At 36.6% G+C, this 72,089-nt stretch overlaps 1 protein-coding gene across 2 annotated transcripts; it reads left to right on the top strand.

Moving 5' to 3' along the window:
• Positions 1 to 23,012: 23,012 nt before the first annotated feature.
• OLFM3 (olfactomedin 3) lies at positions 23,013 to 70,708 on the top strand (the record flags this gene model as incomplete). Of its 2 annotated transcripts, none has more annotated exons than XM_079536059.1 (6): positions 23,013 to 23,081; positions 58,074 to 58,220; positions 59,979 to 60,134; positions 63,799 to 64,018; positions 69,251 to 69,357; positions 70,031 to 70,708. In XM_079536059.1, 6 exons carry the CDS (start codon positions 23,013 to 23,015, stop codon positions 70,706 to 70,708), a joined length of 1,377 nt encoding a protein of 458 aa, XP_079392185.1. The 2 variants fall into 2 exon arrangements, with proteins under 2 accessions (XP_079392185.1, XP_079392186.1); XM_079536060.1 differs by lacking the exon at positions 23,013 to 23,081 and adding an exon at positions 53,549 to 53,763.
• Positions 70,709 to 72,089: the final 1,381 nt, after the last annotated feature.

Below are 72,089 nucleotides of genomic sequence, written 5' to 3'. Positions count from 1 at the left end.
TTAGATGCAACAATTAGTAGTTAAAGCTCTTCATATTACAGCACTAACTTAGTAAAAGAGTAAGAATTAATAAAAGTTTTACAGATAATTTCACTGAATGAAATGCTCTGTAACCTACAACAGCATGCACTCACCAAGGAACAAATCCAATTTTGATGAGGAAACAAAAATGCAGCTCCAGTATAAATGATTGCCTTTTTTTATTCTGAGTGGTCTCTTAAGTCTGTTCAGTATGTTTGCAACATGAAATTGACCTCATGATCAATTCCTGTTGCTTCAATAAATAAAAAAGAGACAGTACAAAACTGAATGCAGCTAATCTTTCCCACTGAGCTGTGTAAATAATTATATTGTCCTTGTACTACCAGTGAAGCTAATGGAGCAAAAAAGAGGTGGATTCTTTGCTTCCAAAACTGAGTACATCATCTGGACAAAGAGCACTGACTTATCTGATACTGCTGTTACCTTTTGAAATACCCAGCGGCTAATATGAAAAGGGCAAAAAATGGCTTTATGTAAGACAAAAATGAAATTAGTTCTCCTAAATTGCTAGACAGTCTAGACAGTGATTCAAAATGTGCTGCTCATCTGCCATCCCCAGTTCATACACAGGAGTCAGTATATCATCTCTTTTGCTATTTTTCTCTCTTGAACTAATAGGAAAGAAGTTGGATAAATAATGACATAAAGATGATAAAATGCCTGTCCTCCTGGTTTGGTCTGATGCCTGTCTCGCAATAGTTCTTTATTATGCCAGAGTAAATTGAATGAATGCTCACTGTGTCCTGTCCGTGTCTCATTAATTTCCTGTCATTCCTATGCATTGTTTACAGAGCTTTTACAATGGGAAAGTTTAATGTACTTTCCTCATCTATCGATGAACAATTTCTCAGTTGCCTTTTGTGAATTGGTATTTTTTTTTCTAAAGCTGATCGTGAATTTATAATAAAAAAAACCTAACAGTTCACATAATTGCATATATTGTGCTTGCTACTTTAACATTATCATCATCATTCTCATGCAAAATTTCCAATTACTATTTGCTGCACTGCATAGATTCACATATTTTAGAAAGTAAAATAAAATTACCACTGCATCCAGAGTGTATGAAATTATTTAGTGGTGGTTTACTGAAAGCCAGAATGAGGTAGTTAAAATGAAAAACAAACTGATAAAATACATTTCTTTTTTTTTCACCTTCAGCCATTTTCCATTAAAAATGCTGAGGGTCACACTATTTTCTGACATTTCATCTAAAGGTCCATCCTGCCTTGCAAATGTTGTTCAGACTAAACAGTATTGACAAACATTCACCTCTATGGGTAAGTTATGTCAGCATTCATTTATGAACAAATAAAAATGAAAGCAGACTACAGGTACAAATAGCCTTATGACTCATTTCCTTTCAAATAAAAACAGTAAAATATTTCTACTGGGAACTATTTAGAACAAGAAGATCCACTGATAATGTTTTGTGCCAAATATCACAAATATAATGCTCTACTCCTATTATGTAATTGAGTTTTTCTTTTCTTATGGACTACAGTTATGGATTCAGGCCTCAGGCTGAATACACCTTCCCATTACATTTTTGTCAAAAGCTGACAATCATTTATTCATTTACTGATAAAGACAGATCAATTAAATGAAGCTATCACATTATGTAATAATGAAGAAAAACAAGTATAAAATCCCTAACTGCATTTCTAGCTCCTAAAAAGCCCAATTCTAGGCACACATTCACCACCTCATGTAAACTGTGATCTTTTTAAAGGTGTAGAGTACAATTACTCAGCAGGAATTTCAGAGTACAGTTGCTATAAAATGCCTCCAGGGTCTTCCAGTAGATAATAAGGACATCTTTAAGGAAGACATTGGACCTTATTCTTAAATAATTTCAAATGAAATTTGAAGTCACAAATTGGCAAAAGCACAGAACAGAAAAAATAATAGAAGCGGAACAGACTCAACTTCTTTGATTTGAACAGAACACTGAACAAATCTAAACAAGCAACATGCTTACACAGACAAAAAGACAGATCTTTTATTCATTTTGATATTATTTATCAATTTGACTCTGCCAAGCAAGAGTTAAATTAAAGAATAAGGGTCAATTAAAGCTAGAATAAACAAATTGATTAGAAAATATTTTCTATGAACTTTTATTAGATTGAATTATTTAATTTCATATGTGCGAAACACAAATTAGCTATTCTGCTCAAATTACTTATTAGAATAGGACTTTTCTTACCTGCATGCAAAATATGACCAATCAAGCTTTATGGTACATTTGGAAAGATGTCTTTATATTGCCTCTATCATTGTTCAGGTTGTCAGAAGTGTTTTCAGATTTCATTTTGTGCTATTTAATCATATAAGGATGTCTAAAGATATGTTTGGTGCATTTTACATATACCATGAGACTTACCTTATAGTAAAAAAGATTGATTTTTTCTTTTAGATATATCAAACTCAGAAAATAGCCAAGAAGTTTCAGTATTTTTTCCATTAGGATCTAGAAATACCATATAGTTAGTGCCAATATTATCAACTATTCTGTGTATTGACATATCATTTAAATTTTTCAGTTCTTGCATATTCAACTACTATTCTAATTTTTAAACGTTATTTAGACTAAGTAAAAATGCCTTACACTAAGATTAGCAGAAAGGTAATAAATAGCCAGTACAGTCCATAAGGCCAAAACAGGCAATGCCCAAAGGATACAACTATCTTTCTTACATGTACTCTAATTAAAGATTACACCCACACATACCACACACACACCCTGCGCTTCCCCTCTTTCACACATAGATATTTTTTTGGTCTTTTACTCTTCTTAACTGCTTCGTAACTTAGAAATGTATGTAGTTTAGATTACTTATTAAAGAACCCAATTTAAACTCCAAAATATTCCCAGGTTCAGTGGAAGGAAATGCAAAGTTCTGACCCTAAAACATTTTTCTGTCATCCAAGTACAGTATATACTCACTGGAACATACTGTCTTTTTTTTCTGAACAGTGTTCTGTCCTTTTTTTCCCTGTCCTTTGTTTTGTTGTTGTTGTTGTTTTTAATGTGTGTTTCTTTACCATCCTTCAATGAAGGACAGAGAACGAAATATTGGATTGTTATTTATGCAAGGGATACAGCTCTACCATCACACATAAGCCTAAATTCACCAGCTGCATCCACTGCTTAGTGGCCAACTCATCCTCACTCAGAAAAGACTGCAAAACTCAGACATATACAGGGACAATCCTAGATTTTGGATCAAGAGCTAATTACGTTTATAACTAAAAGTCTAATAAACACCAACAACCAATTTCAGGATTTACTGTATGTGAATTCAGACAATTTTCATTATAAAATGTTGTTATAAAAAACATTTAATGACTTGCAGGCCACAGGATGATCCATCAACTATTTCCAAAGACACTATAATACTTCATAGTTTCAGTTGTAAACCAGAAGAATTAAATATTGTGCTGCTACATGAATGGATCCAAACATTTTTTCTAAAGTTTGTACATACTACTAATCAAAAAATCAAAAGTACACTGTTTGAGATATGGGCATCGGAAGGACAAAGTATGAAGACAAATCCTGGGAGGGTTAAAAAATAGCTATCACTCTTCCCCCCCCCCCCCTTCTGTGGTCAGGAAGGTTTAACTTTGCGGTTTTGGGGGGAAAAAAAAGTGACAATGTATCATTGTCTGACAATGTAACAGCCTACAGTAAGTGTGAGCCACTCTTCAGTGCTGCTGTGTCAGCATCTAACAATCCTCCAGTGTCACTGATTGCTTCCCTTATGAGAGTTGGATTAAAGAAATTACTTAGATTCAAGGATTTACTGAATTTTGAGTGTGCGTACTCAAGGCATGGAGAGTTTGAGTACCTGCAAATACTATTTCAATTTAATCAGTCCTGTCAGCCTCATATTTGCTCCTCCCAGTCTTATTGTGAGCTTTTTTGCATTACTGGATACACCTCACAACAGGTGCTTCCTAGCTAAAAGTATTCATCATTATTTAATTGATGTAAACCAATTGTTTGACAAAGATGATTTCCTGCTCTTAAGAGGTAGTCCTAAGGAACAAGATGTTTTTCAGATTTTTTACTCAATAACGTTACATGTCATTTTCCACATCGACAATACTTCTGAGAAACCCTGAAATGAGATTTTTTCATATAACAGTGGCTGAAGGAAGCTTGAGGAGGTGCTAGAACTTCCATTAAGTTATAGCACTGATACCTCACAGAAGCTGAGAAGCGGAAGAAAAATTTACTATTTACGTACATAAGTATCAAACACCAAAAGCTCTTTGATTTAATTAAAAAGCAAACAAACTACACACCTTAATTTTTAATATGAAAACTCTAACTTGCACTAGCAATCTGGCAGGAACAAGGAAAGCATTCAATTTAAGCTACTTTTTTCTAGGATGTTTCAATAATGAGCTGAGAAATCACAGTCAACTTTCTGCTGCAATTAAGCTTCTGCTAGGATTGGAAGAGCTAAACATATAACTTTCTCCACCGACTGCATGGGGAGCTGAAACAAGCGGTGGGTCTGGTAGCAATCCTTCATGACCGTGAGACATCACAGCTCAGCCACAGAGCTAAGCACAGCACTGACAACTGTCTGCTAGCAAGAGCACGGCTTGTGCCCGCTGCTGGCAGGTAACCCCTGCTACCCAACACATACAGCATTTAAGTTTTTTAGTGGTCAGTTATACTTGGTGGTTGTTCAGCATACAGGTGCAACAGCTTAAACTCAATTTACCTTCAAATAACTCCCCCATAACTAACCTTTGAATCGCCACCACAGCCCAGAGAACTTCATCAAAGGGCAGGTGGAGTGCAGCAGGTGGTGGCAACTGGCCGTTCCAGGGGGAGGTTGGCAACCATTAGGCACTACAGGATCCGCAGCCAATACTAATCGAGTATTCCCCAGTATTCAAACGCCAGGGGAAGCTGGACCCGCCTGTCCTGCTGCTGCACCTGAACTGCCTTTGCCTCGGCGGGACGGAGCCAACACTTGCAAATTGCTTCCTCTACTTGGCTGCGCTGCTGCTCCTGCAGCACACAGTGAGGAGGTGCCACTTTTTAACTGATGCATTTGTGACTGAAAGTGTTTTGTTTGTTTAGTCTCCACCCTGTTGTTTGGTCTCAAACCTCAACATATGCTTTCTTTTTAGTGCTCTCACAATAAAACTAATAATAGCTGCTTTGTGAGAACTGGCTGGCCATCATCTAACTTCATTTAAGGAAAATGGGTTAATCATTTTCTGAGAAAAGAGCCATAAAGGTTTCAAACCCGCATTAGGACTTGCTAAGGTGATCCCAGTTAATGGATACATTCACATTCAGCACCAACCTCAGCCCTCCTCATGTTAGTTCTAGTAAAATCAGCACTCTTTTCCAAGAAGTTGGCACAGCAGCAGAAAATTAGAAGTGCTATACACCGAAATATTTATAACAGTCCTTTGGAACAGAAGTTTAACTAAAAATCTATTAATTATCTTGATAAACTGTAGTTAAAATATAGCAACTATTTAGCCAAAATCTAAATATCGCCAAAGTGAAAAATCCCAAGGCACGCTGATCTAGTTACTGCTGAATCCCAAAGCCCCAGGGTAGACCCTGTAACAGCGAGGTTAGTTGGGTACATGCCACCATCTCCATAGTTGGGCAGAAGCGTTGTACCCTGCGCTTCTGAGTATAAAAAGTACATTCTGCTCTCTCTGATAGTTGTCTGAATCACAAACAGAAGTTGATCCAAAAAGTTTTTTTTAATAATTTTTTTCCACTGCAGTCTTTATCTCCTTCCTCATTGTTGTCCCTTTTTAGTCTTAGTAGTTCAGTTTTGACCCCTTTCTCTAGATCAAGATTTCTGTTTTCCCTTCCTAGCCATGTGCGTTTGCATTTGCTCTATTAAATGCATTACTTGCTTAGATTTACTCCTCTTTCATCTACATTTGACTTTTTCCATGCCAATGACAAAACTGTTGTAAAAGTCAGCACATATGGTGCACTCATAATCTTTGTTAAACAAAGACTACAAATGCAGTACAAAAATAAAGCATTATCAAAATACTACTTTACATCTCCAAATACAAACAAACAATATTTACTCCTGAGTTTATATTTTTCTGATTCAATAGCTTGTCTATATTTGCATAACACATTTCCTTATCACTGTGTTATAGCAGTTAACCATCAGAGAGAAACCTGGGTGTATGAACAGTGCCCAATTGTCCAATCAAAGCAAAATTTCTGGTAGCATAATCTAAGATTACCATAACCAACCCTAAAAAGAGGCAATACCCACCACCTTCAGCTCATCTTGCACAGGAGGACGTTGAGCTATTTGTTGGCTTTAAAGAAAATAATAAAATAAAATTAAAAAGCACAGGTATTAACATACAGAGTCTCTCTGTCACATACACACAAAATCACCATTTGCTGTTTCTCCAATCACTCTGTGCTGTTAATAATGATTCACAACATTTTCTGTTGTACCACTATTATTCAGAAGCAGATATTTTTCATCAAATTTGCTTTCTAAACATTCTGTTGCTCCCAGATTGATCTGCTAAAATAAATAAGAATGAAAATTATATCTTGCTCTGTTTGTTTTTTTTTTATTATTTTTCTAATAACTTGACCCCTACCTTGTCATAACCACCTTGCAGGGAGTTGTAGAGGGCAATAGTCCCTCTTGAGCCTCTTCTTCAGAGTAAACAGTCCCAGTTCCCTCAGCCTCTCCCCAAAAGACTTGTGCTCCAGACCCCTCACCAGCTTCATTGTCCCTCTCTGGACACACTCCAGGGCCTCAATGTCTTTCTTGTAGTGAGGGGCCCAAAACTGAGCATAGTACTCAAGATGCAGCCTCACCAGTGCTATGTACAGAGGGATGATCACTTCCCTGCACTCCTGCTGGCAACACTATTCCTGATACAAGTGAGAATGCTGTTGGTCTTCTTGGCCACCTGGGCACACTGCTAGCTCATGCTCAGCCAAGCATCAGCCAACACCCCCAGATCCGTTTCCTCTACACAGTCTTCCAGCCACTCTGCCCCAAGCCTGCAGCGTTGCCTGGGGTTGTTATGGCCAAAGTGCAGGACCTGGCACTTGGTCTTAGTTTGCACCATTCTATATATTTTGTGTCAAACACACAGTATGTTACATTTAAAGGCCATGTTGTATAGATTCGTATTTTCAGTGTTGTAAAGGCATTGGACTACAATTCCAGTATCTTTTCAAAATGTTTAATTGCTGTCGATATGAAATATAGACAAAACTATGCTGATGAGGTCAATAAGGTATTTAGCTGATGGAGAACTAGAGTCTTTGAAGTTTAATGAAAAAAACAGCAGATTGAGTGCAATATTCAAAATCATATAGATTTGTTAAACTTCACAAAAGTAGTGTATAAATATAAGCTGGGGAGACGTGATCACTGCATTTGCCTAAAGCACACAGCATGAAAGCAGTACAAACTTCTTTTCAAATCTGCAAATGCACATCATCTTCATCTGCACATGAGCTGCCTTCCATATCTGAATATTTCTCTCTTGAGAGTATAGCAATCATGCCAAATAATGTACTTTTTCTTCAAATAAAATTAGACTTTCAGAGCTCAGGTCTTCCAAGGTGAAATTGTTAAAGTCCAAGAAAGCTAGCTATGTCAAAGGAAAGCTTAGAAATCTTCCATCCATCTACACCTCTACTCTGCTTCTAATATTTCATTTTGATTACTTTTCTTCTATAGCTAGCAACACTAATTCTTAAATATTATTTTTTTCTTTTTTTGGTGTGTCTAAAAGTTGAGATGCTGAAACCACATTTACTTTGGGCTTAGAAACCAATTTGCTTGGAAATAAGTTCTTATCACCTGGAATTCAACATATTCCACCCGATAACAAACAGACATATAGCAAATAAAAGTAGTATCTATCTATGGCTTTGTTTAAGGGCTATACTCTATACAAAGAGCACTAGACTGGCTTGTCACTATTTTTCCACTGTCACCCTAGAATAGCAGATAACACGCATAAATGTGAATAAACATGTTCTAAGTAGCATACAATTCATTACAGATCCAACGCCTTCTTCTTGCTAAAACACTTCAATAACTCTCTTCCCTCCAGTTTTCAGTGACCCAGTTTAACACAGTGTGGCAACAACTGTGGGGACCCTCAAGCTTAGCATGTGGCAGAATGTGGACTAGGCTCCGACCTCTGCCAAGAGGCTCCTCAACAATTTCTCTCTAGCAAAAGAAGCTAAATAGACCTGATGATCAGAGACAGAAGTGAAGTGAAGCTGTATTCTGTGCTGTTAGGTTCATATGCATTATTCTACATGCTTTCTGTCCTCTCCTCAGGCTGAATAATTACTGTACAAGCAAAACATTCCATGCCAGAATTTTGCCTATATACGCTTACTGGAATGTTTGCTATTTCCAATCTCAAACATTTCAGTCTCTGTGGGGAGGGAGGTGCCAAACTAAATAAAATTAGTGCCCCTTAATTGCAAATTCACCAAAATGTTAAACAGATGAATCTTAAACAAAAGGAAAGGTGGCAAAGATTCCTGAGTAACCCATGAGACCTAACAGAGCATTTACAAATTGCATCACACACCAATGGTAACTCCTGAGCTGATAGAGTCCTAATTGAAAATAACTAACCTCCTCTTTTGCTGCAATTTCCAGAACCAATGGAGAATCTAACGTTTCTCATTTCTTCCAACTAATTGAACATATCTGTGTAGAAAAATCATCATATGCTCAAGAAGTGAGCTACCTGCTGTTCTTACATGAGCAATTCCTGAAATTAAAAATTCTGAATTCAGGCACACAGGATGTACAAGAGATGACACCTGAGATCATGCTTTAAGTAAACAAGGCAGATGGAAACAAAGTTCTTCTCTAAATGAACATAATTCAGAGATATTTCATAGGTAAACTACTTAGTTAGCAAGTCTTCCTTGTCCTCTGCTTGTAACTGCCACACAGCTGTTCATCTTATACCTGAGTCAAGTGCTAAAGTTCAGAACAAAACTAGCTGTATGCATCACAGCTGCTGTTTCAAAGACAAATACATAAAATAATTCGGGAGTACTGATTGTTTTGGTCTGTATGCTGTAGTGACTGATCCAGCTAATAAAGCAGGTATCAGTTATGAAATGCTATTTGTGGAACACTTACCACAGACACAGCATATTTTTCTACACAGTAATTAGCTAAATCATTGCTAAACTCTATCTGAAAAGTTAATTGTGTAAACCATCAACCTATACTATTAACTGAATGCAAAAAGGGAACTGTCTATTTGCTAAAAGAACCAAAAGGTCAGTAGTCACCTTTGGGCTCTTCTACAAGCAATCATTAATCCCATTAGACCCTCAGATCAATTTAATAGTGATGGTCAAAAGATTATCTCAATCAAAGTAATTCAAGGCCTTGGTACTACTTTAATATGAACTGTAGCCAATCGACTTCTAGTTAACCTAGCTTCCAATTTCCAGAAACCTTTAAAAAAAAAAAATCAAAATTTCCTCTGCCTTTTCAGCCGTATTATAGGGACCAAAACCACATTTTTCTTTTTGGGTTTAATTGCCTAATACTTTTATCTTACACATAGACTTTTATGGCTACTGTTTTCTTCCTTGACTGAAGAAAGTTTTAGTATCCATGTTCTCAGTTCACAGTCACACTGTGGACACATTGCTTGGAATCCCACAATCAGTTTTGAAACGATGCGCAAGAATACCGTTGGAAAGGCAGAAAGGAGAAAAAACATTCTCTATAAGGACGGATCTGTTACTTAGAAAACATTCTTTAAAAGCCCCAGAAAAAATAAAACAACTCTTCTTAAATCACTGCATAATAAAATTAACATTTCCATATGAAGAATACAACACTTTACAAAATGTAACAATATCTCAAAGTTTGTTCTTTGTTTTAGTCTAGACTTGAGACCTGTAATGAAGCTATTCCTTTTCACAGCTACAAAAGCATTTGTGGGCCACACTTCACGTTCTTGCAAGGTTGCTAGGAACAACAAAGTTTCAGTTGTCCTAGATTTTGGAAGATTAAAAAACTCAAAAAAGTTTTTCCTTTCATTAGACCGAAGACTATTTCTTCCAAATGAACTTTAAAGAAAATGATCTCATCATTAGCAGGTATTCCTTTAAACTTACCACGGCCATTGTTTGTTCAGCAATGTCAGGATATAAACAAGAGATATAAACGGTAGGCAAGGGTAAAGAAAAAAAGACTGACTTTGCTACATAGCTCTTGACTGCACACGCAACACAAGATAAAGGATTTTCTTTTCCACATCAGAACAGTAACTTTCTCTCATCATCTTCATACAGTGGGGCATGAACACATCTGGCAGCTTTTAAAAGAATTTACTCTATTTTCATAAAATCACAAGGTTCACCTAGACCTCACATTCTCTTCTTGTAGCTCAGTTACAATCTTTGATCTTTACTACCATACTGGTGTCATTGCAGGCAGCTGATTCACAGCATAAGTATTCTATGGGTTCTTTTAAAGGAGTGCCTACAGTGCCTACAGTCTGAGCCTACATTTGTGGGCATTGGACCTGATAGTCCTATCAAAAATATTTCCATCTAGTTCTACACTTCTATCAATTACAAAGAAATGAGTACATTAAAAACAGTGACAAATAATTTTATCCAACTCTTCTAATGTTGTGGGGTTTTTGTATCACACTTCTTATTTTTCTTCTTCATTTCAATTATCAAAAAATCATTCAATAACTGTAAATGATAATGGGAGAAAGAAGGAATTTGAGAAAACTTGCACCTCAAAACGTTTCCCCAAGTGAGATGACCAGTAGCTATCAAGGGAAAAGCTCAAAGAGGATAGATCTCAAGCTCAAAGAGGGTAGATTTAGGTCAGATAGAAGGAAAACATATTTTACAGTGAGGGTTGTGAGACACTGGAAGAGGTTACCTAGTGTTGTGGTTGATGCCCCATCCCTGGAAACTTTCAACGTGAGGCTGGATAAGTCCCAGGGTCACCTGATCTAGCTGTGGCATGTCCCTGTTCATTGCAAGGCAGTTGGACTGGATGGCCTTCCAAATCTAATTCTATTATTCTATGAGATGCACTCTGTTTCTTCCAATGCTATTCTATCTGACACAGAATAAAATACCAAGGAAAATCAGAAGTCTTCATCCATACTGATGTGTTAGTCTTTCAAAAATAAAACACAAGATATGGTAAATATCTTGTGTATATACATATATATATAAAACAAACATACATATACATATACTTACATATACATATACATATGTACACACATCATCTTAAAATCATTCATGAAAGATGATTAGCAATCAATGGCAAACATACTAGATCAAAACTGTATTTGGGCTGGGGAGGGATATGAAATTGAAAACAGCACAGAAAGTCATAATACGCTATATAAGAGGAAAATCCTGAGCTTTAGGGAAAATATGGATTCAATTGGTATGAACTAAATATCTACTTTTATAGGTATAGCTTTTTTGCTAGGAAGACAAGCTTTCATCTGGAGCTGTGCAACAGGTATAATATTTAAATTGCGGCAACCTACATCAAGGAAAATGTCAACCAAAGAATACCACAATTTCTTTCCAACTCTGAAATGTTTCTGTTTGCAGTGCTAAGAAGCAGCTTGATTTCGGGGAAAAAAAGAAAAAGAAAAAAATGTTCATTACCATGTAAGTGTTTGGTATTAAGTGTAGGGAATTTAAGCTTATTATACAAATTCAAGACATCTGTACTACTATTAAGTACTGGCATGCACCATGTCTGAGAATTAAAAAAAAGAAGAACTTTAGAACTACCTTTCCAGGATAATAATTTATAGGCTTGGATGACTATATTACACTTACATTTAAGCAAATAAAAAAAAAAAAAAAGCCTTTTGCCTGCAGCTGTTCATCATCTCTCAGCATACAGCTAGCAGTACTGAGCACCAAACATCTGCTTCTCATCTAATTATGCGAGAGGAATAATTATGTTAACCATCTATGATTTTTTTTCTCATATAAAGAAATGTAAATATGACAAATAATGAACACAAGTGGAAAGTGATCCAGGATTCATTAATATAGACAGTGTAAAAGCCGCTTTTTTTTCTAGCTACAATGGAACAAATTACTGCCAAATTTGACAGTAATGAATAGTAAATTTTGAGAGGTCATTGCATTCCTTCTTAGACTGACTGCTTAAACATGTAAACAAGGGTCAAACTCATTTCAGTACTAGTGAAATAAGTGTAGCAGAACCTAAGTTTTCAATAGACCAGAATTTGAAAGTTCTCTTTCCTTGCAAAAATTTCTTATGTCCATATAGTTTTAACCGCATTCCAACCTGACAAATTATAATGCACTCTTCAGTCACTATTGAAACAGCAAGAGATTTGTTGCAGTCTCTTTTATATTTCAACCTGAAAAAATTACTACCTGAATCACTTCTTTTTAGTTGCTATTATTACATTCTCACTGTATGTGCAACTCCAATTTGGTTCAGATGTAATATTTCCCTGCAGACAAGCAGAAATCTGTACTACTTTTTTTCCTAAAAGTATATTGAAATCACTTTCAAGCTTCTCAAATAATTATCATAGAGCTTTCTTATTTCTAATTAAAAGTCTTGAACTTTAGGGAATAATTTTTATGACCGTAAGCTTCTTTAATTTTTCTAGTTTGTCCCTTCTTTGTTTTGGAACATTTTATTTTCATGCACCAAAAAAAAAAAAAAAAAAAAAAACAAAAGGAGATGAAGGGAGGTGAAATGATTATGTTTAAATAATTGTTTCTATAAAATACTGTTAATGTTCATGGGAATAAGTAAAAGGAATTTTCTGCATAATGAAGTTCCTCAATTTAAAATAAGTTAATGTGCTGAATTAGCAGGATGCTGGGAAAAGAATGAAACAATTACCTGGCAATTGATCAAGGAGTTTTGTCTTACAGAACAGTATTAGCATAAAAATAGTTCATAAATCTGAAAGGCTGAATGCTAAAAACCATTGTGGGAGTTTTATTTTTTAGAAGAATATTGAATAAATGAGAAATAATACAAAAGAGGAATTTAATTATTTGGAATAGAATAATTTTTGAACCAAGCCTCTCAGGACAGGTATGATTATGTAGGTCACAAATCAGAAATGACTTTTATGCATATTTCATTAAAAGCCACATTTTTTTATGAAGGATAGTAAGCAATAAGCCCTGTTCAGATAGTACTCTCTCTATAGTGCCTTAAATGAAAGATATTTCCTTTGTGGTTATGGAGCTGTTAAGACAAGCATTTAATAAATAAAAGACAGACTTGTTTTTAGGTTATTGCTTTCACATAATAATGGAGTTGATTTTTTTTCTCACTTTATCTTTGTTCCCACCATCATATTGAATGTATAACAAGGGACATTGGGCAGGATTCCTAGTCTGCTTGTGCTTCTAGAGGGTTAATATCAAACTGGCAAGGGTAACAGATAGGCATTTTTATGTACATCTAAACAAGGAGATTTTAGTTTTGAGCTGTGTCTTAACCCAGAGTGAGACAAGTTGGTTTCTAAGAATTTCAGTGAAATTTTACAAATCTGAACAAACAAACAAAAAAGACCCAGCAGTAGTTCAATTATTGATCAAAAGTATTAAATTTTCTTCATTGGCAAACACTTTGCTGTTTTCATACAGGAAACATTTTTACACTTTTAGTCTTTTAGTGTTTATCAGCTTTAATTCTTGACTGGATTTCATCATAAAAAGCATCCCCCTGGATTTATACACCTAAATGCTTTCAGTGAAATATGTACACAGCATTTTTACTATTGTTGTCACTTTTTCTTAGCTGCTAGACTGAGATGTGGGTTGTTTTGTTTTTTTTTATTTACATACAAAACTTCTCCTGACCAGTTTTTTTCTAAATAGGAATTCATAATATTTAGCAGATCCCACACTAGCACAGCCCTGCAGTGATTCATATATAACACAACTGGAAAAAGCAACAGACCATAGAATCATAAAAGTTGGAAAAGACTTCCAAGATTATCTAGTCCAATCACCCACCTACCAGCAATATTGCCCACTAAACCATGTCCCTAACTACTACATCTACTCTCTCTTTAAACACCTTTAGGAAGACTGATTTCACCACTTCCCTGGGCAAACAGTTCCAAAGTCTAACCACTCTTTGAGAGAAAAAATTCTTCCTAATATCCAATCTGAACCTGCCCTGGTAGAACTTGAGGCCAATCCCTCTTATGCTATCACTAGTTACCCGGGAGAAGAGGCCAACCACCACTTCATCACAACTTCCTCTCAGGGAGTTGTAGAGGGCAATAAGTCTCCCCTGAGCTCCTCCAGACTAAACAATCCCAGATTTCTCAGCTGCTCTTCAAAAGGCTTGTGCTCCAGATCCCTCACCAGCTTTGCTGCCATTTTCTGGACACATTCCAGGGCTTTGATGTCTTCTAGCAAGAGGCCCAAAACTGAGCATACTACTCTAAATGTGGCTCACCAGTGCCAAGTACAGGGCACCTCTCAATCACCTCTCAATCTGAGCTGCTTCATAATTGCAAACAACTCATGAGCTAAAATTTGGCACCCCTAGGGCCACTAAGCATCTACAGAAGAATAAGTGTATGAATTGTTACCATGTCTGCTAATGCAAAGGTCCTAAGGCTAAATATTTAACCTAATGGATACCTTTTGTGCTTAACTTTCCATTTTGTTTGCGATCATAAGTTCCTGTTAGCTTAGTTTTCGTATGCTGTCTATATTTAGAGTATTTAATCTGGCATAAAAATTACTCCTGGTCTGCACAAGATGAGATGCTGCACTTAGAGAGCCAAGCAAATACAAGTAAGGAGATTTCAATTTAATCTCTTATTAACTTGCAGTGATCTAGACTGCTGTGATTTGAAGGAGTACCACACCAATAAAAACATACATAAATAAATGAAGTGTAGAGGCCACTACACTAACTAGATTGTATCTGACCTTGCACACATATAAATTGTGAATAAACACAGTACAGACAGCACAAGACTGATTGGAAACAACATTTTTCCAGCAACTATCTTTCTGAAATGAACAGAAGGAGCAAAATGAGGTCTGTGATCTGTGCACCCCACTGTTTTTCCTCTACTATAAATTATCCCTAAGTTCTTAAAAGCAGGTTGATTCAGCCTTATTGTTCCCAATGTACTAGCTTTAGAACTAAGCCTGAGCCTAGAAAAGAACCCAGAAGACAAAACTAGCTCTTTTTAAACAACTAAATACTGGGTGGTATGCAATTACCACAAATAAAGAGTAAGATTTGAGTAAAGTCAGAATTTTCCCATCTACATGAGTGATACAGTCTAACTGTATACATATATATATATACACACACATATATAAACACACATATAATAATAAATATCTACAGTGTAAATGCCTTCTACATTACCATTCCAAAGTTTAAAAAAGTCTATAATGGACTAGGTCAGGACTAACAGGAAAGATTTCCTTCCAAGTAATATTCTGAAATTCTCTTAATTAAAAAAAAAAAAAAAAAAAAAAAAAAAAAAAAAAAAAAAAAAAAAAAAAAAAAAAAAGCAGCAGTATTTTTTCCCGACAAAGATTGAAAACTGCATGCCAAAACCATGAAAACTGTTTAATTTGGTCTTCTATGCATGTAAGACCTATATATTTGCAATACAGACTAATAATTTTCACAGGAAGTGTTCAACCAGCCCAAGCCTATATTCTGAAGTCCACTAAAATACTAATAGCAAAATTTTACTTAAGTACTTTTAATACCTTCCTTTGCTAGCCTCAATAGCTGTGCCATTTTTGTAAATCTTTGTTATCTCATGTAAAGCATCTTGAAAAAGCACCCATTGCTACACTTGATTTTACTCTTAGATGAGTGCCTTTGATACTGCTTTGATCTTCTTGTATTAATCAACTCTCGTAGAACTGAAGATTCAAGCCACATTAGAATCCTGAGCACATGTTTTAAAAGTTATAATTTAACACTTTGGGAAAAAAGCAAGACTGTTAAAAAACTTTTAGCACTATTTCTTTAAAGATTTGACTGAATGAGGATGGTTTTAAGGAGTTTTTATTTTTTAGTGTCAGTTATTTCAAGTGATTTATTTTCTAAATCTATTTAGGCAAAAAAAAAAAATTCCCCTTTTTTGAAGACTGAATAAGAAAATCAAGAGCCTCTAGTTCATGGTTTTTAAACAAAAATTTGTGGAATGCCTGCCAATTTCATTTAGGTAGAGGATAATTCTTTGCAAAATTATATTTCAGAATATAGCAACATTTCTATAGAATCTAAAGGAACAAAGCACATATACTAGTCTAGTCAACATGTTGCTTCATAACTTAATTTTCTGCTGATGACTTAATTCATTGGAAGTTTTCATTAAATCTCTGAAGATAGGAAATATTTTTAACATTTTTAAAAAATCAATCCAGATGTCAAGAAAAAGAGTGAGCTTTGTCAATTTTCTATCAATAGTAGCCAAATCACTGAAGCTCAATATACATTTTTCTCAAAAATATAAAAAAATTAAAAAGTATAATGCACAGTATTAACTGTACTTTCACAGTCAAGTTAACGTCAAGTTATTTTTTCATATCTAATATTCCTTCCAAGGTTAGTATTTAAAGCACTGTATAATATAATAGCTTCTTTCAAAACATTACAGAGAAGAAGCCATTTGAGCTATTTCTGATCTTTTCACACAGAACTTTATCTGAGAAGCATTATTAGCATGACAATCTTCACTTTAAAATTAAGGAATTAAAGGCAAGTTCTTAATGATATGAAGTTCCCATGAGCTACTTAAAAAAATACCTTCAGAAATTCTCAAAGATATCAATAATAGTATAAAATTGTACCTGTTTCTGAAATGTACTTTTGTATGTTTTTTATAAAGTTTGATATGTTCTGAAGTAAATGCCAAAAATGTCAATTGGCTATGAAATAGAAATTCCAGCAGTCTCAGCTTTTTCTCTTGTAAATTTAAATATTTATTATGCAATGATAGCAGCAGTGCAGTAAGTTACAAAGAGATTTTCATAACTCTCTCAATCATTTTTTCTTCACACAACTATGAGGTCAGTGGCAGATCAAAAATTCGCATATTACAAGAAAACTCGCTATGTCTCCCATTTCAAAGATGCATTTTAATACTGATTGCAAATACTGGGATAGAAACAGCGTGAATTGCAAAGAGAGCACTGAAGTTGTATATGCACACACACACTGCTTTCAGGATGCAATTGGCGAGGTGCTAGATAATTCTTCTAAGCTCCCTTTTCCCATGAAAGGTTGGACTTCATCATCTTTTGAGGTCCCTCCCAATCTTGTATTTTTTTTATTATTCTTTACACAACATTGAGCTTATAAAATCGATTTATATCTTGCTGACCAGAAATTCATCAGCATTGTCCACATACTCTTCCACGAATATTGCAAGAAGAAAGCCTGACTCAAAAGAAATAAAGAGTCATTCTGAGTTCATCCTTTCACTATCAATATCAATCTTCAATTTCCATACTACAGAAAAAAAGTTTACAGAGCATAGTAAAATAAAAAAGCAAATGTGAAATTCAAAAAATAATGTAAATAAAATCAAGCTCATTAGAAGTTAATTCTTCTGCTACCTTTCTTTGTTGTCCAATATATCAACTTAGCTGGAAGAGATACATTAACACTTTATAGATATGTAATGTTTAGGATACAGATTTTACACCTACACACTTCCTCCTTCATTTTCAGAGACCTTTACAGTACTAGGTTTGCATTTTTATTTGAGCACCACAATCATCAAGCTCATCAATCTTCTGAAGAAATCCAGTTGTCTTTACAAAGCAATAAGAACTTAGTAGAAGACAAGGTTGACTCCATACAAGTGCAGAAGTGCAAATCATACAAATCAAGGTGTAAACAAATATCTTTTTTTTTTTTGACACAGAAAATTATTTAAAGAGGAGGAGGAGAGTGAAGACAAACTGCCTGTCGTGGCAAATTGTCTTAAGCAGTTATCATACACTTTCATTGATCTTATTCAGAGGTTGATAGTATAGCAGCTACACTACATTGGATCCAGCATTACCTAAAAAATGACTTAATTCAAAGGACATCACTATTAAAAAGTAACACAGAAACATTTGTTTGGTTATGGCATAGTATTTTGCATGACTTTGCAGGACCTATTCTTCAGGCCCTGATCATGGTAGTGCTTTGAGAACATGCAATGTAGTGTTTTAAATGCTGGGATCCAGAATTTCACTCTGGTTTTAAACATTTTCCTTCTTCCAATACAGTTGTATTCTGGGAATAAAGTGACATAATTCCCCACTAATTCCTAACTGCAGTGAGTGCCTCTTCAGAGCAAAGATTATATTTTTACATTGAAAGACGAAGTTTCCAGTATGAATGACCTTGAAAGCATTAACAAAGTAATTACTCTGCTGGTCAATATGACATGGCACCTTAAAGATATGAGCAGATACCCAGCCAGCTAACATGTATGCTGCCATCTGCTGAATATAACAGCAAGAAATTTTAACTACTCCGAAAGAAAAACTGCATAGAGTCTTCCAAGAAATACGATACCAAACCCCTCATTCGTAGCTTATTTCACAAGTTAAACAAAGGCAGTCTTTTGCTTTTATAAGATAATTGGTAGCACCTAACGTTTCTTTGACCCACAGCTTTAAAATGAAAACTGACACTATCCCAGAGCATTCATTAAAGCTTATATTTTTAGTTCACTACTTAACAACTGGAGCTCAGGTGTATTCAAAAAGACCATGAAATTCACGTGAATGCTCATGCAGTGCAGATGAGAGCCAGGAAATTCACAGTCAAGCCTCAGCATTACCCTGATTTTAAAAGCTCACCTCCAATTTAAAAAAAAAAAAAAAGCTTTCACGCTTTTACAAAGACCAGCTCTATCTCCTTATCTCCTGAGGGGAAAAAAAAAAAAAAAAAAAAAAAAAAAAAAAGAGAGGAGATACCTTATAAGCATCTTTCTCAGCTATATGGGACAGTCACAAATACTGCACGATACATAATGCTATGTTGTTTTCTACTGCTGGTAATAAATTCTTCATAAAGTTGGTAAAAAATACACTTAGGTCAGTAAATGTCTATCTGTATACATGCAATGAGTCTGAAATTAGCTTTCCTTGCATATAAGGGTTTATAGAATTGAAAGTAGTACTGAACAGTGATTACACATCATACAGCTCTGCCATTACTACTTTTACAGTATCTATTTTCAAAGTTATTTATGTTCTAAATTATGAGAAGTATTTAATGCTAAAACTTTACAGACATTCCTAAGATGCAGCCATGGAATTAATCTTCTGATCACCCACCACTTAACTTAAAGAGAAATATTTAATATTAAAACATTCTAGATTACTAAGGTTTAACTGTGGAATTAATTTTATGTTCATCTACTACTTAATCTGACTTCAACTGTAACTTCACAAGCTGCAAAATATGTATTTTAAAATGTAATATTCACTTTTAAAATATGGCATTAATGCAATTATAAATGATGAATATTTTATACTATAAAAATATTGTTTCTATTCATATTAAGCATTTGTACCCTCTTCATTTTCAAAGCTTATAAGCCAGCTCATATTTCTGTTAACGCACTGACAATATTTTACTATCTACACTACAATTCTGAAGTAAAGCATATTTCAACTGTAGTTCCCCAGGTTTCACTCATCCTCTGTGATCATACAATTTTAACAATAGAAACTCCATAAAGAATCATACATTTGCCATCCTTATGGCCTTTTGTAAGGCTGTGATAATCCCTATGATTACCTTCAAGTACTATGACATTTATAGGGGCAAAATTCACATGTACCCAAAAGTATACTTTAAATTTACTCTGTTGAGATATATTCTATGGGACTTGTTCACATTGGAGAGAAAAAAATATTAGAAAGTAATAAGCAGAATTCCATAATGTTCTAGGGTAAGCACTTCTGGCTCATAAGTATCTCTGAATTTTTCACATATTTTGTTGCATCCACAAAGAATGCCATTCTAACATTTCACTCTGTTGTGATCTTTAATTATATGTTTTTATTTCTATTTATGCAGTAATTTATATTTAAATGTAACTGATTTAAAATCTGAAAAGACCAGAGCCATATGGTGCTCTAAAGGAAAGATGATGTTTACTTATAAAAAGACAGAAAGGGGATTTATTCTACTAATTTGTTTTCTAATGCATAAACAAAGACCTCAATATAAAAAAAAAAAAGTGATAGCTGAAAGAAAAACAAAGCAAACTGAATCCCTTAACGTTAATATTTAAAAATATTTATATTAGCATTAATGCAACTTATGTTTCCACAGAATGAAATCTTTGCATGAATTCTAAATACCCAGGGATAACTTACTAGGAGAGTACCTACAGAAACTAAAATTGAAATCAAATTTCAACAAAAGCAAATTGTAAATACAGACCACTTTTTAAGAGGGAAATAATGTTTTCTTAAAAAGCACACAACTCACTGGTTCTCCATTAAACCTGCCTACTTTATGCACTATTTCTATGTTTCTGTCTTGTACAACTCTATACATTTCACAGAACCCTGTAAAAAAATTATGCTGATTAACAGGTACTTGCATCTACAGTGTACCTCCACACCAGCTTTGCCAATAATCTCCTTGGAAATAGCACTAGCATTACAGTTCTTCAAAAGTACAAACTAAGTATTTTCAGTACACTAATATAAAGCGTGTTATTCTTCACAGACAAGTTCTCCCCCAAAAATGTAATCACCTCTAGAGCAGTCAATAAAACATTTTTCTAAAACATTTTTTCAGCACTGCTTTTTTAAATACACAAGGAAAAGCTAGACACCAGAGAACTTAACCTAATCTAATCAACACTAAAAAAAAAAAAGAATTACATATCCATCTTATTATTTTCCCTCAATCAGATTCCCTTCACTCCTCTTTCACCTAATCCTAATATAAACTGAATTTCTCTTCATTTCACTTCCTACAACCACAACTGAAAATACCAAATCAAACCAAGCATAAAATCAAATCAAACCAAAGCAATAGAGATGCAGCCAATAACCCTCTACCTACTTATTATTTCTATTCTCTGCACAGTAACTCCATACCCAGTTAGCAGCTGTTTCTTTCTCTCCCTTTGTGGGACGATGAAAAAGAAGCCTTCAAATTCTTACAGGGAGAAGAATGATAATCCAATCACACTGTGATTAAAAAATACGGAATGAGAACTTTATCTTGCCAGGGAGCTCCAAGTAATAGAAATGTGCCAACCTCCTAAACAGGATGAGCTCTTACAGTTCCTGTTTTTGCTGTGTATTTAAACGACACTCTGGTTAGTTTGGGTGGAGAGAAAGGCTGCTACTGTTGAAAACTAGAAACATGGTATACACTTTAATAAAAGCTAGAAAATCCTACTTTATATCCAGAACTCAGTGCTCTTTTAAATAAAACACTAAATGCTGTTAGGTTCATGATACCATTTAGAATCACAGCTTTAGGATAGAGCTGTGAGGACAGAGAGTAGACATGTTTCTTGGTCCAGAATTAGGATAAAAAGAGCAAAGAGAGTCATTTTCCTGGTGATCAGCTAGGCTTTAATTCTCTAGACAAACCAGAACTTAAAAAATAAAATAAAATAAAATATAAAAAAAATCAGATGTTACCTCATTAAACAGATATTTAATCAACAGCAGTAACAACCATAGGAAAAGTCCTTCAGCAGCCACTAAGAGGCAGCATGTAGGCAGAACTGAAGAGTAGTTGCTTTCATACATACCCCAGCATTTTTGAGAAATGGTAACATGTGAAATCTAAAATTACTCTGACAGTAGATCAGAAACTTGAGTCCCACGAGGTAAATTAATTTAACTTTTACCGTGCTTTTGCAACGCCAACAGGCAGGTGCTGTTAAAAGCATGACTGACATTCTAGCCATACTCAGCTACGCAGACCATACAACCCTGAGGAAACCAATTCTCAACCCTGCCTTATATTCCCTATCCACCGTGATGGAAGAGCAACTCCGAAGTGCACACCCAGAGTCTTGGCTGGCAAAAGTGTGGCACAAGTTTGTGTGCCCAAACAGAATAAAGGAAACTTGGGTGACTGCTTATCACATGTCCTCAGGAAAGCATCTAATAGACTCCTTGGCCCCTCAATTCCTCTGACCTTGATCTCTACAGGCTTTACCTCTGCAGCTCAGCAGCAAAGGGACGCAGATGTCCCTTCAAGGTAGGTGGAGGAGTGGCTTCTTCCCCACACCAAGCACTGGCTCACTGACTAGACGAGAAACAGCCTGAGGCAGAAAGGGCGAGAGCCCCCTACAGAGTCCAGGTCCTCTTACTGTCGCTCTTCCACGTGGCAGCACCCAGCACTCCCCAGCATGGCCTGCCCTTGCTTTAACCAGTGCCCAGCCCGGGGACGCCAGGTGCATTGGAGAAGCTGCACGACCCTGCCTGCACTTAGCAAGAGCACGGAGCCCAGCAGCACTCTCGCTCAACAGAGCTGAGAGCTGCTGCCAAGCCCCGCAAGGAAATAATGCTGGGTTGGCACACAAGGTCTCGGAGAGCCGCCCTGAGACACGCAGGGACGGCGCCTCAACCCCTCAGCCCACTAGCGCATCTCCACCACCATCGACGGTGATGTCACACCCCCGCCCATCCCACCGCCTCCCGGGGCTTCAAGCTGGGCGGGGCGGGCCGGGGCAGCAGAGCCGCTTCGGCAGCGCCGTCCTCGCCCGCCCTCCCCGCGCCGCGGCTGCCTACGGAATGAGCGTCCCCCGGGCGGCCGCCGCCGCTTCCACTCGGGCTCCGGCGGGTGGGCTGCAGAGCGCGGCTGCCGGCGCGGTCTCCGCAAGGAGAGCGGAGTGAATGACCGAGGGCAGCGGCGCGAAGAGGCAGCCCCGGGATCAGGATGCGGGCGCCCGCCGGCATCCTCAACCTCCTGCTGCTGTCCTTGCTGGCCGGCCTCGATCCTTCCAAGGTAGGAGGCGGCCGGGCGCCGCGGTCGGCGCCTGACCCAGCCCGGCGGAGCGGGCGGCAGCCGGTGCGGCTCGGCTGAGTCTCGCGGGGGAAGGCGGCTGCGCACCCTTGGCCGCCCGCGCTGGACAGCTCCGGGGACATCGGGGGCGCGGCCCAAGCTGCGGCGGCTCCGCACCGCCGGGCCCGCCCCGGCTGCCGGCCGCGTTTTGAGACGCAGGGCAGCTGCGGGCCCGGGCCGAGGCACGGCCGCAAAGCGGCGCCCGGCGGCTGTAGCGGCAGCAACTCGGCAGGGCTGCGGGGGGAAGTCGATTCGTACTGGGGAGCGCGGGGCGTGGGCACGTCAGGAGCCCGCTGTGGAGCTCTGCTCCCGAGCATCGCCGAGTTGCGTTGTTGTCAAACGCGTTCGGGTCGCCAAAAGATCGAATCTAGTGTTGAAATAACGCTAACAATGAGTGTCTTGGCCGTGCAGCCTGACAGGGAGGGTGGGTTTAGATGAAATCATTGGAAAAGAGAACTGCAGCACGGCGCTTGCAGCACTGGGGAATAAAACTCGCTGGGCCCGCAGATGGCTGTGGTGCTATATAACTTAGAACTTCACCTTCATCTGTGTCATGCAGTCTGATACACATGAGCATCATAAAGAAAAAAAAGAGAGAAGAAATGTTCTTAGAGTGTTGCAATTCCCCAGCAGCCCATGCCGTGCTGCCATGATCTGTAACATGCTAGTGAATGACATTTAATGATACCATTTCGGTACCAGATGACCACACAAAACAGTACTTTCCATTTCTGATGGTTTTTTCTCCTTCTAAATAAAGGAACTAATTAAATGAAAAGATGGACAGAAATTGCAACAATATAGAAAAAGTATTCCAGTTAAATATATATATATACATTATAGAACTTAAGAAGCAATTCAGTGGCAATCTGATCTACAGCTGCACTATTTATATTGCTTTTCTATCTATAAAATACAGTGAAATATAACAAAAGCAGGAGGTGATACAGAATTAATAGCATCAGTTCATAAAAAATTACACCTACATGGTTTTGAACTGCAGCTACCAACAGTACCACCTATTGTTGTGTTCTGCAGAGACTTACCAGGCAACACACGGGAGATCCACGTCAACAGGAACACATGGGCACATTACTATAATCGCAGGCTTCCCCAGTCATTTTTCTATCATCAGTTGCACTCAGATCTATTAAAGAGACTGCCTGAAAGCAGAAAAACAAAAACACAATTTGGTGGCTGTCCACCGAAGACTGAAACACTGATAAAGAAGACCAGCTTCAGCTGGCAGAAATCTGCTTACTTCAGGTGTCAGAGCAATGTCCCAAAATAACAGTGGGAAGACATGCTCCATCTTATGCATCTGTCACTGACCAGCACTGAAAAATCAGGATGAGCCACCACAACCAGTCTGATCACTTATCTTTCAGACTTTTCTTCTAGTCCTTTTTGGCATGGTTTACTGTCCAAAGGGCATTAGAAAGGCCTTTTATTTATCATGAGGTGAGAGATTTTTGGGGATATTAAAATGCTAATTGCAGGCCCTTTTAGCTCTTCAAAGAAGCCATGAGCCAGAAAGATCTAAAGTCCTTAAGAATATGTAAAACGTGAGCCCTTAGTCAAAGTCTGCTGTTTATTGGAGCTAAACAGGGTTTTCAGAAATAAAATAAATGAGAGATGAAATGGTTACTCACATCCTTGGCTAAGATACTACAGCACATTTACCATTTAAGGTGTCACATGGCAGATGATAATTTAGTTTTGTTGACTATGAACATCGGATTTCACATTTCTTTGAAAAATTATCCATCTGTGGTCTTATGACTAATATTGTTGCTTCTGGTTTTGTGATAGGATTTTTTGTTTTTTAGCAAATAAATACAAGCTGCAATGGAAATCACTTTAGAAATCGAAGTAATGCTCAGTTATTTATCTTACTTTATGCTAAATGGAATAACAATTTTCTGCCCTGTAGGTTTGGAAGCAAATGTATCATGCGAAATTAGTCACAGGAAACAAGGAGAAGTTCACTTCACTTCTCCAAAGCACATTCAATACGCCCATGGCCAGATGTACAACTTTTTCATGCCCTTGACATTCACAAACCACTCAGCTTATGAAAATAAATTGTCTCTGATATTTAAGAGTATATACAATATATTCCCTATTTATGACCTGCATTATTATTATTATTCAAGTAATAATTTAAGTGATCAATTACTTAAAAATTTTTGCCTCCAAAAAATCCCAAACTTTTATTTAGTATTAGGCTAACACTGACTCTTAAGACTGTTGTTCACAGGTAGTCTTATTATGACAGGGCTTTTTTGCTAAACTTAGTGCATTACCTACAATTGTAAAGTATTTAGGAATCATCATCTTACAGCAGTATATGTAACCCCAAAAAAGTAGAGTTTATTGTCCAATATCTGATACATTAAAATTTTATTTCAACAGTAACCATTTATTGCCCTTGCTTTTGTATTTCACTTCTTTTTCTGATAAAGAATATTGGCCAGCTCTGGCAATTCTCCTTTAACAAGCTCACTACTGCTAAACTGTAAACACTTATAATGCTAATTGTAGAATATCAATTTTAAGACACTTATTAAAATGTCACGTCTGTTGATTAGATTCTGACTTTATTCTGTATTTATATGGGGAAAAAAAAACCAACAACAATATGTAATTATTCATCACAGTGTGTTTCAGTAATTTTTTATTTCCAGCTGGGTGATTAGGTATTCAGCAGGAAAACAACTTTAGTAAAAGGCTTTCAATACAATATCTTTCCTTTCTCCTACATACAAATGTAGCATCTTAAAAGAACGAATAACCACTAGGAAATTTCTAGGAGTTACTGCTAGATGGCATCTCTGTGCTGCTTTTCTACAAGCCTGGAGTTTTTTTAAATGACCTTCATAGTATGCAAAGTGGACTTTTCTAAGTTACCTTCTGTGGGCCATGGATTGCTACCATCGAATTATCACAGTAGTATAACAAACAGGCATTTTAGAGCAACATAATGCTGCTCCATGTAATAGCAAGCTCATCAGGTAGCAAAATCCAGATGGCATTAAGTTTAATTTTGTACGTTATGATGGATCTGAAAAATATATAATTTCATCAATGCAGTTAATGAACTTTATGCCTTCATCTTTTATGTGACTGTACATCTTTGATCTGATGGGTTTCTATTATTTGAATTCTGCCTCCAAAAAGGTATTTCAAAAGACGACCGGTGGGTCAAATTCCAGATGGAAACCACGTCTGGTATCATTAAAGGACAGCTGCAAAAAGCAACTATTATCCATATTCTTAAAAAGAATGAATGCAGTTTTAAAAGTTTAATATTTTAGAGTGCATACTTAACCTTTGTATTTTGATTTTCGGAATCTGTGTTTCTAGACTTCAAAAATCTACAATTTTCACATGTAACCAAGCTACACAATTAGCCACTGCAATCTTTCTTTTTCCCAGAGACTAACAGAGCTTGCTTAACCACTGTTTTGCAGTACAAACTAATTCATCCCTGCTGTGAGACTGTATAACAAGAACATTACATACAAACACAGGCTAATACAAAACACATTTTTGGTTGAAAATAGTAAGCCATGGCACTGTAATACCGCAAATATGCGTGGAAATCTCATTCACTTCTTGGGAATTAATTTACCATTTTCCGCACTATTATTCGTTAGTCAAAATGAAAATGTTATCTATTAAGTTAGATATTAAGATATTATTATTAATATAGGTATTAACTATTTAGCATGCAGGATTAAGAATGCTCTAAATAATGAATTGCAGAATGTGGTGAACTCGTGCCTTAACATTTCCAAGCAACACAATTCAAAAACCAGGGAAGAACACCCTAGAGCTGTCTGTATGTCCTGGGTCCTCTCCTGGATGTGATTCCAGTTCTTATTCTCCACTAACTTCAGTTACTGGTAAACAGTCCACAGAAAAGCCGTTCAGTAGATATTAAAACAGCACCCAGCTGTAGCTCTAAAAGTGGTGATTCTACCAATTAAAAAGTTAGAATTTCCAAGTTCAGATCTTTGAAATCCATAACAGACCTATTAATAAATGAATGGGGAGCATTCAGAAAGGCTCTAGTTCATGTTGGGAACCCAGAAACCCTTTTTCCAGTACTCCAATATGACACAAATGCTTCAGGACATCACTTAATGGATCTTCACTGAAAATTCAAAATCGCTGAGTAAACCCTTGCAGCAGTAGCCTGGGATGAGCTCACTCAAAGGCTACATCTCACAAGAAGAGTAATCTGTCCTTCCCTTCACAAAGCGGATTTCTTGCCTAAGATGAGACTGAGAGAAGCAAGTTTTGTGTGTCATGTTTTGCATACACAACTCTTTCATGAGGGAGAAGACCAGCATTCAGGAACAAGCCAAAAACTTCTCTTCATCATAGAAATGAGCTGAAAAATCCAGAATTTCTTGCAGTTAAGAATATTGGTGCAAACAAAAATAAAGAACCTTGCACAATCTCATATCAGATCTGTTTTTCAAATGCTTTTAACTAAGATATGAGTGTAACATCAGGACATGTTTCTACATGTATTAATCATCCTACCATTTGGAGATCCCATCCCTGGGGAGGTATTTAGAGGACGCACAGACATTGCATTAAGGTATATGGTTTAGTGATGGGACTCAGAATGTCGGGTGTTGACCATTGCACTTCATGATCTTGAAGGTCTTTACCAACTTAAGTGGTTCTATGATTCTAAGAAACTCGCTACCTGAATTCTTAGTCTTCCAATCCAAATATGTATATAATTATATAGTAGCAGTGCATAGTACAGAAAATATCTGGAATACTCTACAGATAGAAAAACATTCAGAAATTAAATGTTTTTATGCATTTCAAGAATTCCAAAAGGATGATGAAAGAGCTTATATTGCACTTGTTTAGCATAAGGAGACATTGTGTACTACTTTCTACATGCTCTGTAATAAATGGCTACTTGGTGCACCTGCAGAACAGAACAATTTTCTGTTTACCTGATCTGCCATTGTTTTTTAAAAGGTCTTTCAAAAAATAACAAAATAACTCCAAATCTGTCCCCTTCATCATTTTTACCCCCCCTCCCCCACCTAAAAGTAATTATCTTTATGTGTTCACAAGGAGATCTCTTAAGAACCCTTCAAGTACACGGCATCAATCTTCACATAACTTAGTCTTGGCATTAATGGTGTTTCTGGTGAGTTTGCTGAAAAAACACAAGTGATTAAATGACTTAAGATATTCATCAACTGGGATTTTTTTCCCAGTGCAGAAAGATATATGTTTTCCAAAGGATGTAATTCCTCTTATATCATTACTAAATTATCTTTATCACCAATTCAGAAAAGGGTGGAAGGATGGGAGGAACAAGTGGAAGACTCAGTTCAGAGAGCTGCAGCTTGATGCACCAATCACAACACTATAAATAACATCGGTGCATGGTACTACAGAACAGTTTTATAGAATTTTTAATTGACCTCTTTTTATTTCTTCCTTTTTTAGAAAAGTTTTATGAAAATATTTTAAAATATGTTTCAGTATATCACTTTAAAGGTAATAACTAAGCATTCAAATCGCTTTCCATATGCATACATATATTTAAAATTGTAGATGCTTTTTGAGTTTGGATATTACTTTCTAAATTGGATTCATAGAAATACAGTCTTCAGTGCATTTAGAATACATTACTAGTACATTTATTCGTATTTGTTAAACTGGTCCAGTCCTAGCCTCAATATTAAAATTACTTTCCTTATTCATTTTTCCATGTAGTCGTTCATATACTATTCTAACCTGTCCACCTTCTAATAAGTTTCCATGCATTTTCAATATATGATATTGAGACTTCCAAGAAAATAAATAGTAAAAAACGTTATGGTAGCATCAAGTAATAAACAGTGTGGAGAATACAGACTGCAGCTGCAAGGAACTCCGTTATCTTTCTTAGATTAGATGTAATTTTGAAGTGAAATCTGTCTCCTTTTCAAAAGTGAGCTACCAGTGATTTGCTTATATTTTTATTTGGTCTGGATCCAAGTGAACCAGGACTTTTCCCACTGAATTGAATAGACATGTCATTGTTTTTCTTTCATAGAGGAGATCCGATTAGTTGTAGCTTGCAGCTCATTGGCAGACCATTGTTTTCCAATTACCTATTGTTAACCCAACACACAGCAAGTTCTTAAAGCTGAAGTTCCCCAGCAGCCTCAAGCTGCTCACAGCTGCACGCCAGCACTACCCAGCCAGTTCCCGATTCCTACTCTGCACGACTCAGACCTTTCATTGCCCATTTCAATGCACTAAATCAACAGAACGCTACCTTTTTTAAAAGGTGAGATATGGTCTTCTATTTGACTATTCTGAAGCTGTTAATAATTCCAAAACATGAGAGTATACTTATGGTATTCATTCTGTTTGCATAGTCATAAAATTTCCAAGGGCTATGACATGAGAGTTTGGCAGAGAACTTACAAAAGACATTATCTTAAAGACTTCTATATACTATAATTTACTTAGCGAATTAATTCTATTTTTTCCTCCTTTTTATTTCTTCCCTTGTTTTTCTTCTTTTCTTGCACATTAGCAAGAGCTGACTAATTCTTCAACCTTGCGATCATAAGTGTACATATATAGTAGTTGCTCTAAACCTACATGTAAATTGAACTTGTACTAAAACAGCAGATCCTGACGCCCCACTACTTATCAGAGTAAACATCCTTTCAGTTGTGTACTGATAAAGGTATGAAAAATGTAAATACAGCTGTAGATATAAATACTCTCAGTTCTCAAAGTGAGCGTGTAACAGGTTTGGCTTCATAATGAGATTTCAGATCAATATTATTTGCAGATATTATTCACAGGTATCAATGAGAACTTACATGAGGAATGCAGAGATGCATGCTGAGTAGAGTGACAAACAAGACCCTTCTGAAGCATATTTAGTAGCTAGTTCATATCTGGAGAAGTCAACTACCAATTCAGACCAGTTCTTGTTACAAAAGTCAGATAAAGTCAGACATGACAAAAGGCTACAGTTAAATAAGAAAAACCAATACTATTAAGTGATAATCACATTAGCTTATCATTAAGATCATTGTAAAAATGAATGACAAAAACAACTGGTTAACAAAATGAAGACTGCTAGATTTTGAGTTTTCTAAAGAATTATCACCTCCTGGATTATTTACAATCTACTCTGCATAAGTAGTTCTCAAACTGACAATGAACTGAGAGATTTTTGGAAACACCTTATTCAGACAAAAACCTTCAGCAAAACTGGAAACTTACTCTGTCACCTAAACTTAGCAAAGGAATTATTTTAAAATATATGTTTAATTGATCAAAGAACATTTAAAACTGTGGATGTTTGATTCAAGGTAAAATTACATTTCCTATGAAATCAGCATAATTCAACTGTGCATCTATTCAGCCTGTGCATCATTTCTATCCTGGTAACTGATTTATCCTGAACACCAGTAATTTAACATGCTTTCAGAATTAATTCACAAAGAAGGGTAAAGGACTATTCAGACCTCCCTACTATCAGTCTTAATGCATTCCTGGATCTGTCCTATGACACAGGCTCCCCAGTCATGTTGTCACGACAGTAATACAGTGCCAGAATCAGAACCTTGAACAACTCTTGCTACAGTTTTAGAGGTTACCCCTTCCAGTCATTATTTCAATGCACATATATGTAGAAATTAAAAATAGGGAAGTGCAAACCAAAAAACAGTCACAACGAAATGTAGTGTAATAAAACTAAGAGAAAACACAGGCTATTTACTAAATTCTCCCTGCCTTAATTTTGTGTGAGCTTATTCACAGAAATAAAAGGCTAAATGATAGTTTGGGAGTCAGCAACCAAATGAATGATGATAAACTTCTGACTTAATCAAAGCATCCTTTTTGTTACTAATCCCTATTGTCACAAATTAAACAGAGATAACGTTTTCTGTTTTTTAATTGCTTCCTTTTTCACAGTATAAACTCAGAGCTGCAAAGATTGATAGTACCTAGTAGAAAAATGAGGGACTACATCCTATTCCAATCGATTATGTCCTTGGTTTACTCATAATGTGAACAATGGCACCTTATTAATACCTTTGTTGAAAATTGAAATATTATTACTTACAGAGAAAATCAGTAACTGCATGTAATAATATCAGAACAGTGCTATGTTTTTAGATTATCTCAGTTTCCATTTCAAAAGCCAATATTGCTTCTGGCACTCCAGAGTTACTAATTCAACAGGACTGTTCAGAGTCTGGGTATTTTTAAACAGCTTCCAGGACCGTGGGATTACCAAAATGTTATTCTTCCTAAAAACAAGACAAACAGATGAAAATAGGGATTTTAAATTCATATCTCTTTGTCTTTAATTCTAGATCCAGTGTGGAATCTTCTTCTACAGAGCACACAAATGGAAGAGTATTTGTTAAATGATTGCATATTCTATTGAAAAGTAATATTTTGGAAGTTTTTGCTCTCCAAACATCGTATTTCATCATATAAGTGCATGCATCAGTAAAAATGTATGAAAAAAGAGTATGTTATTTATTTAGTATTTACTGGCTGTAAGGTTAAGCTAATTCTTGATAGTTCATTTATCCATTTTAAATATACACTTAAGTAGGTGACAAAGCCTGTTTACAAACTCCGGAACAGCTGGAAGACAATTTGTCCAAAGCAGTTCACAAAATATTTCAATGCAACCAAAGATTTTGGACTTCTTACTACCATGATTTTTAACAATAATTAACTCCAAATCCTCTGAGCTACAAGTAAGCATATTTCAAGCCAAATTCACTGTTAACCTAAGAAAAGCATCCCAAAGTGTCAAGAATTCACATGATTCCAGTTCATGCACCATACACATCTGATTCTGCTTTAAAAGGCCAAAACAGACAGATCTGGTAACATGTTCATTGGACTGGAAAGGCATTCAGCTATCCTTGCAAGGGCACATATCCAAATTCTGAATCTGTTACTCCAATTAATATCAGTTTAACTAAAATGCTTTGTGACAGGTTGGGGGAGAAAAATCACTGCCTAAAGCAACTCATATATATATCTGTTGCTTCAAGGAGGCCATGTTTTAATACAAGCCTGAACATAACATTCACTTCATTAGGATCAGCAAGTAAGGATCATCACCTACGATCGTCAGTTTATATGTGAGCTTAAGGAATGCCTTAATCTCCCTGAGTATTTTAAACAATGCCTAAGGTTCCACTGAACAATCCCAACAAACTTTTTGCTGATTCTGCATGTTTTATGGTATTCTTATTTCAAGATGGTTTTGAACTGCACCACTGACTCTGAAGTGAGAGTCTGCATGGTAGGTGTAGTTTCTGGTATATTTGCCTTAGAAAATCTTTCTGCAAGCGGAAATTGATGAAGACTAGACTGAACACCAAATACACGCTGTTCAGAGGCTTGACTTGTTCATTGTCTGGACAGAGACCTGGCCTGTGAGCACCAGGACTTCTTTTCAGCTCTCCTCTGGTTTGTTACCCACTGAAAACACAGTGCAGGGAGCCAGGCAAAATGCCCAGAGCAAGTCTGATGTGGCGCTATTGCACAGTCAGTAGCCATAGCTTGCAAGCACTCTCAGAAAACCAAGTTTTAGAAAGTCAGTTTAGCAGTCAAATGCTTTCAAACACTTTTTTAATACTTCAGTTGCCATGTGGTACGTGGAAACTTTTTCTTTTGAAGAACAGTGTTTGGTGCAATGCCTGTATTACAAATGCAGAATGCATGAAATATCTGACTTGCAGGGTAAATTAAAATCAGTTTTAAATAGCAGACTGTGATACAGTGTTAGGTTGGAATGGGAAGGACAAAAGGGTAGGCTTAGCAGAATGCACTAAATAGCATGGGTACATTGTGGGAAATGTGCTAAGTGCACTAAACAATTAGGAGAGCAGGCTTAGGCAGGGATGATTAGGAAACCCGAATAATACAGCATGTGATTAAGGTAAATAATTCTACTGGAAACACATTGAAAATACTGAAAATTGAGATGCCCATTGGGGAAAACAACCAACATATCTTCAGGACTCTTTTGTCTTTCATAAATATATTTTCATAAACCTAGTAAATGAGTATATTAAAAATTAGATGAACAGTGTCAAGGTAAATTGGCATTGGGATTTATTTCATTAAAAAATATACTGCTGTTTTCCCAAAGAAATGCCTGTGGCTGTACTTCCCACTGCCATTCACTTAGAACAAAAACAGAAAATCTCCAGGAAAAGGTAATGGCTTCAGCAGCAAAGTTAGGTTCATTTCTTATCTGCAACATCAGTCATGACTGAGAGTATGTTTCTAGATCCATGACTAGTCAGCTGGCCCATGCCTGTCAAAGAGGGGCACATGTGTACAAGATACCAGAAAAAAAAAAAAAAAAAAGAAAAAGAGGGCTACAAATAACAAAGTGAATCAACATTTCCCTTTTCAAATGCACTGTCCATGCTAGTTAGGTCACTCTAAAAGTAATGTCTCTTATTTACTCCCATAAAAACTACAACAGCTACAAAGAGCACAATAATGCTATTTGATAGAGGAAATTCTCAGCTACAAAACACTATTTTTTAACATGGTCACCAGCATTAGCTGTGCATTTCTGCTAGCAATGAACAAGAGCCTCATGCCATACTTATAAAAAATCTGCATCAGATAACACATTGTCACTGTCACAACAGCTGAAACACACCACCCATGACCTCACTGTTCAGTCTCTATAAATGTTCAACAATTGTTGATGGATGTCAGTGGGTGCCATTTTTTGAAATTTCATGGCACATTTTTGCTCCATCCACACTTTCATGTCAGATGTCATTTTGTCAAACTGCCATTTGTCACACAGCAATAAAATGTAATGGAATATTGCTGGGAAGGTTCAACTTCTACTGCCATACCACCGCCAACCTCCTCTGACACTGTGGGCAACATAATGAAATAGGAGGCATTACTTTCAGAGCAGCCTTTGTAGATAGGAAGAACAAAAATAAAATCTTCCATAAATACTCGTTCCAATACTCATGCAAACATAGCTTTAAAAGTTTGTGCTCCTTTTCTACCAAGTGAAATTGATGCTGGAGAAGAATGCTAAGATAATACCGTAAAATGTTTTTGAAAAAGAATTTATAATTTTTACATGCATTTGTATAGGGTAACAAGTTTTGCCTGCTCATTTAAGAAATATCAGTATATTTCTTATATAATTCAAAGTATCTCAAATTTTAACATTCAAATTTGTGAATTATTCATAAAAGCAATGCATCAGGAACTATTTATGGAAATGTTGCTGAAAATAGTGCTCTTTGTTACACTCATTCTAGTCAAAGAGGAAATTAATTTTGTCAGATTGGTTAGATCACAGTATCTGCTCAGCCTCATTATTAAGTATATCTGCATCCTATTTTTAACCATGCCAATGACTGGACTCAGCATCTTACAGAATATTACAATACACAATACACATTGTACCACTGCAATTTTTATTTCCCTGTTCTTCCCAATCAGATTCAGTCCCTAGTGTAACAAAGTCACCCAGAGGGGCCCTTCAAAGTTTACACAGAACCAATTTCACCTCCTCCTACTCTACTAGCTAATGGGTCAAAAACAGAAATTATAAGTAACACCAAGAACACCAAGCAATATCTGTGTTATAACAATTAGTGGGGAGGGGAAATGCACAGTCCTGAAATTCTTGCTAAAAAGTAATTCCATACAATTATAGCAGATAGAGAAAATAGAAAAGATCTCTGACTCATTGTACATAATCAAGGAAAAAAAGGGACAGAAAAGGAACAGCCACTGAAACCTTGCAAAAAAAATACTGAGTACTATTCTGCTGCAGGAAAAAGACTAAGTGATGATTGATTTTCCTTCAAAATATGTCTCAGAAATGTGTCAGGAAACAAACAAAACAAGGAATAATCTACTACGTATTTGAAACAGAATCCGACACAGTACGATTTACAGCTGTTCCTTAGACTTTCTCATTCTCTTTAAGTAGCCATCACTTTCAAGCAGTTTGCTACAAGTAAAAATAGTTCTATCCTACTTCTGTTTTACATTTTTTATAACTCTGTTTACAAGACTTTGAAGCCATTAATTCATATATTTAAGTAATGTGCACAATTAAATATATTTTCAAGGCTAAGTGGAAATATTATCCATTCAGATTTTGAAATATTTCATCAAATTTCTTTTTCTTTTTCTCCTTCTCTTATTGCATACATCTTTGAAAGATGGGTCTATAGAAATACATAGGTGGATGTTCACGAATAGAAAAAGCTTCATTAGTAGTCATCATTACAGTGCATTTTCTATGGTGCTACTAAGTTGCCAAATAGCATTTTTAATTCTTACTATTCTCTCTCATTGCACTAAGACTTAAGTATTATGGGGATTTTCCACCAATTTAAAAAGTGAATAATATATCTATACTTTTTTTTTTTTTTTACTTTCAAGACCATTTTTCTATTAGATTTTCATTAGCCTGGGTGTATGTATAATTTCAAAGTTATAAACTGAAGTATTTGCATAAATACTTAAATTCAAATGGGTATTTACATTAGAAATATTTGACCAGGTAAGATACAAAATAAGCACATACAACAAACCTGATCATTCAGAATTAACCATATAGATTGGAAGAGTGGATACTGTCAGAGGCAGATGTGTATCAAAAGCCTCAAGGCTAGATCTGAAGTAGGGCAATACCCTAGCTTTTGCCAGAGACACCAGAGAGCATCCTTTTTATGGCAACTATTTTATGCCTGTTATTTTTGGCAAATATACAACTCCAACAGTTGTCTTTCTAAGAGGCAATTCATACAGTATTAAATAGGTCCATGGGTGTTTCTGTATGAGGAAGAATAAACAAGACTGCTACTGTGGGAACCACACAGTATTTGTATAGCACAATTTCAAGGCTATAAATTGCTTTATTCTATAGCTAGAAAAGGGATATGTTGACGTTAAGTTAGTTGCAGGTACAATTAAAAGGCATTAGAAAACCTAGGTCACCGTTGCTGCTCAAGGATCAATACAGTAGCAAAGACTATCTGCACTGCAGCAAGCAAGCAGAGGCAAAGGATTGACTTATGGCCAAAGAACATCAGAGAGGCATCTGATCCTAAAAGTTTCATCTACTCAAGGGATACAGAGTCCTGAGCTGTTTTACAGTTTTTATTTATTCATGATGCAAAGTTATAAAGACACTGTATCAGAAAAATACAAACAGCAGCATTCCAAAGCAGGTCCATGGGGGAAAGAGTGACTTTACTTTCCTATTTATGAGCTCTTTTTCTTTTATTGCCTGGAGGGGGGATGGGAGGGAACTTTCTGAAAGTTTCCCAAACTTCAGACGACTTAGGTATTTTTCCTCTGTGATTTCCAAAGATTTATAAGGGGGAGGGGAATATCCTCTTTAACTGAGATCTGTAAAAGCCCACATATAAGCTGCAGGAAATGGAGAATAGAAACTAATTTCTTCATTAGTGGTATTATATTATATTATTCACTCATACAATTAATGAAGAAATTTATTTTGACTTAAGCGGAAGAGCAGCCACAGCAGATCAATGCAGTCAGCAGATTGCTTGCATCATTCTGCAACTCTGGCTATTTCACAAGAACAGATCAGGGCTGTACTGATCTCAAGGATGACAGAACTTGTAATTGTTCTGATGAGCCCTTTTGCTTTGTCCATGCAGGTTCTATGTGGTGCATGAAGATTAAGGAAGATTGCTTAACTCTGGCCTGTACTTCTGACAGGGAGGGACTCCAACCACATTAGCAATCACACTGTTAGCAGCGATCCTGCCCTCCCCAAGCCTGTAATTACTGGCTGTGCATGGGATGACAACCTACGCATCACTAAAAGCTAGAATCTGGCCACCATTATTTAACCTCCCCACCTTCATTTTCTTCCTTCCCTCTTCCTCACTAAAGGAATATTAACTGACATTCTGGGAGACATCTCTGTCACCAGAGCTTCTCAGAGAGGTCAGGGTCAGTCAGGAGCTGCACCCATTCTAGTGCAAAAGAGGAGTCTGTTTCACGTGCAGGGAAATTCTCAATCGTCTTTTCTGCTTGAAAGATTTATAACAAAGAAAGCCATGCTGCTATTTGCTCCCCATTCATCATTAGCCAAATAAAATTGCCACATATTCTGACAAGACTTTTGTATCCAAAAAATAACAATGCATTCTAACAAAACAATTGCACATTACTACAGGTTGCTCTCAGCTGACCAGGCACATATAAAGATTTTCTTCCCCTAAACAATAAACAGAATTTTTGTGCTTTAGAAAGCAAAATTCACAACTTTCATTCTATTTATCTGATAAACAAACGAGCAAAATCAATGCCCAGACAATGAATATCTGATATACCCCTTAAATTGCTGTAAACAAGGTAGCATTCTGATGACAGCTACTGAATCACTTCAAGTTTGCTCTTAGATTATTTGAAGACAAAGTTGGGCTCATTACTTTCAGAGAAGACAGATAAACTTGCATAGTCCACTTTCATTTAATACTCAGAGGCACCATTGGTGATCACCTAAAGCTAAACTCAGAGTTGCGTTTTGTACACAGAAAAGCCTATGGAGCTAAGCTCATTTGTACTCACTGAGGATTTTGTTCATTATTTTTTGTATCAATTATCATGCAGGCACCGTTTCAAAGTCTGCTAACACTAGATCTGAAAATCCACAAAATACAAATATGGTAGCTTTGAATCCGTGGTGTTTTTTTTTTTCCCCAGCTCAATTTTCAAATACTATTTTGAGAACATTCCAATAGCAGGGTGAGAAAAATGGAATTGTATCTTTTCTCTCTGTACAGCAAAAGCCAACACAATTTCTCTTACTGTGCACACTTACAGTCCAGAAAGTGCAGTTGGTGACAGCATGGAGCAAAATCCTCAATCCTTAACCTAACTGAACAGGAATTTAGCTGTACAAAGCAATTGCTTCACATTATTAATATGTGACTGCCTTTACCATGCTTATTGATTTAATGATAAGATAATCTTCATCTAATGTCTAGTATTTACTGTACATAGTTTAGATGTCACATATGCACATATATTCTTCATAGATTGTGAATTAGCATATAGACATGCTAATAAGAGACACACAAAATGCATATTTATAGCACATGTAAAATAACCCTTCTATTCCAGAGCTACAACTTTTGGGCAAAGTTTCATCCCAGGAGTACTCAAATACAATCAACAGACTGCATTCAGCTGTACCTCTTCTGCAGACAGTCCAGTGTTCTAGGAATTGAACTGTAGTTTTATATCCATGACAGTAAGGCACTCTGTCACACTGTTCATAACATATGGAAAACTTTCAAGATTGCTTTTTTTTTCTTCCCCCCCCTGCCCCCCTCCTCTAAGCTGCAATGATTATGTTAAAATACAATGACATTCTTAGGTTAAAGTTAAATAAAAATCATTATCACTGCCCAAGGAGAATAAAGAAGCAATTTGTAAGTCAAAGAGAATGAAATGATGAGTTCAGTCAGACTTACTGAGGGCTTAAATACTTAATGACCTTCTGTAAATTAAAATTTTGCTGAACAAAGAACCTGAGACTGGATATCCTACAATTGACTCACATGTGGTAGTTCGGCAGAGGCCCTCTGAGGTATTCCTCTGGCACCTGGGAGATGGCTGACTAACAGGGCTGCTGGGACAGCTTCCATCTCCCTGGATTTTCCACATCATGCCCATCAGGAAATCCATAATGTAAAATTTGTCTACTCTTTACTGACTGAACCTGAAAGGATGAAAGTGCAGTAAATTATTTGCCAAGTGATCTCTTAAGGAAATACGAGTTCAAAACCCTTCAAGCTTTTCCACTGTATAGAGTAAAATTCATTTCCAGATAATCTACGAGCATTCTTCCTTTCTTTAGAAGATTAAGTCTTTGGAAACTATATAGGTCACCTACATTATGCCCTCAGGATGCAGTTCTTAATAAGTGTTTGGTTGCTGTACTGTTACATGAATGCAGCACAATGAAACGATTGTTTCCCCTTCCTCCCAGTGATGTTAATTATTGCTTTAGTATAAGGAAAAAATTCTTATTCTTGTCACACTTGTTCATTTGCAGTGGCAGGTATCTTGGGAAGAGAAAAGGCAAAGCTGTATCTGTTCCTGTATTCTGCCCTGCTTGAAATTCTGTATAGCATTCTGTCGCAAGAACAGCAGACCAGGACCCATTTTTCCTTTTTTTCCTCAGCAGGTACACAGTTGATTTCACTATATAGTGCTGAGTTTGTAATGCTTGCAGTGTTTACCTAAATAAGGGGAGAATACTGTTTGTGTGTCCGGCTTCAAATGATGAGAGCTCTGAGGAACGTATATTCCTTTATCAATAGGAGGAAAAAGAGAATGGTTCAGAGCTGATTGGTTTTTCATGTTTCTTCCTCTTTCTATTCTTATGCTATCTCTTTCTATGAAAGGAATAATGTAGGAAAAAATACTTTCAAAGGGAAATGGGAGGGATCCTTCCTTTGTTCACTTTGACGCTTCCTTGGCATTTGTTTTTATTCAGTTTGGCAAAATTACATTGCAGCTGTTTGCAAGTGTTATTTAGTCCATTATGAATTCTGGTGAAGTATTTTTAGATTTGATGCTGTTGAGCCTCCTCTGTGTTAGTAGTTATTTCTAATTCATATGAGTTCCATGAATCTGAGAGCTCCATTAACCTTCATTATGCTATCTCTGCAGTTCACCGTCTTAGCAAACAAGCAAACACAAAGAAAGGATACACAAGAACCAAAGAGTCTTAAAAAGAATCAAAATGTATCAAACAACTAGTTTGAAGAAAAGGCAAGAGACACAGTTGGCTTATGTAAAGCAAGAAAGAAGGATTCTTCTATTTGACTTTTTGGCAGACCAGAAGCTAGATTTTAGTTTCTGGCTTTTGTGTCCTGTTTTCTTGTCATCTTTATCAGAAGAGCACATTTTCTGTCACTCTGCTGCACTTTAAGAGTAAAGCCCATTTTAATAGAATGCATTATCCAGGTAATTTTTTTTTCCCCTTCCATCTTATATGAAAAGAGAAAAAGTTTCTCAGGTACTTCAGATTTTTTTGTATTTTTTATTTTTTTAATCCTCCCAGTTCACTCCCTCCTGAAGTGAATTTCACAGTCTTTATCTTCATCCAAATTTGCATCACTGATCAACTGTTAATTTAACCAGTGCTTAAGCCCATCGACTGTTGAAGAGGACAATTTCTCTAAGCAGTGTATCCCAGATCTTGGGTATCTTCAGTTTGATTTTTTTTTTACTAATTAGTTTAGGAAAATGCACAGATGATGCAATGGTATTTCTATTTTTACAAACCAACAACAAAAAAAGGAAGCACATTTTCTTATTAACTCTAAGCCTCATGTCATACTAGAAATATGGCTGAAATGCATTACCTGTATCTGCTCTATGCTGAAAAGGTTATAAGACCTTTTTCTTAAATTGGAAATAAACTTATTTTCCTCCAAGAAAGACTGATACATACAGCTCTTTCCTTTTGCTCTAAAGTTTCTAAAAAATAACTTTACTGAATTTATCTTTAAGAGTTAGATTTGTCACTCATATCTTGCTACTACGCATCAGGAACGTGCCAGCTGGAATGAGAAGATCTAAAACTCTGTGCTATGAAAAAGGAAAAACAGTGATACAATCAGTGTGTGGTAAGTGGCATAAATTGTGTGGCCTGAAGTTAAAGAACTTCATTTTGAAAACACACAACTGGCATTCTCTGCTCCCTTTATGAGTTAGGGGACTTCCAGTTCATTTATTTCTTTGTTAGTGTTCCTACAGCTACAAAAAAAAAAGTATATATTAGACTGCATTTAAAATAAAATCATAGTACAAACCAGTGATTTTCTTGCAGGAGAAGACACATGTCTAGAGTGATTTACTTCTGTGCTTCTGGTTCAGGAACCAAACAGGAGTATGTAATTTTTAAAGTCAACAATAATTGTTCACCTGATATTGAAGTACAATGTATTAAGTGATAACAATGATGTCTTATATTTTTAGAAATTTCTATATTTTACAGAACTCTTTAAAAGGATGCCTTACAGTTTCAAAACAGACTTTCTGCCGTAATTTCATTTATGAAGTACAATAAAATTGTAGCAAGAAAATTTCTCCACTTACTTGTTGGACTAAGGTTGGAGATTTAACAGGTACTATTCATAGGAAGTTTTATTCATATTTGAATTTCTTTATGCTTCAATAAAACTAAATGAGATTTGGGTAATGCATGCATGGAAAAAACAACATTGAAGAGCACACTGTACATATGCAAACTCTGTTTCTAAGAAACTCAGAGGAAAGAGTTACACAGCACTCCTCCTCCTCCTAAACTGTATTTCAGCACTAGAACCTGTCATTTTTGCTGCAATTTTCTAAAGATTACAGGTTTGTTTTTCAGAAACCACTGACACGTATCCAGTATAAGATTGGAGGACTAACATCACCATAAATCTCTTGCACTACCAAAATCTTGGCATTGCCAGGAGAACCTGCTCATCATAACATAAATCAGAGCTGACTGAAGCCTACACTGCCAACAAGTGATCATCTCAGAGGACCACAAAGACAGTGAGCAAGAGAACAATATTATATAGCCTAGAGATCTCTTCATGCTGAGGCATTCATTTTCAACTAGCTCAGGACAGCTTGAGAGTCCCAGTGCATTGTAACATTTGTAACAGTGCATTGTCTGTTTCTTGAATTATGTCAGCCTTAGTTCTTGCTCTTCAGTTTCAATCTCCCTCAATGTGAAAGAGCTCTGTTTTCAAATACAGTAATTTTCTTCTGGTAAACTTTTAATATATTACCTAGTGGGATTACCAGATTGAGGAAAAATCTTATTTAAAAGGGCCACTATAATAAGGGACAAAGAACGTTAGCTCATTTGGCTTTCCATTATTATGTTCCACTGATTGGTGTAAGCTCATACTCCTACTGCTCCTCATTTCTTTACCTTGATTGCATCTAGTCGAAAAGAATTATTCATTAAATCTCAGGTTATTCTGTAACTATGTAAATTTATTTACATTTTAATATGCTGTTTTTATTGGGATAATACCCAATAATACCCTTCGTCTTCCATAGTTGTTCTTTTATCTCATAAATCTTTGTCTACATAGCATTCTTCCTTTTTTTCCCCATTTTTACAATAGATTGCAGGCTGTGTCACAAACCCAAATAAATTACAGCACAAATACAGATTGTGAATCGTCTTGGACTATTCGTAATTACTAAATGCTGACTTTGTGCATTAATGTAACTGTCTGTACAGAATGCTGGAAGGCTTTTATCCTAACAGTTATATTTGTAATGCTTAAAGCAGGACGCTGTGTTATAGTTGTGTTGCAGCTCATATGCCCTTGGCATAACTAATGGCTGTAAGTAATATGGAATTTATCATCTGTCCTCCAACATCTGATAAGCCATATTCTCCTTCAGGGATGCTTTTCTTTTCAAAACACCAATATTAGCAACTGCCAGTCTTTCAGTTTCTATTTCATTGTTAAAGGGTCTGTGTGGCCATTTCAGCCAATTTTCTCCAGGCTGTCTAAGTGATGGGTAATACGTTTGATTATCTTCTCTACAGTTACCTTATATTTAAAATTTGAAAGTTTTCACATGTAGACTGCAGGGCCAGTTTTATCTCCTCTTCTGTTTAGCAGACTCCTGAAAAATTGTTTAATCTAATGAAGAAGTACTTGCATTTTGTGGCTTGAAACAATGTTGTTTCCAATTAATCACATAAGGAGAAATGAAGCATGTTGTGAAGTAAGCATTAGACTATGAAGTCAGAAAGCCTGCACTGCTAAGCCAGTGTCATCTCTGGGGAAACCAGATATTTTCACCCTACTAAAAGGCCATTATAATTACATTCTCACAACTGCAAAGCAAGTTGCCTTCAAGACTCCATTCACTCTCTCCTGAATGCATACCTAATGCATCTGACTTCTAATACCCCACTTCTGAGTCAAATGAAGAAATTTTTCCATTCTTGTGATTCATCTCCTCAAACTCTTGATTCCCAAATTTCACTCTCATGCTAGTTTCATTTGGCTCTAGAACCCTTACAGAGTCTAGGAGAAGATAAAGTGGCAGTAACACAGGAACAATACCTTCTGAATTAAATGCTTTTTTAACCCACTAAAAGCAGTTTAAAATAGCCTTGTCTTTGCCATCATTTCATTTCCTGTATATTTCAAGTTAAATATATGCATTGAGAAAGGATAGCATCACACAGATAATCTTCATTACAATGTCTCGTATTTCAGAATAACTATTTACAAATGCAACATATTTAGTCTGTTTCTGAGAGTGACAATCATCTCAACGGATTTAAACTGTGTGCACTTGGGAATTTGTAGGAGAAATGAAAGTAATCATGAAACATTTTGGGATACTGTTTTATGTTTTGCTGTCAGTTCTGAACTTACTGTACAGTCCAAAATTAGTTCTATGCAGGGAAAATTAGTTATATAGTTTTTCTCAAGGAACCATTAGGAGAGTCCATACTAGGATGACTTCAGCAAATCTAAGTCTAAACATCCCTAATACAGATAGAAAATCTAGAGCCAGGTCTGAATTTTCAGAGATCTGAAGAGAGATCTAGATCTGGGAATCTATGTTACAGGAACATTCTACATCCGTATACAAAAATAAGCTGAAAATTTGTACAAAGTCATTGCATCACTTATTAAATACACTGATAAGAGATGGAGAAAACAGTTTGCTAAGGAAAGAATCTGGCAATTTATATTGCTCAAGAAACCATAACCGTGATTTCTAAAGAATCAAAAAGCACACTGCAATCAACTTCTGAACAGCTCAAATATTTATCTTAAGAATAAACAAACTACAAATGTTTTGCCAGCAGCAAAACATTCAGATCTTAGGATGAAACAAGAGTGCTTGAATGTCGATAGCAAGTACATTTTTGTGGTCTGCTTTCCCAGGCCCTAACCCATCCCAGGCTCACTTTTGCACTTTCAGTATGGCTACATGTGGTATCCTGCTACATAATGAACTAAGCATTTTTCAATTCTCTACCAATTTTTCAAAAGAACTGAAATATCTAAGCTCATTTTTATTCTAATTTCTTTGAAAGGCAAATTTGTTTTTCAGCCCAGAATATCCATTTGTATTACTAATAAACCACTGAATATACATGCAATGACCTGATTTGAAAGCTTTCTGCTGATCAAAAAGTCATCTGTAACCTAGGGTCTTGTTTCTTTAACAAACCAACATTAATTACAAGGAAGCATTCCAGAATGTTTATTCTTATAGCAAACTCATTTAACAAGATCTCCATGGACAGACTATTTTAAACTAATCTCAAGCCAAATTTTCTATGGCCAACTATCACTTAATACTAACTATCACCACACACAAGCCGGTATTCTATCTGTACTAGTTTCTGACAGCCTCCAATAATTTTTCTTGTAGCCAGTTTTGCTTTAACAACTCCTCATCCATTTTTGCATCTCCATGTACTGCATTTACTTATATGACTTTGTTCTTTCAGTTCAACTTTCAACTTTTTTTGTTTACTGATCCTTAAGAGATTTATTATTGCACATTTTTAAAACTATCTGTATATCCTTGCAAATTATATTTATTCTGCTCCCGAAATTCCATTTTTTTCTGTGCACCTCTATCAGCTTGATATATAGTCCTTAATTCATTTGTTTGTGTATTAGAAATCATTTAACCAATTTCAATAAAATGTATTTCCCTTTCAGTGCATTTCCAAGTAGTCGAGCTTTGTCCTTCTCTATGTTCTAAAGTTTCTGTATTTTTTGCAAAGTGACTAAAGTTAATCAATGAGTTTGGCTGGTTCTTTTTCCCCCCATACTTCACACTGGTGGAAGATACTGATAAGAAGAGAAATGATGGAATATTTTCAAATCATCAAGCTGATAATTACTTTGCAGACACGTAGTGCAATTCTGAAGCAGCCTGTTTTCCAAGTACCACTGCTAAAGTAAATTACTTGTATTTGTGATTTCAAAGGAAGTACTAGAAGCCCACTACAGTCATGATTAAGGAATAGCTAGTATTGCTCTGGCTTCCACATTATAGCAGTACTGCGGGTACAGCCATAACAGTACAATAAACATGGCAGGACTTGTGAAGATATCTAGTCTTTTACTACTCTCACTTTTTGACATGACTAGGGAAAAGATATATTCAAAGATTTCTTGGGAACATGAGCTCATTTTCAAACTCAAATTATCAAGAACAATCTGAAAACTTAATAAACTGCTGTTTTTGAAGATTGTTATTTCTTCTGTGGCAACTTCTGCTACTATTTCAGCTACTTGGAACTAACACAAAGCTTGGCTATTTCTTCTAGTGATAGCAACTCACCTAATAAGCAATATAATCATTTTTCTGACAAATGTTGTTGGCACTTAATCTAAGTCTTTTGTATGTCACCTGTTTGAATCCTTAAAAATTCTGTCTTCAGTGAAAAAGCTCACCCTCGGGAATCCGATACCCTGGAGGTTAGTGAGAGGATCTGGGGAATGGAAGACCTCCCTTCAGTCAGGGAAGAGGTGGTCCAGGAGCGCCTAGGCAACACCAATGTTCACAAATCCATGGGACCCAATGGGATTCATCCACGGGTGCTGAGGGAGCTGGCAGAGGTGATTGCTGAACTGCTTTCTGTCATCTTTGAGAGGTCTTGGAGGACGGAGGAGGTGCCTGAAGACTGGAGGATAGCCAATATCACTCCGGTCTTCAAAAAAGGCAAGAAGGAAGACCCAGGCAATTATAGGCCAATCAGCCTCACCTCTGTCCCTGGAAAGGTGATGGAACAGCTTATGCTGGATGTCATCTCCAGACAACTGGAAGAAAAGGAGGTTATCAGGAGTAGTCAGCACAGGTTCACCAGGGGGAGGTCGTGCTTGACCAACCTGGTAGCCTTCTATGATGTTGTCTCTGGCTGGGTGGATGGGGGGAGAGCAGTGGATGTAGTCTACCTTGATTTCAGCAAGGCATTTGATACTGTCCCCCACGACATCCTTATAACAAAGCTGAGGAAGTGTGGGATAGATGAGTGGACAGTGAGGTGGGTTGAGAACTGGCTGACTGGCAGAGCGCAGAGGATCGTTGTTGGCAGTGCAGAGTCCGGTTGGAGGCCTATAACTAGCGGTGTTCCTCAGGGGTCTGTGCTGGGTCCGGTCTTGTTCAACATCTTCATCAATGACCTTGATGAGGGGATAGTGGCCACCCTCAGTAAGTTTGCTGACGATACGAAGTTGGGAGGATTGGCTGACACGCCTGAAGGCTATGCTGCCATTCAGCAAGACCTGGACAGGCTGGAGAGCTGGGCAAAAAAAAAAAAAAAAAACGGATGAGGTTTAACAAAAGCAAGTGTAGAGTCTTGCATCTAGGGAGGAATAATTGCATGCACTGGTACAGGTTGGGGGATGACCTGCTGGAGGGGAGCTCTGCAGAGAGGGACCTGGGTGTCCTGGTGGATGACAGGTTTGCCATGAGCCAGCAGTGTGCCCTTGTGGCCAAGAGGGCCAATGGCATCCTGGGGTGCATTAAAAAGAGCATGGCCAGCAGGTCGAGGGAGGTGATCCTCCCTCTCTACTCTGCCCTGGTGAGGCCTCATCTGGAGTGCTGCGTCCAGTTCTGGGCTCCCCAGTACAAAAATGACAGGGATCTCTTGGAAAGAGTCCAGCGGAGGGGCCACAAAGATGGTGAAGGGCCTGGAGCATCCCTCCTATGAAGAAAGGCTGAGTGAACTGGGTCTGTTCAGCCTTGAGAAGAGAAGACTGAGAGGGGACCTGATCCAGGTCTATAAATATCTAAGGTGTGGGGGGCAGAATGGCGAGGCCGAACTCTTTTCAGTGGTGAGTGGAGACAGGACAAGGGGAAACAGCCAGAAACTGCAGCATAGGAAGTTCTGCACAAATGTGCGCAAGAACTTCTTTACAGTGAGGGTGACGGAGCACTGGAACAGGCTGCCCAGGGAGGTGGTGGAGTCTCCTTCTCTGGAGATGTTCAAGACCTGCCTGGATGCCTACCTGTGCGACCTGCTGTAGGGAACCTGCTTTGGCAGGGGGGTTGGAGTCAATGATCTCTGGAGGTCCCTTCCAACCCCTACAATTCTGTGATTCTGTGATTATTTCTGTTAAGTGCTAAAAAACAGAAATTAAACCTTTAACATTAATCTATTAGTCTAGATAATAACTTCTAAAGAAGATTGTTCAATTTTAATTATTTATTTTTTGGTTGCTTGTTCTGAGATTTTCGGAAACTAAGAACAGTACTTAGGTCCTTATTTTTAAGTACATCAAAGTTAGACACTACTTCATTCTGGTGAACTGCAGTACCACCTGAGACTATTACTGATATGCTTTCTTTTTCCTTTTGGGGAGGATCATGAAGTCATTATAGTATTTAGATTGCTGACACCTGTCCACACCAAGATGACAGCTCTGCACCCATCCAACCACTTTACAGAGCTGAAAAGTATTTGGCCATTACCCAACTAGAATATTCTTAATTTTTTATACTACAGATGTACAGATGTGCAAATCACTAACTTTCTCTACTGAGTTTCCATTCAACTCATTGCACAGAATAACTCATCTCTTAGAACACTGATCAGTGAGTCAGAAATCTCATTGTCCAGAGGCAGAACTTAATGAAGTAATTTATCCAATCCAAAAAATTGTCATGCCTCTTGGGCAAATCATGCAATTCACATTTCGCCAATCACTGATTATGATTAGTTTACTATAATGAGCAAAAGCCATTTGCAAAGTGACTGCCATTTAATTAATTTACTCCAGATCTGAAATTTAGCAGTTTATATCCATATTTCTCCATGAAGACTCAGCATAAATTCAAGCTGGGTTTTGCCGAAGTTCCTTCCAGGAAATAGCTCATATTATCTGTAAAATGTGCAAGTGGTAGCAAAAGAAGCACAGCTCCCAGTAGAGATCATTTAGAAAACATATATATTATTAACGGCCTTCTACCTGAAGTGATCATTCACTGCATCAAGTTTTAAATCTGCAAAATCTGTTTCCTAAATAGTCTGAAATAGAAGAAAAGATGCTACAGCTAGTTAATGATTTTATTATTTTTTTTATGTGCAAAGTCAATGTCTTCAAAATTATCTGTCATGATTTATGCATTGTGCAGCTTCTCGTTATTACTGACTACTGATTTAAGGAATGCACTAGTATCTGATTTCCTTGCTCCTGTAATCCCCCTTCCTACTCTTCCTCCAAGAAACCCTGTAAGAAATACGAACACAGAGAGCAAAAGATTCCACAGAGAAAGCATGTTTTCAGAGATAGTACTTTCACCCCTTTTTTTTTTTTTTTTACTCTACTTAACATTTCATTAAAGAAAAAACACCTACTTCTTGCAAACAGTCCAATGACATTCATCTAGTCTGAAAATGACAAATATCATCCCAAAGCACTGACTGAGGTAGGCTCTCTCTGGAATCACTCATCTTATTTGTGGCAGACTATGCGGTATATTCATAAGAAAACATAATAATTTGCTAGCCCATCCAAAGTGAAAAGTCAGAAAAAGAAGCACCCATGAAATGCAGTTTCTTCAGATTTCCACTTCCCACTCAACCTCTGCAATATTTTCTTCACTCTCCTATTTCTGTCACACGATCTTCTTTTACAGAGAGTTTAAATCAATTTATCCTAGTTATAAATCTAAAACTGATTTCCAAAGTTAACAGTGATGGATGATGGCACTTTCCTATTGCTATTTAATTGCTTCAACACCAGTGCTTTGATAAATTGGCTAAAATATATCTTTTTTTTTTCCCCAGCTTCATCTTAATAGTCTTTACTTTCATGGTTTAACCCTCTTGGAGCATTTAAAAATGATTTTGTAGTCAGTAATGTATTTGATGCCAGAAAAGATAAACCTTGGCAAGCTAGATTGTTGTAATTACTTCTGTGTTACATCTCTGACATTGCAGAATGGCAAATCAGACCACCTTTACTGGAACAGTACTAACCCACAACTTGTCATGTACACATCGTTTTTTAATTACTTTAACATTGGATATAAATATCTATTCCTTCTTTATATCTGTCCTTCTTTCCAGTTAAACTATTCTCATATTCTGAATGTTGATAATCCTGTAGAACACAGGATTACCAGAGCTTTAAACATTTGCCATTTGATCCCCTAACCACTTCATCCTTGACTTTCAGAAAACAGGCCTGGTTCCCTGCAAGTGCTGGCTGCCCAACCTCATGACAGTTCAATTAAACCGATCACTTTCACAGGGTGTAGATGGGCTGCTGTTCTCAGTAAATACCTCACCTACATTTTCTGACACACAGTTGCATTCAAAGTCACCCAAAACACTGACTTTATTCAATTACAGCAAATCCACTGATTTTCAAAGCTCTAGCTCATCTCCAGGATTGTATTTTCTACCATCACAGTGAATTTCAGCATCTGAATACCTGAGAACCAAGTTCCTCTTAAAATTTACTCTAAGAAAAGCCAGCTACCTCAGCTATGTATAGCACTGAGGTTTACTCTCTCCCTGAATAGAATTATACGTATTTTGAAAATGGGAAAAAAATTACAAGTGATCAAAAGCATTAAGCATAAGGATTATCACAGGGGGGGATTATACGTAAATCCTTATATGCAGCCCCATAACAAAAGAACAGAGAAATTGCAGTATCATTTCAAATCTGAGCAATGCCAGGCCTGGGAGCATATGGCATTGCACTGGCCTATTCTGTTGCTCTTCATGTCAAGAGAAGGCACCCTGAGGTTCTCCAAAGCCTGCGGAATATCAGCCTCCACTGAGAGGTAGAGGGCTCTCAGCAGATTTTTTCATCAAGCTTTGAGCAGATGTCTCTTTTTGTTGTTGGTTTTTTGTTTGTTTTTGTTTTCTTTTAAGTGAGCATGAATAAACTAGCTCACCCAGAGAAATCAAGACAACAGGGATGGGTAATTCCACTGAATTCTTTTTCTACCTCTAGCACTGTTTTTATATTGCACATCTGAGGGGAAAGCTTTTAAGATAATACTGAGTAAAATATAAACGTCACTGAAAATTCAGATGGCAGGAATTCAACCAGAAAAAAAAATATTTTCACTTCAACTAGTCCTCCTTGCACTTGTTGCCCAGCTCTTTCAGTTAACTGACAACTTTCCTAATGCACTGTGCTCATCCTCCTCCTCGTTTCCAGCAATTCACATCATGAACTATGCCCACTTACATGAAAATGCTAAGAACTTCTTCCTTCATTCAAAAGGAGTTAAGAGTTACCCTGAAGCCAGAAGAAAAAAAAAAAAAAAAAAAAAAAAAAAAGTGGATAACCAAGGCCATTTCAGAAACAATGTCACCTTGAAAGCATGGACAAGGATAGAACAGTCTTATAGTAAGCCTTCTCTTGACACGTGTACCATCAGTGGAGATGCCTGACTGTGATATGTCACAAAGATGAGGCTGGTGAAAGAACATAATCTTGGAAGGACACTTGCCTCTCCATCTGCTCAAAGAACCTGGCTATTACCACTCAAGTGACACTGCAAAGCCAGAGGTTTGTCTTAAACAAAAATGTAGTGTTAGATGAAACAGCCTGCCACTTCTCAAGGTTTCTAAATTCAGAGAACTGGAATCGAATAGAAAGGGCAAAGGCACTTCCACAGTGCTGAAGGTGGACCAAGAATTTTAATTGCTGTTCAGATTCTGAGAACTTTGGCTTATATACACATTCATCTTACCTGAAAAACCAGCAGTGCCCAGGAACAAGACTACTGTAGTAACACATCGCTGAATTCAGCCTACTACGGAGTCACCACTGGAATATATGATGTGAAGATGAAGAAACTAAACCCTACAGAAGACCACAGTACGAAGGGAAACTTTGATGTCTGCACAAGAGCTTACTCTGTCAACCTAACTTGTCAAAGTACTAACTTACTGAGGTTTAGGGTTACTGATTTTGCTCTTCTTCAAAGGAAGCTATTTAAGATATCTGAGACATGAGTGTACAAACACTTTGATCTTTCTGCATAAAATGCAACGTTTCAGGCTGAATATTTATGTTGAAATTAATATATTTTCCTACCAAATAAAACTATTTTTTGTAGCATTTACACAAGAACATGATTTTGAATTCTATGAACTATTTTGGAGTAAGCTTTTTTCTTTTTTAAGCACACAGTTCTGAGCTGACATGAGGGTTAAATTACCACTCCAGACCTTCTCTGTTTTCTCTTTCTTACTATCACTGTTTCTTCTCCTCCAGCTGGGAGATAGTTAAACTTGTTCATGCATTTATGTGCGTTCACCTATTGATGACTTTCAGGACATTTGCCTTGTTGATATTTCTAACACTGATGGTAGCTACTTTTTATTGTATCAAGTTTATCACACCTGAGCTGTGATAACAATGTTATCAATTTGCGGTAGTATAAGACAAAGTCACCAAATATTTAAGGTCCTAGAAAGGCATTTTTGCAGCTTTCTAATGTAAGCTACCCTAACACCAATTCTCAGGCTAAGTTGCTTTAGCAGACTCACATCTCTCTCTCCGATCTGCAATTGCGTCACTGCACTGCAGTGCAAAAGTGCTTTAAAGCCCTTATGCACTTGTAGCAGATCTAACTTCAGCACCATGGGAATCCAGGTCCCACTTGTATGGTAATCTGTAATTAGAAGCTGTCAAGAAACATGGAGGAACATCTCTTGCTACACTATCTTTAAAGATGTATCTAGGAGCAATACCATCAGTCACAAATAAGAAGGTTTTCAGTTCAGTGAGTAAACTGATTTTTGTCATGTCTATATTTATTTAGGGATGCTAGCAAAAAAACTTATTTTTCTGTGCAGCATTTGTATAAAAAGCAAATAAACTAATGCTTTCAGATTTCAAATGTAGCTCTTCAGTGAACTGTGGTTTTTTGAGCATCTAAAACACTTAGCAGCTCACCTGCTAAATGTCTACCCAGAAAATATTACATTTTGGGAAACAGAGAATTTCACTCTGTATTCTGTTACCAAATCTTTGTGCTTGAGGATCCCTTATAAAATTACATTGCAGTCTCCAATGTGATTTTCTATTTCTTTTTCTAAAATGTAATTTTCCGTACGTTTTCGATAAATAACTGTAATGAAGTAGTTCTGAATGAATGTTGGGAAAGTTTAACCTACATTTGGTGCACAAGCTCTGAGGATCAGTAAAAGTTTTTGCAGGACTATAGTAAGTTTAATAAATGCATTTGTGACTGCACTTTCTTAGGAAAAGGCAACCCTTTCAGTTTCACTATGGGTTTCTTTTGTTCAGACAGTCCAAATTCAGAAACATACCAAATCCATGGTTACTTCTGGGAACAAATACAGCATTCTGCCTCTGCAAGTTTTCAAGCAAGTTCATCCAAAATAACTGCCATTATAAATCCTTGTTCAGTGTTTCTTCTTTTTAAAACAATTCTTTAAAAGAAAAAACCTGTAACTACCCCAACAGTGCAATGATATAGAATTTCTGCACTCCTTTTCTCTGTGCTTTTCTTTCCCTACAGTTACTAAGTTTCTAAAAAAGATAAATTGCTACTGACAGTGGAGATCACTCTACAGCGCTAGAGAAGAACAGATTTAACAGCAGATTAGAGCCAAAAGAATCCTCCAAATGCTATAGGAGCAACCCACAGTTTGTTTTCTGTTCCTACCCAAATGGCAGTAGAGACATATGGAGCCTGCCAATGCAGTGATTCTCATTAGAGTAGCACATACACTAACAGAAACACTGAACAATATGAACTTGTACTACTTCAGTACTCTTTTATGAACAACAATTATCTTAGTGACAATCTTTTCAAATTATAAAGTCACTGAATGTTCGTAATTTATGTGAGATCAAGAAATCAAGGAATATTTGGAAAGGTTTCTGAGAATACTTTTGTGGTTCCATTTGCAGGCAGACAGCTCTGCCCATTCTTCTGTCTGGGACATGTATAGTTCCTATATCAGATTCTGAAATATTCTTGAGCATATTTCTGCCACAGGAGTAATAGGGAGTTGGGGACTATTTCTGCTTGGCTTTGTGATTATACTTTTGAATTTCAGATAGGGATACTTACAATTCTGCGAGGACTAAACCAATTAAGTGCTAATTGATTTTCTAGCACTTATAAAGAGGTAATTCACCCATCACATATCCCACTGAAAACAATAATGACTATTAAAGGGACAGCATAAGATCAGTATTGTAGTCAAAAGTTCTAAATAAATAGTCATAGAGTATTTGTTAGTGAGAGCAAATAAGGATCTGAGTTTTTAATGGATGATTCAATCTGAGTTCCTCGCTCTCCATTCACTCTGTGGCTGCTGTGTGCTGCAGTCCCGCCTCTCACTGCCAGCCTGCATCGGAATGATAATCAGTCACTATGAAAACTCATTAGCTCCACAGCAATGAGTCCTCCACTGCTGAAGCTTGGTGCTGTTCTTAGCACCATGGCAATGATCTCTAACTGGATGTCCCAAATTCTCCCATCTCTGGTAGGACTAAATACCACCAGACTACCCACTTCAGATACTCTAGTAAGTAGCTATGATGTGTTGCAAGCCATCTTAATGCTGAACTAGAATTTAAGTGCTAGCAAAAGCTTTACTCTGTTGCCTCTTTGTAAATCTTTTTAATACTAACCTTCCTATCATCACTTAATGCATGCTACTCTTTGGGCATCATAACTTGGTGAGCATGTTGTGGTCTTACTATGGACAAGAAGATATCAAGTAACATCCTTAAATATTTATGAAAAAAATGTTTTCATCTTGAGGGTGAAATGCTAAAAATAGTACAGCAGCATCATTTTATTTGCCTAGACATTTTTCCTTTGTTTACTGCTCCAGAAAAATGTAGTGCATTATTAAAGAAAACAGATTTCAGGCAGTAGATTTCTTGTTAATTTTTGTCTGCTATACATTTTTCCTTATTGGAACACAGTAAAACAAATAAGTAGCTGTTAGAAACAAAATAGAATTAGTACTAAGAGGCTGGGTATCAGAAAATTAGAAAGGCAAGTAACAAATGACACAAATAGCAGTTTGTATGGCTGATGATCTTATATAGCAACATCTGTTAAAGACCACATACAGAAAACCTGTGATTAGCTATTCACAAAAACTGTAAATAGCAAGCACTTAATTGGACAACAAGGAACACCATACTGGTATTCATAAGTTGAAGTAAAACATAATTTTTCCAAATGTTTAGCGAACCGCTATATGTTAACTGCAATCACATGTTTATATAAGTGTGTTATGTAAAATGTAAATTTCACTATTTGTACAGAAGATTGCTATGCTCAGACTTTTATTTTTTAGCTGTAAAAAAAATGATGTATTTACTAATCAATGTTTAATTGAATATATGTATGCAGGAAAAGCATTACTGCAGGAAGTCACTACATTTGGGCTTTAAAGGCTGCTACTTAAAACTTAATTATGCTGTAAGAAAGAATTCTGTTAAGTTTTAGAGCAGCACAAAGCTGAGCAGATGAGGAAAAATTCCATTTTATTTTCTTTCAATGTATCTTATGTCCAGTGAACTAGAGTGCAGATGGCAATATGATATAACAAGAAATAAGGTTCCCTAATTTAAATCCAAGTTTAAAGCTGCAACTGAGTAGCTGAGAGTTTCACCCTAGTTACTATATAATATAGGCATAAATAGTTATAGACACACACATCTATCATTATATATGTTTACATATTCAGATTCAAAGTAGTGTGAATTTGTGCTTCCCTTCACTCGAAAAAAACACAAATTACACAAAGGCCTCGTAAGTGTTATTTCAGTGATGCAGTTTGCACTCATTAAGTAGAGTGTTTCAAGAGAGCTAGCATGAGTGCCCTAAGATCCAGGGACACACCCATAGAATCCTTATTATCTGAGGTCGGCATTATCTGCCAAATGGAAAAAATACCATCTTCAGTCTGGTGGGGTTTTGGCATAAAACCAAGCATCTCAGGCTTTTCCTTAACTTCAGCTGTTGACTGACAGACTTTATGCCCCAGATGTTTGACAATGCTGTAGTCATCACTAACTGCTGCATCACCAAGCTGCTGTCATCCACCGTCGCCTTCCCCAGTGATCAGAGCAGCGTAAGCAGTACTCTAGAAGTTTTCTTCTAGGATACATACAGCTCAGAAATGTCAGGAAAACAAAGTAAAACCTCCTCATCTTCACTAACATTTTCTCCTCCTCTCAACTGGAACAACAAGGTGAGTCAGGGCAAAAGGCCTCCTCACCAGCAGTGACTCCGTCCCTGGACTGAAGTCACGGGACAAACGGACAAATACTGTCTATATCTAAGCAATGATACAAAGTACACATGTTGCGATTTGTCCTGTCACTAGTAACAGTGGAGGCTCCTATAAGAATATCTACAATTGCAAGTGAAAAAAAGTACAACTTTTTGAGTTAAGTGAAGTGACTGCATCGCACAGCAGCCTGCCAAACCAGATTAATGCAGTCTTGGAGGAGATGCCTCTGTTTTCTCCCAGTTTCCAAGAACTAGTATGATTTATTATCATTGCTGCTGTTTGCCAGTTGTTATCTCTTTCCTCGTTTGTTTTCTAAGGCCTGTCAGCAGTAAGTCTGCATCTGAAGAGTAGATTCAGTAGCTCTCCTCAGGTTTTGATGCCTGCTAGATTTTCCCCCACAGCAGTTTCTGCTTAAGACAGGGCTTAAAGGGCAAAGCAAAGAAAAAATAACAATCCATCCTACTTAACAAAGGAATCCTAATGGGATAAATACAGGTAAACACAGACTACCAGAAAGAACTGCAGCCTATACTGGGGGTGTGACTTCAGCAACTCATTTCTGCACAGCTATTCCATCACAGCACACTCATACTGTGCCTGAAGGTCTTTTTTTGTGAGAATTTTTTTTTTTTTTTAATCAAGTCACAATTAGGTTGAGTTGATCAATAATCTATTTTTTCTTAGACCAGACACAGACACATTACATCATCAGAACCATTAAGTTCCATTGACAACACAGCCTGGACTATAACTGCCTCACTATAGACTGTGTATGATGGTGCTGCCTCATCCATTCTCCTCTGTACAGAACTCATTCACTGATGTACTAAACTGAATGCAGTAAAATCTAAATATAGATTTTAACATAGATATCACAAATATCACAATCTGTACACAAATCATACTAAGTATTCCTGTCCTATAGGACTTATCACAAGCTCTAGGTTCCTGAACTTCAACAAAAGCTTGCTCCTGCATGGCCATGCTGTCTGGGCATCAGTTCTACACAGAAACATAAAAACTTGTGGAGTGAACAGAGCTTACACTTTGCAAGGGTTTCCGCCTTTGATGGGCTTCAGCTGTTCCAGCCTGCAGTTTTAGTATCTGCTCAAAACCAAATTAAACTACTTCTCCAGCTGTAAGTTTGATTCTTATTTTTGTATACATGTATAATTAAATTCCTTTTGCCCTAAAAATTAAGCACATCATAGAAGTGAAACCATTTAGCACTGGATATGCCTTTCTAGCAAATTCTAAGGCAAGTTTAGCTGTCCCCTATTTACAGTCATCTATGTATGCCTTCCTTTTCCTTGCAAAACAGAGGAACATCACAACTCTGAATTTTTCACTAAATTCCACAGTAGAAGAGATCACTTCCATCTTCACTGGCTTCCTCAGAGGAGTCATTGTAAGGAAAAAAAGTTTGCCTGCTAACACCGAATTGATTCCCAGAAAAGTAATGCTAACTTCCCTACTAATTTCAGTCTACAGAGACACTGCATGTTTTCTGAGATGAGAAGTTATGCAACTTACTCCTCTCTCTATGCATCAATAGAAGCTTGCTGTTTTTAACAATCACTCTCCATGCTGACAATTAGTGCAATTTTATAGTATAATTAGTAATTGATTTCAACTACATCCAGAAATATTTCAGTGCTATCCATTAGCAACTGTACTTAGAAATTCAGTTAATACTGTATTATTAGGAAAAAATAACACTTCATATTAATTTTAAATTACAGATTGAGAAAAGAAAAATATTTCTGGTGTCCATTACTCTTCATTCCCTCACCTGAGTTCATTCATGTAATTACATAGTCCCATTCCAACACTCTAAGACCTCCATACTTTCCATTAAACAGACAGATACCATTTTCACAAAGTGCCACCAAAGCTTCAAAGGCATTTTAAAGGAATGCTAGGAATTTCCAGAACTGTTCTGTCCTAGTGAACCACAGTTCAGTGTCTTAACTGCGTTATGCCATATCTGCCATCACTTCCCTCCATCTAAACTAACCTGGCACTTCTCAGCACTGCCCTGCAGCAAGCCTTCTCCCTTCAGTGTGAGCACAGCTGAAGTCAATGGAGAACAGTTTTCTGTGCTGCATCTTGAAGAGCAAGCTTGCTAACCCCCATCCAGAGTCATGTCCAAACCATCTTCCTATTGCATGAGTCACACATACTGCACTCTCTCTTTGGGATTTTATATTTGTTCTTTTCTGACTTTGTTGTTTCCATTAGTCTAAAGTAAAAGTCATTCAGGCTGAAAGGACATATTTGCTCTCTGTTAATGAAAAACCGAAACATTGCTCTGCAAAGAATTAAATCAACCAGCTTGCGCTGAATCCCAAGCAGGAAACTGTTCTCATCACTGGAAACAATGCTCACAGCACACTGCTAAAGATGTATTACGAATCTGAACAAAATCACCAGTATAAATAGTTAAGAGAATAATGAGCAATGACTAGGAGGAATCTCGCTGCAAATATATACTGCAAAAGTAAACCAAAATAGGTAGTGTTTTCAAACAACAGAATCAGTTCAGCTCCCTTCATTTGTATTATTACTATTGTGTGTTACAGACTCAAATTAGCCCCAAGGAAGGGTGGCAAGTTTATAGTTCAGCCCAGGATCCTGATGGCCGCTGCATTTGTACAGTTGTTGCACCTGAACAAAACCTGTGCTCAAGAGATGCCAAGAGCAGGCAACTTAGACAGCTGCTAGAGAAGGTAAGTCTGTCCAATGAACTCCTTCTTGTGCTCAATACATTTCCCACAAAAATCCACTTCTTTCTGTTACCTAACAAAACTATTTCTTCAGGGTATGTCTCCTAGCAGTGTTTTCAGCACCTTCCCAAATTTTTGTTGTCGTTGTAGCATACCTTTGCCAACCCAAGCCTAGCAAACTGAAGTTGCATCTTCTCTTATTCATTCCTCCCAAAAGTTTTCCTTACACATAGTCAGGACTGATTTTCCCTATGTTGAATATTACAAATCCCACCTCAAACTACCTAGTTGTTGGAGGGCTTGAACTACAGCTTCTGCTTCAATTATATATCTTTTGAAGGTCATTCCTTGCCTCACATCAACTAATAATGAAATACAGGCAGGACAGCATGATCAAAGCAGACCATACAAAAGAGAAATATGCTAATTTGCTTTTACTTATTTTCTCACTTACTATCTACTTTGTTCTCTGGTTACGCAAATTTTGCCCAAAAACCCAAGATCTACTCCCAGTACCAACCACTGTTGTCTATACTAAAACTAGTACAGTGTTATGTTGTACCAAAAAAAAAAAAAGAAGAAGAAAATGCTGCAACCATGAAAACACAAATTATTGTCCTGCATTCTCTGCATAGTTAAGCCAATTGTGATTGTAGTGCATAACCTCAGAGTAGGAGATATGAGATAGAAAAGTTGAACAGCAGCAGCAGAAAGCAACATACAAAGTAGACAGAAAAAATGTATTTTTAGCATATCGTATTTTTTCAGTATTGTTCCAGCTAAAAAAATCATGTCAGTGTTAATGTAATGGCAGATCCTGCAGATTTGTTCTCCATAAGCCTCTGTGAACTTCAGTGGAAACTTAATTTCAGGTTTTGACCGAGCCCATAGCATAACATGCAGGTTTTAGAAATATTTCTACAACTCCCTTTCTCAGAGAAAAGTTGAAACGGGGAAGTAAACAGAATGCTTGCTAAAAAAGAATAACTGAAGTTGAAATATATGTTATTTCTAAAACTGGCAAAAGCATTGCTTTCTTAATAAGTGGTGTTAAAATATAAATTTACTGTAGATGAAAGTTCTTGCCTTACTATAGTGGAAGTGCCAGCAATAGCTACAAAGTTGTCCTACATACAAAAGTTGCCTGTACATTCACTTCTTCTCATCTATTAAAAAGTTTTTCTACCATTAGAACAATTGGCTAACATTTCTAATCTTATACCCTTTTATAAAATCATAAGCAAACACCAATTTAACAATAAGTGCATCCCAGCTTACAATGCCATGGTTTCCTTCTACTGAATTATTCTACCAACACCTACTAGCTAAAAATCACTCAGCAAACCTGTCCAAATTTTAGTCCTGTCCCTCTTCAAGGGCCTGGAAGAAAACACATGCTACACAGAACATAGTGAAGAACAGTCAGCAGCTATCACAGAAGACAAAATAGACTCCCATGTTTAACAGCAATTTTCCAGACCATCAAAAGTGGAGCTGAGAGGCTCTTCCCCCCCCCACCTCAAAGAAACTATCAAAATCCCTAATGGCTCTAAGATCTTACTCCTGCTAGTCCTCTGTTAGCCCTGTTTCCCAAAGTTGGTACTGTCATGTTATGAAATTTAAAACTTATACTGTGGTATAAATGACTCACAACTAAAGCCTTGCTATAAGCACATTTTATTGCCTGATATTTAACTACTTAACCAGGAATAAAAAGTAAAGCAACAAAAAGTGCATTTAGAGAGTGTTCTTCTTTAACAGGTTCAGAATATGTCCCAATCTATTGAAGTTTTAAATCTACGGACTCAGAGGGATTTCCAGTATGTTTTAAAAATGGAAACACAAATGAAAGGGCTGAAGGCCAAGTTTCGGCAAATTGAAGATGATCGGAAGACACTAATGACAAAGCATTTTCAAGTAGGTTTTATTTTAACAATAACTTTGAAAGCCTGCTGGAAGCAATGTACTAAGCAGCAATGCATGGACTGCTAAGATCTCAGCTTGAAATGCTCATACAAGAGCAACATTAAAAAAAGAAAAGAATAGTGAAGTTTCCTTTATGATGATAATCTTTTGCTCTGTTCAATTTAATTGTGCTAGGAAGAAACTATTAATTATTAAAACATTAGAAAAATGTCCCTAGAAACTGAACCCTGTTTTTTTTCTGTACCAACGTGCATGTCATACTGAAAAATTATTGTTCAAGATACACTGATAAATGTAAAGATCCAAAGAAAATAATATCAAATAAGTAGAGAGTTCTGTACTTTTTCTGTTACCTGATATTTATTGCAGTTGAAAAAAAGAAAGCCAATAATAAATCAGTTGTTGTAATTTTTATCCAGTACAGTTAAGATCTTATTTCATATCTAAAGGTTTGCTATTTTGAGCTTGGGATAGGGGAGGAGGGCAATGATTCGTAGTCACACCTGTGTGATTCAAGAAAGACTTCCAGAGAATTGTAATGACAAAAAAAAAAAAAAAAAAAAAGCAACCCACATGAGCCAATCTTTTCCTGAGTAGAAAGTTCACAAAATTTCATCGTATACTTTGAAATAAGCTATCCGAAGCACTCTTAAGGAAAAAAATAGAAAATATGCTCTACAAATACCAGGTGTAATAAATGCATACTTCTGGTCTGCAAGACAGGATCTAGAAAAAACATTCTGCATACTAAACTATTCTTAATCAAGTATATATATATATTTTTAAGTATTTGTGAAACAAAACGGACTTAGTTTTCTAATCAATGAGGTAAATAATTACATAATTTCTTTTTCAGATATACTGAATATCCAACAGGTCTTAGTAATATCAGGAATTATTACGCTAATTATCTGACTACCAAATTTAATATTTTCTTGCATCATTCTTTATATTGGAGTTTGAACACATACATCCAGTCATTTTCAGGCAGTAAGAAATGTCTTTTTTCCTTTTATCACTCATTGCTACACCACCATGTTATCTGTGTAACATCATTATATATTCATTATATATTCTGCATTCCTGTTCTAAACTTACTTGGGAACAAAATATCTAAATTGACTGTCTGATGCTTGACATCTAAGCTAGTAGATTTCTGCAATACTGACCTTTTCAATATTTGATATTTGTATTGGTCAATCATTAAACTTCCGTTTGACAGTTTGCCAGGTGGACAAAATAGATTTTTAGACATCTAAATGACAGAATAATTTGAAAGGTCAACATCACAATATGCAGCTAGCTTTCTGAAATTTGATCGACTAAATTTCCAGTCCTTTATCTCAACTGAGACAAAGAAATTCATTCTTAACATAGCATTACCTCTGATATCAGCAGGCACTAAGTGCTAGGATATGTCTACCACTCTTCATACTGCAATACAATCTAATTCTTGTACTGTCATAGAAACAAGTTAGGGAGTGTCAGAAGACACTTTTTTTTTTTTAATGAAAACAGCTAAATCATCTTTTTATCATTTACTGAAGATGTTCTAATGTTGTGGCTCCATATTTATGACAGAGTACATAATTTGCTCCAAGTCACACTTGAGCATATGGTCATACTTACGTCAAATCAGCATTCATGCATTCACTGTTTCTCTTATACACATTTTGCTGAGTTACAATCTTTTCATTTTTTTCCATCCATGGTTTATTCATGGTTTTTGACTGTTTATGGCTTCACAGAACCAAAGCCTAAGTTCATCACCTCCAAATTAAATAACAACTTGGGCTTCTGAAGCTATGCTTCCCACGTCACAAAGCCTACTCTTGCTGTCATGAAGAAAACCATAACTACTTTATTTTTACAGATAGACTAAAACCGAGCTTTTACTAAGAACAATCAAATAAAAGTAGTTTTAGCTGTAGAACTCAATAATTCAGCTATTAAAACATAATTTGAAGACCCACTGACAACAAAATCAAAGATGAAAAGGAAACCCTTGATTCTCATTAATTCATTTATAACTATTATTATGCTTGAATTAAAAATGCTAATTTCTAGCTATTAAGATGATCTGTGTGCAAAATACCCTTCTGAACTCCACATGTAGGTCTTTATTTTGAACAAATAATTCCAATATGAAAGGAATTGTTAATGCCCTATGGATAAATTAGCTGAGTGATGAATAAATGTTGCATACCCTCTCAAGCAATTTTCAAACCTGTTTGAGAAGTGAAAACTCAGAGGTAGATCTTCAACCATTTGTAATGGCCAATCCCATCCACTTGTTTCATATTTCCTTACTAGCAAAGCATTCTGTTTGGCATCAAATTATTTATTTTTGAAATGCTTTACTATGTTCATTGCATCCCATAATACAAGTGACTTAAAAAAACATGCACATGCATCTCCGTGCATCTGTTATTGTGCTAACCATCAGGCTTCCATCTGGTTCTGTTCTGCTTTCCCTTTTAATCTCCTGACTACACTCCAGCCATCCTTCAGGACTGTATTTTCTAATCCCTTCACAATAAGCCCTCCCTGGGTGTCCTCATCCATTCCCTATCTCTATTATCACCTCATACTAGAACCTAACATGTCTCCATTTCCACCTTTTTTATTGTTTTGCCCAGTCTTGCATCTCCTCATGTCTCCCAGGATTTGCTTATGGACATCCTGCTGTTTTCACAAATTAAAAACAGATATGCAAATCTCTGTGTACAGCTGATATATCAAGGACAAACCTGCATGCTACTCATAAAAGAAAATATTTTGATTTCAAGGATTCTTTGAGGCTTTCTACACAGCAATGACCAAGAAAAAAAAAAAGAAAAAAACACCTCAAGCAACCTAAGTTAATTATAAACATTAAGATTTATATCTTCAAAAACTAATTACAACATAAAGAATGATTAGGCAGAGAAATTCTCAAAGAACATGACAGCAAAGTCTGAGAAAGGGTCAGCCAGAGATTCCAAACTGAAGCCTTACTTCTTTAATAAACACTTAAGGACAGGATTGGCAACATAACACCAACTGCACATGGCAGTAAAATGATTTGCAATATTTCAGAGCATAAATAAATAGAGAAAGTTCAAAGGCTCCTAGTGATGTACCTGTATGACAAATACTAATCAGTTTAAGAACCATGGATTTTTATTTTATTTTTTTTTTCCATCAGAAGAAAGATCTATATGTTTGTGGTCAGTTCAGAATAAATAGGACTCAATATACGTTAAGAAAGAAATGAACTTGGTATTTCTAAGGAGTGAAATAAAATTTAACAGTTTATCTGCTATAAAAACAGGTATGACATCTTTGATGCTATTATGTGTTCAAGCCTAATCACCTTCTCAAGAAAGATACAGTCAGTCAGGAGTTTATACATTTTTGGTTTACATCACTTGAAGGTAATCATGTAACACAGCAGAAACAAACTATTCTCTCATGCATTTTATCTACTGCTTAGTGCCACTAATTCTGCGGTTTCTAAAGCTTCTGCAACAAACAAAAAAAAATAGATCCGTAGCTAAAATCAATAATTATTTTCAAGTCATTTTAATAATTAGGCATAAATATTACATAATGGAAAATGAGAAGACTGAATTCCTTTAAACTGCTGTAACGCACATCCGATTGCCTTTAACAGGAGTTGAAAGAAAAGATGGATGAGCTCCTGCCACTGATCCCAGTTCTGGAGCAATACAAAACTGATGCCAAATTAATCACCCAGTTCAAGGAGGAAATTAGGAATTTGTCTACTGTCCTCACTGGTATTCAGGAAGAAATTGGTGCTTATGACTATGACGAACTACACCAGCGGGTGCTGAGTTTAGAAACAAGGCTTCGAGACTGCATGAAAAAGCTCAGTAAGTTTAAAATTTCATGTACGATTTGATCCCTCTGTTGAACGTTTATGATTTTTCTCAGTAGAAAGAAATTTTCCTTCACAGTGAAAGACCGTATCATATCCTGATTCATACTATACTAACAAATATCAAAAGTAACTCATCTTAAGGACAGTCCTATCAATAGATTTGCATTAACGTATCTTAGATCAACATCTATCCTACTGTTTACAAAAGGAATTATGATGGAAGAAACAAAAAAATGCAACTTAAATCTAAAACCCTTACATCTGGTTGGAAAGCCAAAAAGATTCTTTCTAAAAGGTTCAGACAGATATTCCTATTTTGAAGTTGGAAGTAGAATGGAACAAATTTGGTGTTGTCAACATCATAATAATGATCCAAATTTCACTATGACATCTGAGAGGGCAGTCCAACTGCACTGTCTTTAGACCTGTAGTATCAGCACTAAGACAGCTAAGCCATTCTTTAATTTGCAATACAACATAATTAGTATTACATCTATATGTTATTACATCTATATGGGGAATAAAGCATGACTTCTCTAAAAAAAAATACAGCATCAGTCTATCAGGAGCACCAGACAACATCAGAGACCCTCCATCTTCATTACTCTTGTACTAGCTTTAGTAAGAAAAAAATCAAAGTTCAGCACCTCCAAAGCTCAGCACTAGATCAATATTACCTGCCAAAACTAGATGTCTGAAGTATTATTAAGCTCCAGCCTTAACTTTCATTACCCAAATAAGGGCAACTAGTACCTACCTACTTCACAACCATAATAGAAGAATGCATCCCAAAAGAAATCCATGCATTCTGAGGTACCTGAACGAATCACTATTGAAATCTTGGGTGCTATAGAGAAAGAATAAATACTTTCTAAGTTAAGAAAGAGCACAAATGAAAGAGAAGCTCTAAGATTCCTTCCTGTAATCAGTATCTCAGTAACCAGTTACGGGATGGCTTACCTTCAAAGGCTATATGTGACATGAAATACATAATTAAATTTATAGGCAGTGCATTCATTTTTGTGAGGCAATAGAATGAGAAAAAATCTAGGTTAGGTTACACTCTTAGATTATTTATTTTCAATGTCTTCATTTTAAACTAGAAATAGCTCCGTGACAATAGGCTAAAATGCATGAAAGACTTTGTCAAACAAATTTCTTATAGTCTTATTTTCCCCTCAGAACTCATAGAATAGCATATTACTACACTAACAGAAGGCAGTGAAGAGAAAATAGTTACATTATAATATTGCAGCAAGCAATAAAAATCATAAATAATATTTTCAGATAGTGTTCCTTTAAGCTCATCAGGCAACAAAAGACCATCATGATATGCTTAACGAGTATCTTATTTTTCTTTGATTCTATGGCGTATCATATACCTTTAAAACTGAGTAGTAAAGTGACTACAGTACAGAATAGATTTTTTTTTTTTACATCAGAATTACCAGATGTATTCATATGAGGACTCTCTTCCCAGATGTCTACTATTTGCTTAATTTTTCACCACATTTCCCCTCAGATATTCTGAATTCCTGCAGCATATTCTCTCACTCTTGATGTACTAGTGTAGAAAAGTTACATATATTAAATATATGTTCATGAACAATAGAGAGTTTTTAAATAATTCCGGAGCACATCCATGCCACCAACACACTAAAGATAAGCATAATAACCTGTTCCTAATAAATGGACACTTTGCTGGACATCCTTTCTCCTTTGCATTCTCTGAAGTCTTCATTGCAGTTCTAGTCAGTAGGGAATTAACTTTCCTGATAGCATCCCACTTGCTGCTCTGTTTAGGATTTGTGACTAAGCAGGTGCTGACAACACACCAATGTTTTCACTAGTGCTGAGCAGTGCTTGCAAAGTATCAACGATTTCTCTTTTTCCCAGCGTTCCCTTCAGAGTGGGGTCACAGGTGGGGAAGAAATTAGGAAGAAACAGAGCTGGCTCAAACTGGCCAGAGGGTTACTCCTTGCCACCTAGCAGCATGCTCAACAATAAAAACTAGGAAAGCCTGCCTTTCAAAGCAGCCATGGGTCAGACTTAACTAATTGGGCTTAGATGCTTAAATTACTTTTATTTTCTTCTACTAATAGTGGTGCTAAAATCCTTTATAGTAGTTTAAAAACAGCTTAATTTAGGCTTAACTGCAAACAGCTCCTGAAGAACTGTTGTGTGTTCCAGTCATATGCACCACAAGATATGACCCAGCTGCGACTGCCCATGCCAATCTGACAGCTAGAAGCCTGCAGCAGCAGAAGGCAGATTGGCCACCATGTTACACAGGATCTAGCTCAAACCTTAACAGATTTTGTTGCGTTTCATAGTATCATTACCTAACTTGCACGTGTAATAGCTATTTTCCATTCTTATCCCTAGCAGGCATTTTTCACCATTATAATGCATTATTTGTATTGTCCTGGCCACTTAGAGGAGATCTTCCATTTTCACTGGCAGCAATTTCAATTTTTATTAGCATACAATAAGCAGATGTTTTACTCTCCCTGAGATTTCATAATTACCATAGCAGTTGTGATAACTGAAACTCACTCCTTCCCTTTGGAACAGGAGAAAGCTCAGGTTAAAACTGCTTAGAAATCTAGCCATGAAACTTTAAAATGGAGCACATGAAATAAAGCATGTAGAGAAAGTCTGTATGATTGCATATGCCACAAGCGCATATTGAATTATGCACGTACAGGTCCTTCACTAGCAGTCATGAAAGGTATGCTTGTGTGAGTGAAGGAAGATTGCACAGTAAGCCTAAGACCATTCTGGTCTGTTAAGTAAAATGAAAAAAAAAAAAAAAAAGAGAAGCAAATACTCTGTAAAAAGTTATTTACTGAAGTACGAAGACATGATTCAAGTAGATATATATTGTATTCATTTGCAGCTATAGCTATAAATAATGTATATAATATATATATAAACTATATAAAATATAATATAAAAATAGAATATATGTAGCTATATTTTGCATTAACACTTTTTGTTAAAAAGTTCAAAATTACAAAATTCCACTTACCCCCAAAAAATGCTGGTGTATCAGTGACAAAAAAGGTATTAACGAAGGCATACAATTACTGATTGCAGTGGTACTTGCACTCTCAAAGCAACATTCCCAGTGTAATTTGGAGAGATTTATTAATATCTCCTAGTACAAAACTCTTCAATAGCAAGTTTTATCATTATCTCCATCTTGTAGATGAAGAAATAAGTCAGGAAGGATAAGTGACTTTCCCAGGGATTACTTGGCAAGTCACTGCCCTCGTGCCATAGGATCCACAGGCTTCTTCTCACAGAGCTCAAGTGACTAGACTGAAGTGCTTCCTGGATTTGTATTATGCGGTACAACAGTCATGCACCCGTTAAGAATTGATTCTTTGTTCCTTCATGTAACAAAGTAACATCACAACAAATTTGATCATAATTTGGAGAGTGAAATAGCTAACGGACTCGGAATTCGTTTGTGCAACAACTGAAAATAAAATGTCATTTTCCCCTCTTTATTACCCGCACTAAATGCGATGCTTATGAACTTCAGGAAGATGATTTGGTTGTTTTTGTTTTATTTCTTTTCTAAGTTCTTCTATTAATCATACACTTAACTTGGCTTACGCAGCAGCCATCAATGTCCATTTGCATCAGAGCCTGGGAAGATCATATATTCCTAGCTATCTTCAAAATAGCTCCTGTTCAGTTTATTTTCACAACCTTACCTAATAAAGATCTGTGCAACCAGTTACTTATTAAAGAGGGATTTCTAGGTACAAAGATTTGACCAGAAAAAAAAAGTCCTTGCTAGTTTCATAAAATAGAAAAATCAAAGCTTGATGCAATCTTCTCCTTTGAACTGAATAAGATCACTCTCAGTCCTACATAACATTTGTTTCCCACATTTCCCATTATATAATCAATGAATATTAAGATGTTATAATTACGAAATAAACAAGAGTTAGGCAAAGCAGATAATGATAACAAAAAGAGAATAGATAGAAAGCTTACCCATATCCTGGGCTCACTTACAAAACTCCAGCAGAGTAGGTCTCCAGAAGAGATCCTTCCCCACTGGTAGCCAGCTCTTAAATAGGTCTTGGAGCCAGGACAACAGTCATGCAGGCTCCACCCCTTCCGGCAGCACAGGTGAATTGCCTTCTCCTGTGCTCCTCTGGCTGACTCATGGCTCACCTCAGGTGATCAATCAGAGGTTCAGGCCGTGACTCAGCAGTTCCCATACACCTATGTAGATTGGCTTGTACACTATAGCATGACCAAATATCATGGCGAAACACTTACTTATAAATTTGAAAGAAAAATGAAATGACATGTTACTTTTTTCCCCATTCTTATAAAGCATTATTTCTTTAAGGATGCTACTTCACTGAAATACCTATACATCACTGTGATATTAAGTCTCTCACTAAACACAGATTCCATCAGGGTCTTGCTGCTAATATGTTTGTTATTTATGTCTCCTGAAATATAGACTTTTGGTTCATTAATAAGGGCAACAACCAAGATCATATTGATTTTCATTATTTCCTCTTAGAGGGCCTGACACAACAAGTATAACATTAGAAGCCAAATGATACAGCCACAGTTGCTGAATAATTCTCATATTCAATTTTTTAGCCTCAGCCAGGCCCATAGTACCAGTCCATCTGTGTGTATAACCCCAGGGCAGAGACAGATGCAGGCCTGCACTTGTACACAGTGGTGCATCTGTGTAGAAGATGCATTGTCTCATTTTTACCTCTCTACCCTTCCCCTCATTGTTACCCTGATCGATGGAAAACTGAAACATTCATCAATTTAACCTTTCACTGAACTTTCTGAAGGCAAAAATAAGTCTTTTCATTTATTATTAAATGTTATTTGTGTCAACTGAGAAGATATTTTACTAGGCTATATTTTTCTTTACAGCTAGGAAATGAAAACGTGCTCTAAAAGACACAAAACCAAAAATATATAAAGGTTTTGTTTTCCTTTTTTTTAGTTTTTGTTTGTTTTTGTGGTCTTCTTTTGTCTCTTTGTTTTGTTATATTTGTATTGTTGCCTAATTAAAAAAAGTTAATACAATGAAGATGACAATGCTTCAACATAAGCCTAGTTCCCTGGAGCAACTATTTAGTTTTGAGCAATTGGTCTAGTGCTCTGTCTGATGTCAAGGAGGGTTGTGTAATTATGTGCTTTAATGCATTTGTTTTTCTAATTTCAGCGTGTGGCAAATTGATGAAAATTACAGGCCCCATTACAGTCAAGATATCCGGAACCCGATTTGGAGCCTGGATGACAGATCCATTGGCATCAGAGAAAAATAACCGAGTATGTTAAAACTCTGAATATCTGTGTCCTTCTAGAGTTTTATTTGCTTTATTTTAATTTTTAAAGAGATTTTTCCCTTAGGAAGTTACACTCGCCAACATATTTCTTCCATCATTTTCACTGCTAAACATCTTCAGAGAGAGACCAAAAGTGTTTGGGCAAAAATATCTAAAGGCTAATGTTAGCATAGCACATTTGTGCCATTTCCTTTAATGGCATCAGGGATGATATAAACCTATACAAGGCAAATATATATTTTATTTCTTCCTAAGATTTTATTGATCTCAGCTCCTTAAGAACTCAAGTAATTTAACACAAACATGAACACCTGTACAGCCCCCTCTCATAATACAGCATTGCAGGATTAAGCCCTACATAAGCTGAATACTGACCACTGGCCATAATGCATGTTATGCTACTGTTTACATCTGCAATAGGATCCCAGCCTGGCCATCATAAGAGTTCACTTGCATAAGTAAATCTTGATTCAGAAATCCAAGAGTTCTCCATAACTTTCTAACAGGAATTTGGATAATATTGTATTTTGACAGACTGCCGTGCACCCAGAACCTTTTTCCATCTTTCTCAGTTAGATATTCATCACATCATATCACATTCACGTGCCTGAAATTGTGTTCCAGATATTCACATCCAACTTTTGTTTTCTTTCCAGGTCTGGTACATGGATAGTTACACTAATAATAAAATTGTCCGTGAATATAAATCAATTGCAGACTTTGTCAGTGGGGCGGAATCAAGGACATACAACCTTCCATTCAAATGGGCAGGAACCAACCACGTTGTCTACAATGGCTCCCTGTATTTCAACAAGTACCAGAGCAACATCATCATCAAATACAGCTTTGATACTGGGCGGGTGCTTGCACAGCGTAGCCTTGAGTATGCTGGCTTTCACAATGTCTACCCCTACACCTGGGGTGGCTTTTCTGATATTGACCTGATGGCAGATGAAATTGGGCTCTGGGCTGTGTATGCCACCAACCAGAATGCAGGCAACATCGTTATCAGCCAGCTAAACCAGGACACACTAGAGGTGTTGAAGAGCTGGAGTACAGGCTACCCCAAAAGAAGTGCTGGAGAATCCTTCATGATCTGTGGCACCTTGTATGTTACTAACTCTCACTTAACGGGAGCCAAGGTCTACTACTCTTACTCCACCAAAACCTCCACTTATGAGTATACAGACATTCCTTTCCATAATCAGTATTTTCATATATCCATGCTTGACTACAATGCAAGAGATAGAGCTCTCTATGCTTGGAATAATGGACACCAAGTCCTGTTTAATGTTACTCTTTTCCACGTCATTAAGACTGATGACGACACATAATTCTTTCACTTTTGCTTCCCTCACCCTCCCCCATCTCAAAACAGCCTCATTTGTGAAAAATTCTAACACATCCATTTCTCTTAATTCCATATCTTTTTCATTTCTTTTCTTCATTAAGAAAAAGTAACATTTTCTACCATGCAATGCATTTCAAATATGGCTGTACCTGTCAAAAACAACTTGTTGGAAATAGAAGCATCATGACTCATGATTCCACAAGGTACTGACAGACATTGTTGTGAAAAACCCTACAGGAAGTGGCTAAGGACAGTTTAAAAGATATTGATCTGCCTTATTTTAGAGTCAGAGACTAATGGTGGCTTAAATGCATGAATGTCTTTTTTTTTTTTTTTTTTTTACCTCATTTTTGTTTTCAGTCTCTTGTTAAGCTCCAGGAAATATTTTGGTAATGTAAGACATATTGCACATTGTATTTTTTATTTATTCTAGAAGAAAGATTTAAGAATTTAATTTTACTTGGACACAGAGTACAACTCATTTTGCCATCACCCAATTCCAGATGTGGTGCTGTACAATATGTTTTTAAATCTCTTGCAAACATTTTATCAACAGTATGTATTTCTACCATTGTAACCACCATTGTGCAATTGTATCTCTTCACTTATGTGAAAGTAAACTAAGTACTATTTTTTATAAAATATATTGAAGCTTAATTGCAGTTCTGGCTATGGGTCAGTTGACAGTGGCAACTCAGAGAAGGTTGTTATTTGTTAGAAAAGATGGTTCAGTAGTTTTTTAGGTGCACGATCCCCATTCTCAGCCTTGCTTGGAACACCCCTTCTTTCTCACCACTGGTGCTAATTCAAAAATTTGTGATTTTGAAACCTCATGCCAAACCTTGTAAGACATTGGCCCCGGCACTGGGTCTGTTTTCCAGCAAGGGCAAATAATATGGTAGCCCTTTGGCTTGCTACAATATCTCGTTTGAAACTGGAAACAGGAAAAAAGTATCATAAGCCTCATTTGAAACTAGTGGGGGCGGTGACAAGGGTTCCATTAAGGAAAAAATAAGATGCTATTTATCTAGGTACACCCGCAAATAAACTAATATTAATAATTACAATAGACTTTATATTAAGCTGGGCTGTCACACAAGATAAAGAGGCAGGTAGTTGAAACCACGTGGAAAGTCTTGTTCCTCACAAAACCTGAGATTTTCCTCTTTTAACCCCTTTAAGATTGCTCATAGAAAATCAAGAATGCTTATAAAGATACTCTTGTTTAAGAACAAGAAAAAAAATGCACAGGTATTTTGCTAGATCTATTTTGAAGACATTTGATTCCTCGATTCTTCCAATGTACCAGTAGAGACCGTCTTAGAATAATGAAAACTTTAATTTATGTCCTATACACAGTAACG

Source organism: Tetrao urogallus, assembly GCF_951394365.1.
Source record: "Tetrao urogallus genome assembly, chromosome: 5".
In the NCBI taxonomy this organism is placed as follows: Eukaryota; Metazoa; Chordata; class Aves; order Galliformes; family Phasianidae; genus Tetrao; species Tetrao urogallus.
Note: the sequence above shows the minus strand (reverse complement) of the source record. Positions and strands in the feature narration are given on the sequence as shown.